At 31.8% G+C, this 70,372-nt stretch overlaps 8 protein-coding genes, 1 long non-coding RNA gene and 2 pseudogenes across 13 annotated transcripts in view; 2 read left to right on the plus strand and 9 right to left on the minus strand.

The window, feature by feature from the left end:
• The window catches only part of LOC109362941 (RING-H2 finger protein ATL13-like), a 2,094-nt gene extending 1,935 nt beyond the window's left edge, over nt 1–159 (minus strand). Inside the window, exon 1 of the mRNA XM_019609039.1 lies at nt 1–159. This exon is cut by the window's left edge and continues 1,935 nt beyond it. The gene's annotated coding sequence lies outside the window, so the exon portion shown is untranslated.
• LOC109361722 (VAN3-binding protein-like) lies at nt 4,479–7,313 on the minus strand. Its single transcript, XM_019607258.1, has 8 exons — nt 7,025–7,313; nt 6,875–6,946; nt 6,718–6,786; nt 5,980–6,337; nt 5,323–5,490; nt 5,168–5,217; nt 4,917–4,965; nt 4,479–4,805 (listed from the first exon to the last, which is right to left on the minus strand). The coding sequence occupies exons 1-8, from the start codon at nt 7,214–7,216 to the stop codon at nt 4,594–4,596; spliced, it is 1,170 nt and encodes a 389-aa protein (XP_019462803.1). The 5' UTR covers nt 7,217–7,313; the 3' UTR covers nt 4,479–4,593.
• LOC109361745 lies at nt 12,309–13,617 on the minus strand. 4 transcript variants are annotated; one of them, XM_019607284.1, is made up of 2 exons: nt 13,387–13,617; nt 12,309–12,947 (listed from the first exon to the last, which is right to left on the minus strand). In XM_019607284.1, the coding sequence occupies exon 2, from the start codon at nt 12,940–12,942 to the stop codon at nt 12,367–12,369; it is 576 nt and encodes a 191-aa protein (XP_019462829.1). In that variant the 5' UTR covers nt 12,943–12,947; nt 13,387–13,617; the 3' UTR covers nt 12,309–12,366. The 4 variants fall into 4 exon arrangements, with proteins under 4 accessions (XP_019462829.1, XP_019462831.1, XP_019462827.1 ...); XM_019607286.1 differs by having other exon boundaries at nt 12,309–12,954; nt 13,386–13,617; XM_019607282.1 differs by having other exon boundaries at nt 12,309–12,937; nt 13,391–13,616.
• On the minus strand, nt 23,155–28,972 carry LOC109362910 (protein ECERIFERUM 3-like). Its single transcript, XM_019608995.1, has 11 exons — nt 28,588–28,972; nt 28,241–28,470; nt 27,928–28,160; nt 27,178–27,397; nt 25,770–25,897; nt 25,370–25,626; nt 25,141–25,248; nt 24,248–24,454; nt 23,882–23,992; nt 23,530–23,703; nt 23,155–23,442 (listed from the first exon to the last, which is right to left on the minus strand). The coding sequence occupies exons 1-11, from the start codon at nt 28,636–28,638 to the stop codon at nt 23,281–23,283; spliced, it is 1,881 nt and encodes a 626-aa protein (XP_019464540.1). The 5' UTR covers nt 28,639–28,972; the 3' UTR covers nt 23,155–23,280.
• Nucleotides 33,753–34,783, minus strand: LOC109362070 (tetraspanin-8-like). Its single transcript, XM_019607637.1, has 2 exons — nt 34,252–34,783; nt 33,753–34,181 (listed from the first exon to the last, which is right to left on the minus strand). Exons 1-2 carry the CDS (start codon nt 34,753–34,755, stop codon nt 33,882–33,884), a joined length of 804 nt encoding a protein of 267 aa, XP_019463182.1. The 5' UTR covers nt 34,756–34,783; the 3' UTR covers nt 33,753–33,881.
• Nucleotides 38,431–40,687, minus strand: LOC109361617 (cytochrome c oxidase subunit 6b-3). 2 transcript variants are annotated; one of them, XM_019607127.1, is made up of 4 exons: nt 40,568–40,687; nt 39,341–39,429; nt 39,173–39,254; nt 38,431–38,709 (listed from the first exon to the last, which is right to left on the minus strand). In XM_019607127.1, exons 1-4 carry the CDS (start codon nt 40,574–40,576, stop codon nt 38,656–38,658), a joined length of 234 nt encoding a protein of 77 aa, XP_019462672.1. In that variant the 5' UTR covers nt 40,577–40,687; the 3' UTR covers nt 38,431–38,655. The 2 variants fall into 2 exon arrangements, with proteins under 2 accessions (XP_019462672.1, XP_019462671.1); XM_019607126.1 differs by having other exon boundaries at nt 40,562–40,686.
• On the minus strand, nt 41,477–44,728 carry LOC109362823 (protein FLX-like 4). Its single transcript, XM_019608858.1, has 4 exons — nt 44,586–44,728; nt 43,004–43,627; nt 42,010–42,149; nt 41,477–41,932 (listed from the first exon to the last, which is right to left on the minus strand). Exons 2-4 carry the CDS (start codon nt 43,522–43,524, stop codon nt 41,769–41,771), a joined length of 825 nt encoding a protein of 274 aa, XP_019464403.1. The 5' UTR covers nt 43,525–43,627; nt 44,586–44,728; the 3' UTR covers nt 41,477–41,768.
• LOC109362822 (UDP-glucuronate 4-epimerase 1-like) lies at nt 44,999–47,840 on the plus strand. The gene is made up of 2 exons (XM_019608857.1): nt 44,999–45,002; nt 46,474–47,840. Exon 2 carries the CDS (start codon nt 46,481–46,483, stop codon nt 47,786–47,788), a length of 1,308 nt encoding a protein of 435 aa, XP_019464402.1. The 5' UTR covers nt 44,999–45,002; nt 46,474–46,480; the 3' UTR covers nt 47,789–47,840.
• LOC109361936 lies at nt 48,928–50,826 on the minus strand (annotated as a pseudogene).
• Nucleotides 52,509–54,579, minus strand: LOC109362824. Its single transcript, XR_002109450.1, has 3 exons — nt 53,842–54,579; nt 53,220–53,536; nt 52,509–53,113 (listed from the first exon to the last, which is right to left on the minus strand). It is a non-coding gene; the product is annotated as an uncharacterized LOC109362824 (long non-coding RNA).
• On the plus strand, nt 64,891–68,774 carry LOC109361937 (annotated as a pseudogene).

The following is a 70,372-nucleotide window of genomic DNA, read 5'->3' on the forward strand; positions in this document are numbered from 1 at the left end:
TGATTAGTGGGGAACTCATATGATGTTTTTTTCCGGTTCGATGCAATAAAAAGTGGCAGGACAGGGTTCGATATATGCAACGCCTTTTGATGGAGACAACTGTTTACCTTAATTTTGTTCTTTACTGTGTCAATAAAGACACGAGAAGGAGTTTAAACTATTTTTTGGAGCTGCGATATAAAGGGAAAAAACCAGTGATTACATTGTCAACTTGAATGTGATCCAGTTACTTTAATAATGTAATTTTTTTGGTTTAACAACCACAGTGCCTTAAATCTCAGTCTTCACATGCCATCCTTAGTCTATAAACTTACTCAACATATCACTTATTAAATTTAAATATGTTATACAGTATATTTTATTCTTCTAAAGAAAATGTATGTGACTCAAACCTTTCAAAAACTTATAGTCATTTGCTCTATCGACTCACCCAATATATTTATGGAATTGAAAATTTTGACAATTACAGGACCCAACTATTTCTTGTCCTTGATATTGTAAGTTGTGATCACTCTCTTCTACCAAATTAATAAATTATTTTGTATTAATGGGTATATATTTTAAAAAGGTGCTCTAGATGTTTGGGGGCAGCAAACTAATAATAAATGTTGCAATAACTTCTACATTGAAGAAAAAATGAATAATATAAAAGTGATTAAACTCTTCTATAAAATATCTGGTTTTTGGTTGAAATGTGATTTTCTATTTGCTTATTGTGTTGTCTTTTGTCCATCCATATGTTGCAAATCTCCCTGTGCTCCTTGATGACAAAACTTACATTCCGATTGAAAGAGGTTACTTAAAATAATAAATTTATATGTGGAAATAATTTGTTTTTTAATTTGAAATATGAAATTTTGAATTCTTAAGATGTTCTGTTATTCACCCATTAAAAAAGTATTTACCAAAATATGACAATAATTACAAAGGATTCTTTCTACCAAACGATAGTCCTTGTAGTTGACTTCTATAAGGAACCGCTAAGTTGCATCAACCCCAATGCCTAATTAATGTCCCTAAATTTAAGATGCTGCTACTCTTAATTAACTATTAACGTCAGAAGAAAATAATACTCCAATGTATTTGGTTTGATTTTGGAATGTGAATCCCCTATTTTCTTTTATCATCATCCTAAACCCTAGTTTGTCATTATTCTAGGCCTTAGTTTGTTATCACCCTGATCCCATTCTTTAGTTCTTCTGTTCTGTTTCCAATCTGAATTCGATAGGTCTCTGGTCCCAGAATTCAAATAAAACTAAACTTAAGTCACAAACTCTATAGAGACTAGAGAGACATGAGACATGTGGGAAGAATTGACTATTGAGGAAAGAAACATTAGATACAATAAATTAAATAAACATGAGCTATCTTAATAAGCGTAGATTATTAATCAGAAATCAAGGGATACTAGTATTTCAATTTTAATACTATTATTCTATTACACGCAACCTGGGAATTAAAAATAATTATATTTAATTCCTTAAAAAAATTACTCGTATTAATAGATGATGGAGTAAAGATAACTTGTCGCATTTATAGAGTTTTTTTACATTTAAATAGAATAGCTTTATAATAATTAAATATGAAGTATTAAACAAAATTATACCAAAAATATTCTTAGTTTTTACTATATTTATTATTTCTTTCATTTTCCAATTAACTTTTTTACTTTGCCCTGAACAGCTTGTTAGATTTTGTTTAACTAATAGAGTAATATTATAATAAATATATATTTCTTAACAATAAAACTATTGAAATGTCTCCACCTCGCTAGTATATTATGATGGAATGATAAAATTGACAAATATTAAAAATATTGAAGATTGAAATGACATTTTTTATTTGGAGGATTAAATTAAAAATAAGACAAAAAAAAAACAAAATAATATTTGAGCGATTATTTTATATAATTTTTTTATAGAAGTTTTCAAAAAAATATATTTTAATTTCTTTATTGAGTAGGTGCAAAAATAATACCTGTTAAAAATTACATATTAAAAAAACTTTACTTCCAGAATATTTAAAATCACTGACTACATAACGCAACAATAGCATATCCAAAACATCCGAGTCAATAATGAAAATAGCTTGATACTATGTGTTAATTTTTTTCCAATTTGTTATTGTTAATTTTATTCCAATTTGTTATATATATATATGAGCAATATTTATTTAATGTTTTATTTCTTCATTTTAGTACATTTCTATTTTCTTCAACCACACTTCTTAATAAAAGAAAATTAATATCAGATATTTCATTAATATAATAAATCATTGCATTTTACAACTGTAAAAATGTCCAAACATATAGTAGTAGCATAGTAAATTAGGATTCAAATGTCCACATCGAGTCATTAAACTAATGTGAATATGAGGTGCTTGAGTGGGTGGAAGGTCCTTCTAGGGATGGTGCATGAATGTTTGTTACATTTATATGTACAGCGTTTGCATCTATGCTTGAGGTTCAAGGTGAACAAGAAATTAAAGAAGGTTCTTCATCAGATCTAAGGAATAAACAAAGGAAAGAAGCAACACTGCATTTAAGTTCAATTAAATCTTGGGTCAGGAGTTAGATAGACTTGGCGTCAATGTCCATAGCTGACGTGAAAATCCATGGTCCCTAGCCTCTTCTGGTTTTGGAAGCTCCTTCATATATAGTTTGTAAATTTTATGGTGACAAAATTTAAAATAAACAAGGATCATGTTAATCAAACTTTTGTTAACGAGGATAAATTAAATTAGAATACCAAGTCCATTAATTATTCATGTTTTAAATTCATCATTTTCTATACAACTACATTTTTTTATTACTTTTTTGGGGTACATTTTCTATAATAAATTCATTAATTATTCATGTTTTATTACTTTAATTACATATACGAATAAAAATAATTTTTAAGCTTTTTAAATAATATTATAACATTACATAATTTTACTATTTAAATTCTTCTTGAAATTTGAATGATTTTATCATCTGAAATCTCCTTGAGAAAACATAACATTATAAAAATATTTCCAACAAAGAGGAGATCTAAAGTCAATTTCACAAGTCAGATTTAGGTGAAAAACTTATTGGAGTCAGAGATAAAAGATTATTGAACCAACTAATCCAGTCAATCTTGTTCCTAATACTAACTACGTCTTTGTCCTATGTGTGTTTTTGTCAAAAAAGAAGTTTGGGGAACATATGAAAACAACTAGCATCCACGATCGAGATATAAGAAATGGGTAGAAGAATAATAATTATTAGTATTATCCATGATTCGTGGATCCCATGCAGATTCAAATGGATGCGCATATGGCGTTGGATTTATGTGATATGCAACCAATGGTACTTGTGTTTTTAACGTTTTTGAACACTTAGGTTGGGTAGGCTTCGATGTTGCTCATGAGAATGGGCTTAAATATGAGGCAATTAGTTATTTGCATCCCAATCCCAGGGAAGTCATAACCCGTTATTCAACAAGATGATTGTTGGTGCATTTCATGGCCGAGTGTGAGTAAAGAAAACAAAAGGACCGAAATTGGTTCCCCACAAGATAAAATGGACACACTTTTAATCCCTAATGTATGTATTGCGAAAGAGCTGCTCAGAAATGGGTTGGGCTATGCACTTCTTGAAAAGTCTCTGTTAATTGCTCATGATTGGGGTGAGAAACATAATCTCACTTAAGTGAACTGTTAACTTATACATGGATATGTTACATGCGTCAAATGAAAATGAACTAAAAACAATAGGAATAAAAGTTTATTTATTTTTAATTGAAATGTTATTAACATGTTTTCATGTGTTTAAGGTAACTTATGAAACATGATATGAGTCAACATGTATCTATTCATGATCATGTACATATGTAGTTCCATGCGTCAATGATAATGAACTAAAATAATAATAATAAAAGTTTAAATTTTTTAATGACATCAACATATTTTCATGTGTTTAAGATAATCTATGGCACATGACATGAGTCTAACATTCGCATATATGTTACTATTGTTACCGTTCTCACTGCCTTGAAAAAAATCGTCCTGTATCTTGTGTTATTAATGTTTCTGTCTATTATTTTGTTTTGGTTCCTTTTATTACCACAACATCCATGCCCTGCCTCATACTAGTTGTCTTTTCATTCCAAAACCATATTCTGAAGTCTTTTTCCATTTTAACAAATCTGGCTGGCAAGGATGATCTGTAACTTATGGTAAGAAATAGAAGACATTAATATAGGAAAGATTATTGATGGAAGTACACTTTGATTATTTTTTGGTGTAATCTCCTGGATTTGGGGTTATGCATGTCATATAAGTTCCAATGTTATCGAAGGATAATAGTGTAAGGGATACATAGCTATAGTAACAATCCCAACACTGACATTATCTTGGTTCTCATTAAGATATTTGTTAAGCAGGTTCTTGATTTGATGTATAGCCTAATAGCATGGTATATGTACAAATTATTTTCTTTTGCTAGAAGACTGATCAAAGATAGTTTGAACTTAAGCAGCCAGGGGCAATAATATGCAATAGTTACAAATATTTTGAAGTATAAAGATGAAAATGGATACACAAGGTAGGTAACTGCTGATAACATGAATTTCAGTAAAATTGCAGCTCATATTTGGCGAAAGAAGAGGAGATCCTCAGCATATGGTTGATTGTTGTGACCCATGTTTTATAACAACGATAATCGTTCGCCATATCTAGCTTGAAGTTGCCTCCTCGGGTCCTTAAAACAATCAGATAGCATGTATCAGCTTCATTAGTTTCTGAATCTTTATACAGCTGGGCGTGTAGATTCAGCACAATACCTAAAGCCGGTGCCGTAAGCAGCAAGTCATTGAGGTTTCTAAGTTCTAATATAGAAATCAAGAAAGAAGAATAAGAGAAGAATATATGAAGGATTAAAAAAAAGCACTTACTCTCCTTCTTGCTTTTAAATAGATTTTGCTTCCTCATCATTAGTACAACCTGTAGGATTAGAGTGAGCATCATTGCATCCAGAGTTAGAGAGCCAAAAGTATAGCTACTACAGCAGCAACACAAGATTTAATTCCAGTGCCTAAATTAATCCTAAGTTCAAGCATAAAGGGTAAAGATTTCAAGTATGCATGTTTGTGGACATGTTCAATTAAAGGGTGCCAATCGGCATAAAATCGTTCATAATTCTAACCTTGGCTTCACTGTTTAGGATAATACACACTGATCTCGGCATATACTTCCCTGTGTAAACAAAATTGAAGCAAGCATAAATAAGAGAAACAAAAAATGCTTTATAAATTAGACATAATAAGGCTTTATTATTATCATTTTATTGCACTCTTGTACCTTCTGGTGTTTCTACATATAATTCAGCACCCTGTGCAAGAATACATCTCCCTTTTTCGAAGTCAAAGTCCAATTCATTGTTGTCTTGAATGGGCAAGAAGGGAACTCCCCCATTCAATTTGATCTTGCATCCTGATCTAGCTTTAAGTGTGGCTGCTCCTTTCAGTGCTGTAGTTAACCAATAGTTTTTAATAAGACCACTAGACCAGAATCAGACACTTCTCAGTTCTCAAAAGGAAGTAATATTTCTTTTTCCTCAATTATCTGTTTCTTTTGTTGGGTCAAGTGGTACTTTATCCTAAAAATATCTAGACAGATACCAACACAAAATCAAAACATAGTCCTAAAATTAACTTTCTTTGGGGGAGTATAAAACTGAAGAGCTCTTTCATTTTACTCGCAGATTTTTAGCTCTCAAATCTGTTACCATATGATGCATCTACAACCCTCTCCAGTCCACACACTATAAAATAAGAGAAATTATTGTGTTTTCTGAGCAAATGAAGTCTCATACTCACTACTGTATCATTGAACTTGTGTCACAATAGTCATTATTATTTGCTACTCTAACTATATTTTTAATATGATAATCAAACTACTAAGAAACTCATAAAATAAAAGTATTTAAAAGATGAGTTTAAATAAACAAATCATTACATGTAGCAGCTGCAGCAGTGAGAGTTAGGATATGAGTTGCACTTGTGCCACTGATGGCTGAGCCAATTACACTACCAAGCTGCTCTTTCTTTATCCCCATTGCTTCTGCTACTTTTGCACAATGGGCTGCTACCAAGGCAGAAGCAGAGGCTATCGCTGAATCTTTGTCTTCATTGGACTCATTTTCTGAATTCTGTGCAGCAACTGCAGCAAGAGCAGCTGCAACCCCTGCAATGGAAAGTGCTGCATGCATCTCTGCTCTTTGCAATCTCTGTTCTTCTTTCCTTTTCAGCTTTATTTCCTTAAACCATTTCTTGATAGACACACTTTTCAGCGGTATGATCTGTTTCCATGACATCTGCACAGTAACGCACACTATTAGATATATATATATATATATAGAAATCATTCATAGAATCATACTTTAAACTTATTGGAGAGTTGGTTCATGACACAATATTAGAACTTATCTCTATAATGCAATAGTTCCAATATTCTGTTCTAACATTAAATTATCTATCTCTTATTTTTTTTTAATGATACATATGGCTCAAACAAATAAACATCCTAAAATACAAAGAGACAACAAAAGTTGTCCATTATTTATTGTATATAAAACATAATCCATAATCTGATAGTCTAGATTTTTACATTTAGATGACCATAAACCTGTTGATGTAAATTACTCAATTAGAACTAGCATGAGTGAACCTGTTTTTTGAGAGAAAGATTACGTACCAATTTATTTCTGAAACCACTGTTGTAATTTAATTCAGGATGCATTGCTTGCTGCATCCATATCCATGACTGAAAAGCAGAAGAAAAGAAAGAAACTAATGATAAAAGGTTGTATCTTAATTTGGACTATAATATTTTATATTGAGTGGTTTATTACCTTCACGTCATTAGTTTTCCAACCTGGCAAAGACCTGAAATCTGCATCATCCATTCTAGCACTCTTTTCCATCTTTTGAATGTTTCATAAATATTAGATATTGAATGTAGAATATATAAATATTGGAATAGTTATGGAAAATTTACTCACAGTAAGATGATCATTAATTATTGGGCTAGCAGGATCCAATTGCTTCATAGTGTTATCAACTAGAACAACTGACCCATGTTGTGGCTGAGGCTGTAGAGTTTGTACAGCAAAGTTGCACCATGCATGTGATAGGATATCCATTGTTTCAGGATATGCATCTGAAGGAAATAGATTAAAATCAGAAGAAGCCATAAAGATGTGATATTCAGAACGCAAATTATGTTGGAGATGAATTGAACAAGAGGAAAATTCAGCTGTGTAGTCTTGGATATGAAAATAGGTGTAAGCAAGCATGCATAATGCATGCATATTTATACATGCTAAATAATCATGATGTCAATAAAATACAATAATTTGCAAACCCCACTATAGTGGAAATTTTGTTACAAAATAACTTTAAAATTTATTTTTAATTTAATTTGAAATAGTTAAATATATCTTTTATTTCCCTTTTAATACGAATATAATTCTTGTAATCTTCCAATCATGTCTAAATTCCTACTGGTTGCTCTTCATCACATTTTATTGTGTTTTTTATTCCTTATTCCTCAAATAAAAAATATCAATGTGCTTTACTTACACAAATTACTTGATTTCTATTTCTTCATGATGTTGTTTTTTTGCCTGAAAAATATATATTATTTAAAGTTAGAACACGCATAAAAGTACAAAGTTAGTACAGAATGTATGGATGAAATAGAACAAAAAAAAAAACCACGATTTCACATTCACATATTCTAAGTTGAAGATAACATCATTTCTATTATGTAATAAGCAAAATGAATCTCCAAAGTTTTCCATATTTTCTATGATTCATCATACCGGTGCATATTAAAATGGAGTTTTGGATCTAGTGATAAAAGGATACTAATATCTAGCAAGTTGTAAATAAGTTGTCAAAATGAACCCCACTAACCTTCTTAGTTTATGCTTTGCTTTGTTAAAAAGCAAATATCAATGCCTTATTTGAGATTTCTCTATTCGATATATTTTTTATTTCATGTTTCCTCCTTTTTGTACTACAACATATACCATTTTTCCAACCAAAAAATGCAGTTTACCTAACACAATGAACTGAAGGTTTTCACGGGACTGTATCGATTCTAACATATAAAATAAAATAAGAGAAATTAAGAGGACAGAAATCAAGTCGCTTCATGTGCATCATTGTCATTGATCATATTGACCCACGATATGAAACTTTTAATCACAAGTAGAGGGACACTGATTCATTCTATATAGATATTTTAGAGTACAAGTTGCTACAGTCCAATCACTAATATCTCACTGTACCCAAAATGTTTCTGGTGAATGGGGATAGGAATTGTAAAGTTGTTGGACAAGTGCAAGTTGGCGAAAGAAACAACATGAATTTTATAATATTGTAAGTTTCAAATGTGTATTATTTCTTCTTTTGTTTCCCTTTCATTATTTCTCTTACAGGGAGTAAAGTCCAACCCCCAAAGAATGTTGAGCGGATGATATAATATATTAGGATATTAATATATCTCGATACATTCCAGAAGGAAAGGGCCTTTACACTTTAAATAATTGTATATATCCACTTATAAAGTGTTATCGATTTGAACACTAATGGGACCTATTGAAAAAGTTGATTTGCGAACAGATTGTGATTGTTAGAAAACAAGGCCCAAAGATTAATCGAATAAGGGATAACACATGCTAGTCATAATACACCTTTGTAGGATAATATAGTGACTAAAGAGACCCGTTCCTTTTGACTCTTTGTTGGGAGATTTTTATTCATGAGTTACAATATTTATTTATGGGCTAAGTGAAAGAAACATATAAGTGAGTTTAACACTACATCTTGATCCAAAACCTTAAGACATTAGGTTTATGGGTCCATCCATTTATATGTTTTTTATCTCATTCATTGCACAATATGAGACTTCTCCATTCACACTTAGAATACCTGACACTATTAAGGAAAGACATTAACTTAAGGTAAGGGTGATGTATATTAAAAAATCAAATTAACGAATAGCTACTTGCACGAGGAACAGAGCTTTCTTCAGGGCCACCACTCTGCATCAATATGGAAAAAAATGTACAAAAAGTCGAGGGCATTATAACCTGGCATGCTCGTGGGCCAGTGTTAGATGGAAAAAAGTAGACATTTATAATTGACATTTGTGAAAGGAGGCAGCTAATAGTTATCATTATGGATTAGCATTTTTCATTATAATAATTAAACCATTGATTAGCATACACGTTAAATGATAAAAGATGAAGAACATGCAGCTATCTTTGATATGAAAATTAAAAATTGTCGCCTATAGTGATTTTACCCGATTGGTGGTTAATTTTCAATTGTTGGTGGAGAATGTATAGAGCATGAAAAGCAAATAGAGTATTCAATGGTATATTGCATGCAATACATATTCTAAAATATGATGATTACGGAATGACATCTAGTTTACCTTAGGAGGAAAAAAAATATATGCATTTGATCATCATTAATTTTTCAAAAAAGTAACTCAAATGAATAATACAGTGACTATATATAAATCTTTAGATGGACATTACATAAATATTATACTCCGAATAATATTAGTCGTGATTAATTGGACTAACAAAATCAATTTGGGATGAATTTACATGTAAATTAATTATTAAACATGTGCTGATATTTCAAGTGATGGAACAAATAATATTTAGATTTGAAATTAAGGTACTTGGGTTATATGACGATGGAGATGAAACGTAAGTTGGTTCACATATTTGTGGGGATCTGGAAGCCGTGTGTATCAAAGAATTTTATATTCTAAAGGCGACATAAATATATTCACAAAATAAAAAATATACTATATTCCATATAAACTATCTTATTAATTATTGATGTAAATACTAGGAATATTCAACCATCACAAAGAGTAAACCATATTAAAAAAACCTATGATAATAGAAAATGAAACATCCAACACAAATTTGAATTATTGTATCATTCAATATTCATAATATATCTTATTAATTTATAATTATGAATAGTAATAACGCAGCGATAGTCGGTGTATACTTTTTTCTGATTTTATAATTATTTATTCATATTTTAGAATGATTGATATTTTCTCATTTGTAACATATAAAAAATAAAAATATATCTTTCTATAAGTAATCAAACAGTCTTCAGTCATTCATTTATCATGTAATTTACCAAAAATGAGATCTTTTATTTGTCCACTAACCATTAGCAGCCAATATTATGTTTTGAGTGTTAAGTGTGTCACAAAGGTTATTTTTTATGGAGAAAACTTAACAGTGACTTAGTGGTAACTTGACATTTTGAATTTTTTTCATCAAATTATTAGGGTACTGTTTACTCTATTTTTCCATCAACCTTCACATTACCTCTTTTGAATTCTCTTAACCATTTCAGTTCTTACAAATCATATACTTTCCCCATAAAATATTACTCATTTATATTCATCAAGGTTGATTTCTTTTATTTATTTTTCATATGTGTTCACCTTCTCCTTTGTTTCCAATGTTTTTGGTCACAATTTATTATCATCCTATATAATAATAATAATAATAATATTTAAATTTCTTATGCATGATGGATCTGATATTGGATTGAAGTGTGATCAAGACCATTGCCTTCTCTACCTTGGAAACCAAGCCCAATACCTATCAGCCACAACTCTTTAATGAATAGATTGGAGAAATTGGAATTGGTTGAGTTGCCTCTTGTTTGGATAAGAAATTGGAAAGTTGTCTCGGCATTACAGAATCATATATACTATAATGCAGACACTTAAATCCATTTTTGAACAGTAGCTAGCCTTAATTAACATCTGAAGGATTTCACTTAACTACTGGAGAGACAAATTAGTGATTTCATTTATATATTTGAGGGTAAAAATGTTATTATATTACATATGAAAGATAAAAGTGTTAAATCATACAATTTTATTCTTTTGTTTTTTATACATTTTTCTTTCCAAGTACTAGACAGGATCATCACCCCACCCCATATAGTCCATAGACCTCACCAAACTTTAGTTGATTGGCATTTGGCAAAAAATTAAACTATGTATTAGGACTGTATATGCTTTTCATGTAGATAATTCCAAAAGTAAAATCTAATGGCCACTAGATCATTAGAGTGTTCTTTTATAAGTGCCCAAGGATGCTAGTGGGCATGTAATAAAGTAAAAGCTCTCCTGTCTTAACAACACGTTTTCATGGCTACTAATTAGTACCGGTTAATTACTGTAATGTCAATGCCACTTTCACGGTTAATCAATGGCATAGTCTCGTGAAAGCAAAATGTAAGTTACAAACTTTTATCCTAACTGTTTATGATCTCATCCTTAATCAGATAGGAGGATCCTTATCTAAGAGGACAGTGTGTGAAAAGACTTATCTTAGTTCCAAATTCGAAACAAAACGATAAAGAAACTTCATTATATAATCTATACTAATTATAAACTGGCCCTTGACATAATGGTATAGCCTAGGGGCGTACATGCCTTTTTTTTGGTATAATTAAGATATACTCTCATCCTATTAATAACAAATTACTATTTTTTAAGATGTGTGGTTGTTCTTTATAATAAATATGATTTTTGAAATCGAATATTTTACTTCTTAACATATTTTGGTATTTAAATAATCCTTATATTATTGGATCGACGTCTTATTGAGTAATTGAAAATTCAAATTAGAATTGGAAGCAAGTTCAAATTGCAAGTTGATAAATTCTAAAAATAAAATAATAAAAAACTACATGTTAATTAATAGTTAGCAAACTGTTTGATTTGATCTATGTTGTCAAACATCAATTTGATAGCTTTGTATTACCAATTTAGTCACCTTTGGTTTGATGATTATACCATTTACCAACTCACTAATTCACAGTGATGAAAATAATAAAAAAAGATTGTAATATTCATGTATTTAGATAATATATTATTTTTTATTCATCTATAATATTATTTTTTTGAAAAGTTAATAATAGTTCAAAAAAATTTGTAAATCATATATTGATTGTATATAATACTTTTGTTTACATTTTTTTTTGTGAAAAAATAAAGTTGGACATATCAAAGATAAACACACATGTAAAAGCTAATTTACTATACATAAGTTTCGGACAGCAAGATAGAAAGCTCAGCTTAATTCGATTGACTTAACTTACTTGCATATATGTTTTCCTCTGTACAATGCCTCATTTTCTCCTTCACTTCTAGCTTGCAAATAGAAATTAAATGTGAAGAAATTAAATGTGAAGAAATTAAAATATAGTATAATCAAGTTTTTTTAACCTCTGTGGATGATGATCGATACATCTATATTACATAGAGATATATAAATAATTACGATGGATTAATAAAGAGCTCTGAGGCAGTGACAAGGCCTCTCATGACTTCAACTTGAGCTCGCAGGGATTGAATATAATCTAGGGTTTCTTCAACTAAAGATACATCATCTATAAACTCACCACCTGGTATCAAATTCTTGAGCCTCCTTGTTCTCTTCTGAACTTTCAGCCTTTTAGCAATACAACTCGCTATCACCCTTTCCTTATTTGATCTATGGACCATTCTACGGCTTGTTCTCATAATTTTTCTGCTTCTAATAACTCTTTTACTGCAAGACGGTAACAAATTGTTCAAGTTTTTCTTTAACACCTTTTCAGTGTGATGTGGTGATGAGTCTAATATGTATCCTGTTAGGACCTTCTTGTTGTGGTCTCTGGAAGGATTGGAAATAAGGGCCTTGCTCCAGCGCGTGGTTTCGTCTCTGGTTGAAGCCATGGCTAAATCTGCTGATAGCTTTATGGCATTTTTTCTCTCCACCATGCTCATGTTCTTCTTTTGAGAGCTATATTTTCTGAGATCTGTTATCCATTTCCGGAGGAATTCTTGCTTGACTGAACTAGAATTTCTCATTCTGTAATAAAGCTAAAAGAATGGTTTTTAATAAGATTATATCGTGTTTATTTCGATCCTAGACTATTGTGGAAGAATACAAAAGGGATTATGTGGTTGCAAAACCACTAAAATCATAATATCACAACCTTAATAACAACTGTATACCCTAATTTCAAACGAACAAGAATCATCTCATCCTATATTGTATAGAAAAATGTTACAAAAACAAAAAGAAAATCAAAATGATATAACATTTTTATGTACGAAGAAATAACATTTTTGGTATTGAAACGAATTGAAGAGAATCTTATTATTCATTTAAAACTTTTGCTATAATTAGATTCATCATTATTAGTGAATAAAATATAGGGTTGTACACGGCAAAATATACTGATATATACACTAGTTAGGGCTCTGTAGCTTATGAAATTGGAGATATTGATTAATAAACTAATGCATACCTGACAAAGATTCTTGTAACAGAGTAGAAGATGGAAAAAGATTTGCTGGTTCACGCAGTGTTATATGATAGAGAGAGAGAGAGAGAGAGAGAGAGAGGGAGAGACGTGAGAAGAGGGAGAATGTGAGGAATTTATGTGCCAGAAAGAGGAGAATGGTGGGGCTACAGAGAAAGACACAGCACATGCTGGCACATGGAGTCCCTGGCCCACTACTCAAACCCTAGAGAATCATTTTTAAAATAAAGCAATATGTAATTAAATATTAATAACAACAATCATATTTCTTTAATTCATGTCATATTAATTAAAAATATATTATAAAAAGAACTGAGTTAATATTTGTATTTTGATGGAGTAGATTAGCTTTTGTTACGTTAGTGAACATGATATTAATCATATGTTATATCACATTTTTATCAGTAGTTTATGTATTAAAGTATTGGATTAGTTGGAAAAAATAACCACTTCATATATTTTAAAAGATGATTTTTTTAAATATCATTTGAATGAAAGAGAATGATATTTTAATATATCAAGATTAACTCAATTTGGAGGTGACAAAAAAAGATGCGCACCCAAAATTAAAATACATGAGATGAAACTATAAGAGGGTGAAGAGGTTAAGAGTCATTTGCAAGTATAGTTTTAGAAGAGAATAAAGAGAAATGAAAGACTTCAAACTCATCTTATAAGTATATTTTATGACTCTCAAGCTTTTCATTTGTCTTATTTCCTGTCCAAACCCAAATTGGAATCAAGAGGAGTCCACTAGTTTTGTTAAAATATTAAAAGTTTTTAGAATATAAGCAAGATATATTAAGAAAATATTTTTCTTGTTATCATCATGTTCAACGAAAAATTAATTTAGAATACTTCAACTGTGGGAGACTTCCTTAAAGTGTAATAATTAATGAAGTAAATATATCTAACATGCTTTAACCATGAATACATTTCCTTTATGAAACACAATTTGCTTGAATTGGTGTTGGAACTATTTGTTTTATTTAATCAACTCCTAATATCAATAATGAGAAAATGTATATAGTATATATTCATGATGTAAGAGTTTTATATACAATAGTATATTAATTATCATTTATTTTTAATCATATAAGCTCTAAAAAAAGTAATATAAATTAAGTGAATTATAAATAGTGTACTGTTTAAAATTTTCACAATTGGTAGTGCATAAATATTGCATTAAAAAATAAATATAGAATAATTGTTAATATTGTTTCGTCCTACTGCCACTACCCATAGCTTGCTTGATTGACACGACGAGTAGCTTAATAATCCTAAAATATATTTCGGTTTCATTATTGTTGCTCTTGGCAGATAGGAAAAAACAACATTGATTTGATTTATAAATAATATAATGTATATATTATAAAACTTTTGATGTTTACATTTGTAATTAAACACGACTTAAGAATTCAATAAAGATATAAATTTTAACTACAGTGATTAAAATAACTTCATTTAGTACATATTGCAAATCAAATTTAAAAAGAAATTGAGAATGATGAGGCCAAAGAATGAGTAATAAATAAGTATATAATTAAAAATTAAATATAGATATTAAGTTTGTATAAACTCAAGAAATATGTTATAACATTAAAAAAAACATCTAAATTCTTGAAATGAGAGAGTAATCACTAGCTACCAATATAGAACTACAGGACTTGGCATGAAATGCACATCTTTCATTTAAGATTGGCTAACCCTTAACATACTTAGTGCACGAGTAACATTAAATTAATGGACATAAATGGTGATGATGCATTTACAATTAAAAGAATTTTATACTAACATTTCACAAATATTAAAATCTTGAATTATTTAATGACTAAAATATCTATATGCATGAGGAATATGAAGTTGGTTTTGTGTGGAAAATACTTTGTCTCTGATAAAAGCATAACCTAGTCTGATGATGATTTTTATGACTGCAAAAAAATTCATTTTTAGTTGTGGGTTGTGAAAGTATCAAGGAAATAGTTATCTGAATATTTATCATATAATAAACGGAATCATAAATTGAAATGCAAATAAACAACGACTATATATATATATATATATATATGCTGCCGGTTTGGAGGGGCACTGGGACTATGTACTATGTAGCAAGGTCAAAGAGGCGAGTTTGTTTATTAAGCGTGCGAAGTTTATAGACAAAAACTCAATGAGTTAAAGTGTTTGTTTTGATTAACAGAATCATACTCATTTTTTTAATTGGTAATCCATGATGACCTTGAATCAAGGGTAAGTTTGGTCGCTTTATAGACACTATGAACGCCCTCTCATTCATCTTTTTGTTCAAGCAAAGATCTTAACAAATATTTGTTTTATTAAAATAAACAGAGAGAATCTATCTGTATTCTATATATATGTTCTATAAACATCTGAAAACCTATTGATGCAATGTACGTATGGCATGATTGCAGGAATCCAACATTTATTTATTTCTATTTTTTGTTGTTGCATTGAGAGCACTTATCTTCCCGTGACAGATCATTAAAATGAATTTCATCTCTACTAGATTAATTGATACAAGTTTGTATTGATTTAATCACATATATCTATATTCAAGCATATAGGAGTGATATATTGTGGCAAGTATTTATTGAATGGAGATTAGTCATGGTTTGGAATGGAGATCTCATATTTTACTTGGTAACCTTATCCAATTCAAAAGTGTTATTTAACTAAAAAAAATTATAAAACAAAAATTAATATTCTTATATTAGTTTGTAAAGTTTGATTAGTTATGAAGATGATAATATAATTATTTTAAGACAAATGTTCTTTATTCCTAGACACGGATTTTTAAGTGCATTTAGGGTGACCAAATGTACATCCAGGGTTTATTTCAAAATAAAAATTACTACTTATAATTGCACAAACCCATAATGAAAAGCTTACAACAAAGAAAATTTTACTTGCATGTGATCCAACAACTCAACTAACCACAATAGTGCATAGAAGACACAACAGAAAAAGAAAGGTCAAAATAAGAGAATTCAAGAAAAGAAAATGGGATTTTGAATTTGCATTCAAGTTGCATTTAATGAAAAATATATTGGGTATTTGAATAAATAATCACAAGTAATGGAAAAGAAAGATCAAGATATTATCAATGTTATGAAACTTAATTAAAATAATAAATCAATGATTAGAGACTATATAGGGATGATGAATGAGATTCTCTAACGCAAGAGGTAATTTATTTTTACAATATGGTAGACATTCACATTCCTAATATGAATGTTGATTTTTTTCTAAATAGTAAATCGGGACGTGAAGACAAAGTGCAAGCTATCATAATATAGAACATCATTACCATGTTCAATAATTTTATACTATATAGAACTTAAGAAACTTATTAATTGAGAATAGAGCATATTCTAATTTGGTTTTTATTTTATATCATTTTAGAGTAAAATAATTCTATTAATTAGTTGTATGTGTACAAATTGATGATGTAAAAAATGAGTGTCTAATTATTAAATGATCGTAAAATTGGGGTAAATAAATTGACTAAGCCTTGAAATTTGAAAACGTAAAAGAAATAAAAAACGAAGAAAAAAGAAAACCTAAAACTACAAAATGTATTACATGAAGGACGTAGTAATTAAGATTTAGCATGATTTTTTATAATTAAAATAAATGACAACTACATACAATTTATAGATAACACAACCTTGCTATTATCCAAGAATAAAATATAACAAGAAAACATAGCAGTTCTTCCATTTATTGCATAAATTTAAATATAAATAAAATACAACTTTATTATTATTCCCTCCACACCCTAAAGAGATGTTTGCAAAGGCTTAACCTTTACCTTCACCCTCTATGTGGGGCGATTTCTTTGTCTAAAAGGTCATAGATAAAAGATAGTTTATTTGTGGTTGAGTGTTTAGGAGCTTTATCTCTTTCTACACTCCATACAAATTGGAAACACACCTCAATACCATAACTTTAGCTTCAAGTTGAAGTATGTACTTTTCAATGCGTTTGAACAAAGTGTTCATGTTCATTCCCTGGCTCCCAGGAACTGTCTTCTGAAGCTGTCGAAGCTTCTTTTGTAAGGAAGGTTTCAATGCATTGGAGTTCTTATTTGTTAAACACAAAATCACCCTTTTCTTCCTTCCCCTTACATGCAAGCCCCCTCTTGGCCATGTCAAAGAACGCCTTGTCCTCATTTTGAAAGGAAATAGGAAAAAGAGAGAGAGAGAAATAGGTTATAGCTAAGGAGTTGGAGATGGTCTTATCCTTGAGAGCTTGATAGATGCTTATATAGGCAAATATTAGTTTTTATTTTTTTTTATTTTTTATATCTCACCTTATAGTCTTGTCTTTTTGTATTTACTTAACTTCCTATATGTATTGGCCCTTTGGCCTTATCTCCATTATTAATTTCATTTGCATTTATCCTCTCCCTTCTCTCTTCTTCTCCTCCTCTCCCTTCTCTCTTCCTTCCTATGCAGCTGATCTAACAATAGCAAGTATTGTTTATAAGAATCAAACATTTGAACTTATAATATTTATGGGATCTTACACTACTGGGTCAAAGTATTGCATATTTACGTGAAAGTTATAAAGTAAGTTGTGTTAGTTACATTAGTACTAAATGACTAAACATATAATACAGACCCCATAACATATTTTATAACTTCAGTAATTGAGCAGCACTGGAAGGTTTAGTCAATTTTACATGGAGTGAAATGTGAAATTTATTACAATTTAGAAATGCATGTGTCTGTTTATAATTAGAAGCAGGGCAATAATGATTTTTGCATACATATATATGCAAGCAATCACTTTCACATTTGTGCTCGTGCGTTGCCTCGTGTACATTTTGAAGGATTGGCGGAAATCAGAGGAAGGAATAGGTACTCAAAGAGTGGGGATATGTCACATTTGATGTCCTATTCAATAAAAAATGACACTTCAAAATTATAAAAATAAAAACTATTACTTTTACACTTTTCAATAAAATTTTATTGGTTTGGGTAATGGAGACACCATTATTTTGGACAGAAAATCTCTATTCGATACTCAAATGGGATGAAGATCACATATCCCAACTTGATATTCACAATCTTGTTTTCCATCATTCATATCTAGACACATGGATTTAATATTTTATTTTTATAAAATAAAATTAAAATAAAATATATTTTTTTATTTATTAGCAAAGAATGATTGGGTCGGAACACAAAGACAGGAATTCTAAGGGAGAGAGAGGATCCGGTTCCACTCAAATGAAGTTACCATGTCTGATCTTATCCGTAACTTCAGACTAAGAACAAAATAAAATACTAAAAATCAAACTATATGGATAAGAATGAAAATAAAACTAAAATCATAGATCATCTTAAATATAAGAAGGTACATGATAATTTTGAGATAACTTTTAGCTTTATAATACAAAAGGGTCGATGCTTTGTATTAGAATCGTGGTTGATTCAATATACAGCAATGTTCATTAATAAAAAAATAATAGTGAGAAACTGTGATTATACAATCTCATTGCGAGAGACTTGAAGATAAGGACAGATTTCAATTCAGCTGATTGAGTTTATATTCAATGAAGAAGGAGTGAATTAAGTCATTCATAGACTCTCTGCTTTTCTTTTGGTGTCAGTATCCAAAAAAGTACCCTATCTTATCAATGAATGTATATCAGGACACATGAAGGTCTTTTTCTAAAATTGAGTGTATCAGAAAAAAAGCCAAGTCACCAGCCTAGGCCAGATATAGATTGATAGTGTACATACTGCATTATTATTGCATTAAAAAAATAATGTCATTGGATTCAAATCCTATTTATACAAGTTATCAATCATTGTGGCTATATACAGCTATACACAAGGTAATTCATATTGAACAAATTGTAGTTAAACTCTGATGCAGTTATTGTATCTATAATTGGCATTGAGGGCTTCAACAATAGTGAGTAATATTTGTGGCTGAAATATTGGCAATAACATTGGATCTGAAATTTAAGGTAAGATAAGGGGTGTGCATATAGCTTTCTAGGGGCCTATATTAGGGGTTAGGAGCGTTTTTTTCTTCCACGCTTTCTCTTTCATGGTAGGGGCTGTAGCATACAATCATAGGCAGTTCAAAAGAGTAGTCATTTTCATTACACGCATGTGGCTTCCGGATTTTCTGACTTCAGTTCCCCCAACAATCACCACAAACTTTCTCTCCATCCATTTTACAATATAATTGATGTTGGTAAAAATCTCAAGTTCTTTGCATTTTAGCATCAGGCACTGGCAGATACATTATTATTTGTATGTAACATAACTAACGACTAAATGAACATGAATTTCATAAAATGTACACTGGTCTTTTTGGAGATCCAAATCACACGTTGTATTGTTGCAATCAATAAGTTATTGCAGCTAAGAGGAGCATGGAGCATGGTGATATATATGTATATGTGTACAGCTAGCTTTGTTATGAATGGACAGTGGCAGACCAGCTATATATGATGCTAGAGTTGCAGCAACCACTACGAGATCCTCGGGGGTTTGTTATATTATAAAGTTGCTAGCTGGCACTAAATGAAAGAGACATTTCGATCACCTCCTATCTTGTATAGTCAGATTTTTCTCGTGCATGTTAATGCTCCACTCTTAGCATGCAGCTGTACATCAAATTTTGTTAATTATCATATCTTTCATTTTATGGCATACTTATCATTTATATATATATATATACACCAAGGTATACTTTCACATATGAGTAAAGTAACTAATCCATTTCGGATGTACGTGACTATCTATCCCAATAAGTTTCGCTTACAAGAATCGAATATTTAATTTTTGTTAGTAAGACCTTACAATACTAGGACTTAGACAATCCTTAAGAATATAGAGCCTCTCAAACACTAGAGGAGGCAGAAGTTAACAAATTTTCTTGTTCATGTATGTTCACTATTTTCGTTCTTGCTTTTACCCATCAAACTTATAATAAATTGTGATGAAAGTGACACTACAACTTCCACGCCAAGAAGAAATATCACAACAGCAAAAAACGTAATTAACAGTGAACATTACAGACACTTTCACTATCTGCCTCCCAAAAGTACTACAAAGATGAAGAGGAAATGAACTAAAGTCAAGAATATATATATATATATATATACATGCACATGCACAAATTAACATCCTGTCAAGTTTGAAATGAAAAACCAATACAACTATTTTTTTGACTTCAATTGCGGTAAACTTGTCCAAATTACTACTGTAAGCAAACCAGCTTCAAAAACTTAGGATTGAGCATTTTGATATCATCCTGATCAAAACACTACCTATTCAAGATACAACAACCAAGGAGTTAATAATGTCCATAAAATGATTTTTAAGATAGGTTCAATCACAGGAATGACGAACAAAAAACACAGGACTATTACCACTCTGGCTAGCTATGAAAGTGGTCATGCTGATTCAGTGCCTTCCCCATTTCCACTTAATAATTCGTTATTATCCAAATACTTCACTACTGAAAAAGAGTTCCATCACAATAATAAATCATACAGTGAATTTTACCTGTCAGATGATTATCCAATGAGAATTACAATAATATAGAAAGAGACATGGCCTGTCCTCATGTCACTAGTAAGGATCATCTAGAATTTAATGGTTGCCAAAGAACATTTTAAAAGCAAATCCATTCACCAATCTGATCTTAGCAATTCTTATTTAAAATCCAACTCCATGTCAAAGCTTAGCGGAAAACGAAGTTCAAACTACTATTACATTAAAATAGCTCATACATTACACGAAAAGCTTATCAAAATAAGTTAATACAAACAATGGCATACAGAGGGTTCTATCAAGAAAAGAAGGACAACTAGTAAAAATATTTCGAATACTTTTAGACAATCATAAATATAAGCAGAGTTACAAGTATTCGAAATAATTTTAACTCAGAGATATTCTGAAATCTCCTTATGCTATATCAACTTGCCACAGTATATCATCCATTAAATCCATCATAATTATAAAATTTCCCTGTCTCATCCTTTATCAGGAAACCGATAAATCTTATTATATGTTATACAATGTCCACCTTAAGATGCAACTCATTTTCAGCAACCAATGGCAATATCAATGATTAACATAATTAATAAGAGTTTAAAATCTGTGCACAGTGTATACATTTTAAATCCAATTAATAATGAATTAAAATAGTTAAACTGGTAAGTTAATGTTTTTATGTAGCAGAACGTTACTTGAAGTAGAAGTTGAGCCACAAATTTGATACAGTGTGCTTCACAGTTTTCTTTGGGTCCCTAGTTTGTTGGGAGATCTTAGTCCATGGGTCACAACATTTCTCCATGGGCTAAGTGAAATAAGCATAGAAGTAAGTTTGACAACACATTTTGACCCAAAACCTTTAAGGCATTAGGTTTATGGGTCCATCCACTTATATGTTCTTTAACTCATCCATTTTTTGCTCAATATGGGACTTCTTCATTCACACTTGGAGACCCAACATGGTTAGCATTCCCTAAATGATTAATTTGTTGGATGACTTTCATTGTTAACCTTCTTGGTGAAATTCCATCCCTATCATTCCACTGTGCATTCCCTAAATGGTTCAGAATTTTAGTAGATATTTGAAATATATTATTGTATGAAGTATTACACCGACTAATATTAAAATTGATGAGAGAAATGAATATTATATATTAAACTCGAGTCTCATGTAATAACTTGCACCAATTATAAGCACCTCATTGCTTCTAACTTCTCCTACAAACTCTTCTAGTTCAAACTTCCAAATCTTCCAATATGCAGGACCAGCTCTAGTTCATTATACATTAAAAAAATTTATCATTTTTTCATACCACTGTTTGGAAATGATATCATGCAAGTACTACATGATTTTCTTATATAGAATATTTTTATTTAAATTTTAGTATTTGAAATAATTAAAAGATTACAACCTCGTCTAATGTTGAAATTACAACATGCCTTATTTACTCAATTCTCACCATATCTTTATATACGCTGTCTAACATGGCTCTAAATAGTATGTGAAAAAAGAAAGTTGGATAAAATGTCATTGCTTATTATTTTCCGAGGTTGAACAATTCAAGGTGAGAAACGCAAAGAAGTGTTTATAACAAGTGTAACTTGAGACGAATGAGAAAGATCAAGCAGTAGAGCATACATTATCTTTTGAACTCGCTGGTGCGCTTTGTTTTCCATTTCTTCAACTGTGCGAGTGGAAACCGAAATAGGAGTTTGAAGAAGAAGTGGATGAGAATGCTGCAGTTGAAAACGACGATTTAGAAACTTTGACAATTGGCGCGTGTCATGTCATGTTCATGCAGTTGCTTTATTATGCATTGATGAAGACGACACAAGTTCATTGCAGGCCCACACTTTAGTTTATTGGGCCTAACTCTCGAGGGAGCAAGCTTAACAAATTGCACCTTTTTTTATAATTTTATCTATTTGTGGAAAAGGTTGCAAAAGAAGTGGTAGATTAGTTGGTCAAAATTACTATTTCTACCGTTGGGGTTTATTCCTCTTCAAAGGTCTAGTTCATGTCTTGTCTTCTCATGATTCTAGATCATCTGTTGTATGTAGTTCTAATTCTATTGTTGGAAAAGATGGGACGTTGCATAATCACTTCAATTGATAGTGATAGATAGAATTGTTTGTGGGAACTAACAACTGTTTCTCTGTCATCGCAGGGCCTAAAGCATAGTTATTATCTCCTCCTCTATAATAGCTTAGTGTGAATTTGTAAGATTGACCAGCTTTAATATAGATTTTGCTGCATTAATTTATAGCATTAAATATGATAAATACAAGTACTTTGTGAGACAGTTGAGTAAGATTTGAATTTATTTTTACTAGGTGGATCATGATGATAGTGGCCTCAGGCCATGTTTAATAGCTGCTTTCCACACAAGGTCGATCCTTTCAACATCTATGGCCCCAACTTCGTGATGAGTCCATCCTTCAAGACTATGCACCACTCCACCTGCATGGCATGCATGTACTAGTCCTCTCTCCATAGTATACTGCATTAGAAACAAAAACCATAAGGAATTTGATTGATATATATATATATATGATTATATATGTTAGAAGTGAATTTGATTGCATACCTCACAGCAGCCAAGGCCTTCCACATCTTCTGGTAATCTCATGGCGGCTAAATCCCCATAAGTGCAGTCTCTTCTAAATGATAAGATGGGTGGGACTACAAATTGATGAAAATGGGTTCCACGTGGTGCCCAGCATTGCTCTCTTGGCATGATCCACTTACCAATAATCCATGTCTGAATTAACACAATAATCATAATGTAAATCATTTTTTGATTAACTGTTTATGAGTGTATAAACTATAAAGAGTAAGTAAATTATAACAACAACAAAATGTGATTTATTTTCTGAGTATCATCACAAACATTTGTAGCCGTGTATTATAAGCAATAAAGGACATTGGCAGAGAAGTACCTTGCAGTTTTGTGCTGCTTGGTATTTTGTCACTTGGACAAGGTAGCTTTGGTATTCAGGAGGTGCTTCCTTTTGGATCCTCTGAAATCTATCTGTTGAACTAGTTAACATCTACAAAGTTGGTCTCTGACCATTAGTAATTGTAATTACATAAACCAGATAATTATGTCACTTATCCCATCATGAGAATCAACCACTATTATCAGGATTGGATCTAACTACAATGAATCAGTACATAAAGTTCAATTTATGGTACTCTTATCTCATATCAAAATCATATATATTTCACTTCTCAATTATTAAAAGGGTCCCTTTGCCATCCAAATTAATTAGAAAAGTAAAAGTTGGGAGTGGGAGAAAACTTACAAGAACTCTAACTCTCTTTTGGCAAAGGTAGAGTGCAATTGCTCTTCCAAGTTTTGAAGTAGCTCCTGTCAAAAACACCTCTTCCACAGCTTGAGGGATTTCTTTGAGAATGACAGCAGCAGTTAATGTGTTCCCATGAACAACTCGAACTCTAAGGTTTGGATGCTTGTCCACAAAAAGCTTTCCTCCCCCGTTCAGGGATTCATTCTGCATTATTGAATGGTATATGAATTGGAAACAATGACCAAGCCTTAAAATTTGTAATCTAACTAATGTTAATCTAATCCTCTATAGACAGTAATGATAGAACATGTTTCTTTATTTTACAAGATAAAGCTTTAAATTTCTGAAAGTCAGACACTACAAAACTATGCTGAAAGCCTGAAAGTATGATAATATCATTGATCTGCCATGTAACTTGGATCTAAATGCTTCATTGAGTGATTTATTGTAAAATACACCATGGACCTGATAATACCCAAGCAAGCCCGGCCCTCAAATATTCTAAGCCATGGGCCATTTCAACTTCTGCCCTCTCTATAGGGCTGGGCCTGGACTGAATTTCCATGTAAAAGTGTCTGACTATAATCATGGAAAGCCAGAAACCATGAAGTATTTATGCCAGAGAAAGAGCTGATCATGGCCAAGGTTAATTGCTTTCTTACTTTACAAAGCTGGTCCACCATTCCTATGCTGCAGTTAATGATGTACTGCTATATAGATAGCTTTGTCATGCATCAGAGATCTACCTTACAAGTTTTGAATTAAACTCCTCAACAACCATGCTCAGAGAACACAGACTTCAATTAATTTTCTTCACTCTATACTCAAGTAATGGCTTAAATTTTACTTATCATAGTAAATATCAAGAGAAGAAGCTGAATATGGCAAACCTTATTCAAGGCAGCGAGGCTAATGACTTTAACTCCAATTCTATCAGCCCTGAGGATAGCTTGCTCAATATGCTTATTGATTCCCTCGGTAGCAAATGACAAGAAATACTGAGAAAAAATACATTGAAAAGAAAAAGAGTCAATACTTCTCTTTTCATGTAAAAAGAGACAACTTTTAAAAACGAACAGAAACATATTTTACTAAGGAGTGTAGTGTAGAGTTAACTACCTGGAAGCCACATCTAGGTACAACCCAGGTTTGGTGCAGCCGGCCTCTAAGGCAGTAGAAAGAAAGTAAAAATGTCTTCGACCATACCCACATTGCTAGCAAAACTAACAAGGCAAAGGGCCAAATTGGGATCAAAAAGAGCCTTGTTGTGAATGGTAATGAAGACAAGGATCTTAGACAGAACTGAACATGCATGCTGGACGTGACATCTACTATATGGGCCAGGAAAACAAAATGAGGCACCCTACTACTGTTTCCTGCATTCATACAGATACAACTTTAGCCTAGATATGTGCATGAATAATCAGCATGTGATTGAGGATAGCCATGAAGAATTGAAGTGGTAATGAAAATTTTCATTTATATGGATGCTTTAAATTTTCATAGGACAGCTTATTACCTGAACCTGAACTTAATTTTTTGTGTAATTGCCATGATTTGTTGTTAAGAGTGTTTCCTAATACGTCAAAGAGAGGCATGAAGAGACAGAAATTAGTGTCCTTTTCTGTGTGGTGTAAGGTGTGGTATCTGCATAGCATAGAAAGCAGATTATTATTTACAAGTAGAAAAATCATCAATACTAAGAAAATAATGTTCTTAAGTATCAAGCCAATAAAACTTTATAGAATAACTAACAACTACATGGGAAATGGGGATGCGAATAATAAGTTTTTGAATCACTTTTGAGGACCACTTTACAGAAAGCGCATGTGTCCGCAAGTTAAATTGGCTTCATGCCAAAAATTTGTGGTGATCTAGTAACTAGTAGTTTAGTCCCTGAAGGGCCTTAAAAATTCACGTGTAACTACAAGCAGATCCTTTTTTCTTAAATGGTGGACCACATTATCAAATAACATCATAATAATTAATCAGAAATCATGTTCATATTAACAAATTTCATATCTGAATATTTATCATAATTTTAGTCATAGTAGTTTTCCCCCCTCCCTATACCTGTAGTGATTGGGATTCTCTCTATCTAATATAATACTCTTTTCTAATGCTTCTACAAGTCTTTTGCACAAATTCCTAATCTGCCTAAAACCATCAACAGCCCTTGCAACCAACCGTTGCTTAATCTACTCAAACACATTCTCAAACGTTTTCCAAATGGACCCACAACACGCCCAAACATTTGTATTTTGTGCAATTCTATATATGTGGGATATGGAGATTACCTATCCCAAATGATGTTTCATTTCATATCTCAGATCAATCAGAGTATTCCGTTTTATTATTTTTTGCTTTTAATTTTTTTATTTTATCCATGTGTAAATATATGATTGATTTAAGAAAGAGAATAGAACACCGTTGGAGACAGGTGATCCCATTCATATATGTGACCCACCTTAAATAATAACCAATCGTTTTGTATTGCTTGAATAAGCAAATTGGTTATTTAAGCAACTTGCCTTGGGTCACTCCATTCTTAAGAAGTTAAGCAATGTTTCCTTTTGAAAACATATATTGATGCTCCAACTCAATTAAGTTCAATCATATTTTCTACTAAGGTATTATTCTAACATACTCTCTAAATGCATGTCTAATTTAATCTTAATTAACCTCATTTTCCTTTTATATATCTTCATTTATCTTACCCTCCCAACATTCGAAAGATACCCTCAAGAAAGGTTCATTGTCATTTGGTTCATAAAGTAAGTACTTTCCCTTGTCCCACCAAAAAAGCAGACAGAAATAAATGTTGGCTTTATTATCACAAGTCCACCAATTAAATTATGATGTCAGTAACTGAGATATACAGATGTGAGTCATGTGAGCATAGGTGCAATAACAGTAAAATAACTTACGTTGGTGTATATAACACGTATCTAAGAAAAGGAAATGTCTCGAACAGCTGATGTGGGACAATTTCAACATTGCAATGACCCAAACACCTAAGGAAATCAAAAATCAAAACATAACCGTATATCAAGCTTGCTGATCCATATCCCATCAAAGAAGCTCCAAGGATAGGGATTCCAATTACTGCCATCAAAATGAGATGCTCCAAAAATGTTGCATTTCCAGCTGCAGCAACACAAGTCATTTTCAATCACCAATACATGATGAACAAGTAATTTTAATTAAACCAATTACCTTGTTAATGATAACATCTCTTATTACTAAAGATTGAATATTTAAACTAATTGATTAACTAAAGTTCATGTGAAGAGGTTTTAATATATTTTACAAGAGAGTAAATATTGCTTGCTTGTATTAAACAAATCTTTCTATTACTATGGAAAATAAAAAAGCAAATACATACATGATCTCCAATATATACATATATATAATACTTCTTTTCTTTTGAATGTTAAAAATATATAAATTTTATCGACACATAAAAATCACAAATTATGCAGACATATGGACTTGTATGACTAGTTGTAGCTATTTACATCAACGGATCTTCCATCTATTTGTGTGCAATTGTTTATTCCATACGAACAAAATAAACATCTCTGAAACTGCAACTAGCTTTTGAACATTCATCTCCACCATAATAACTATCTATGTGATAAAGGCACAAGATGAAGATGGGTATTTCAGGTTCTCACCAGTCAGTGCCGCTGGTACTGGAGATGAATGATGGAGTGAGTGGTAATGAGTGAAAAGATAGTCTCCATGAAACTTCCTATGCACCCAATAATAAAGTGGCTCTGAGACTCCCACATGAAGCATTAGAGCAACAATAACACCTTTTAAATTCCACAGTGCAAGATGTTGAAGAAAGGGAAACATATAGTAGGCCATGGAAGCAACTAGTGCTTGAAGAATCAAGAAATTATCCCTGTTTGAAACAAATACATCAATCATATATATGTATGTATGAAACCAAATGCAGTATAATATGATTTTAGTTAAAAATACCAGTCCCATTCTTTGTCAACTTGCTTGAAATCAACACCTTGTTGAAGAATCCGTCGATTTCGAGTAAGAAAAAGCATATTAGTATAAGAACACCAAAGCACATGAATTAGACCTCGGAGACACCAAAGTATGAGTAAATGGAAGCACCAGCTAGGGTTGGAGTTCGAGTGTTCCTCATCATAGAACCTTTCATACACTACTTTCACCACAAATGGCCCATATAACAGATACTATCAATTCAAAAAGAAAAATATAAGATTATAAACACAGACTATGTCAGTATTACTAAAATTACTATACTAAAAAAGGTTTAAAGACAAATCACATAGCTACTACATAGTGTATACCTTGAATATTCCCAAGTTCTCCCATGGCCAGAGTGATAAAGGAGCACCCATTTAACTCCACCAGATAGATATGTAACAATTAAGATAATTTAAAACCTTATGTTCGTTTTAACCTTCTTTTCCTTTTGTTGTGAAGTGTAAAATGGCCAACACTATAGTACCTTTCTTTTAGGTAAATGCTCACTACAGTGCCCAATAAACAAAGGCAACCTAGAACAGATACCAGAAAAAATGGGTATACCCAAACAAAATATCAAAGAGGAGGAACAACCAATAGTCTAGTGTAGAGGTTTGTTTCCGTAATGAAATTGTCCCTTTAGCTTTTCTTAATTGAAAAGTAGAAACTCTCTCTCTCTCTCTCTCTTTGAAGCATTTATTTTCCTCCATCACCTATTTATAAGCGTAGCAATCATGAATTGACGAAGCTATTACAGTTAATAAGTCCCCCACCTCTGTCTTTTTCTAGCTGAGATATAAATTATTGAACAGTGTTCTTTCTAACTACTAATATATTAATGAAATAAAGTATCATAGGATGAATTTCATTACATGTCTTTCCCATCATATTCTTGTGTATTTTATGTTTTAGCCAAACTAAAAGTGTCATTTAATTATAAATAAAAATCATATAGTCTAAGATATTAAATATGGAATAATGTTCTTACAGTAAGTCATTTTTAGCCAGATATATTGATCATTATTGAAGTTATATTTAACTACAATTAACACAAAAAATTGAAGTCCTGCTACATCACTACATGACAACTTGACAAGATACACAATGACGATGTATAACAGAAACGCGTTCTGCTGTTGAAACCTGTAATTGGCACAGCTGGTGAAGTAAATGCACCATGGTTGGGTTTGAAACAGTTTATTGATAAGAATAGGTTGGAACAGTTTGAAAGTCTTGTTTTCAGTAACAAGTCTATTATCTCATCATTTCATTGTAATCAAAGGAGAATTACAGTTAAAGATCAATTAGAGTGTTGTAATAATACCCAGAACAACAAAAATAAATTTGAGTAATGGCACATGTAAATGATTTTGTAATATTAATGAATAAATAAGTTACAATTTTAAGCATCACAATAAGTTACCAAGATTGAATAGCAAAAAAAAGGCATTAATAATGGTAAAGTAGTGGATATACGAATGTTAGATGGATGATTTCAGTACTCCTCCCTGACGCTGCTGAGAAAAACTATTGCTGAAAGTCTGAATCAGTGGAAAAATTTAATGTGATGAGTTATATTTTGAGGGTATAGTCGAGATTGTTATGAAGGGGGAATAAATAGCCAACGAATTCTATAATCATAAGAATTACAATAAGCGGATAGGGACATCATACTTAATTTTAATCCTTAACACATTAGCTTTGTACATTTGTTAACCGTATATCACTTATCTGTATTCATTCTTTATTTTAGACCAATCAGATATTAACATATAAATATAAAAAATATTTATAAATAATAAATAATATTTTATATTACTTATTAAAATTTTATTCCTTCGTTATAGGAAATGAAACAACTTTGGAGAGAAAGATCCATGATCTTTCCTCATTTGTTAACTAATCACCTACTGTATTATTAATGGAAGGCGACAAAATTTGATTATTTGATATATGTATAGTAGTATGACAATTATTATATATTAAATCTTTTATGATTATAAATTTTGTCAATTGAGAAACTGATTTGTCCTCTATGTCAAACCACTTTTTTCATTCAATAATATCCGTTTCTACTCTCATTCAAAAAAAGCCATCATATAAAAAGAAAATCTCTATAGAAATATCATTTATCTTATGTTTAAGATAGAAGGGGGAGATAGCAAGTTAAATGAGAATGACACACTAGACTAAAGATGAAAATAGATTAGATTTTGCTTTAAACAAACACAGTCTATATAGAATGAATGAGCATAAATTTGATCTGTTAGTTTGTTTAAAAAAAAATTAAAACCTAAGTCTAACTTATTTAAAAGTGAGATCTGATCTATTAGCATATTTAAAGGACTACTATACTATATAATATTAAAATAAATTATTATTTCTACATTTAAATTGACTGATATTCCTACTTTTAATTGGATTTTTCTTATCCAAACAATTAAGTTATATTTTTATATTAAAATTATATATATAATATTAATTATATTAAAATAGTATATTATGAACATATTATATAATACAATTAAATATGTTGATGTGTTAGGAGTTAATAGACCTTTTGAATAACCTAAAATCTAATCTATTAAAGTAAATATGTTTTTAAAAAAGTTTGAGCATAGTCTGTTTACAAAAAGAATCCAACATAACTTAACCTATTATAAGTCTCTGATAGTCAGTCTGACATATTTCCACCATTATATCCGATTAAGCTCGTCCCTCTTTTTCTCTGCCAACTAATTAATGAGACCAAACTTATCCAACCTCCACAAGTGTATGTGCATCCATTGAACCGCTTGATAATGAAGTTGGAGGGGGATTATATTATCATGTCTACTAATGGTTTAACTACCACGTGCATGAAAAAGTGGTAGGCGAGTATGTCAAAATAAATTATACATCTTCATCATGTTCCTCCTAACTATCTAATATAAAAAGTATTTAATGTTTTTGTTTTACCAACACAATTGGACAATTAACATTTGATTTTATATTATTTCTTTTTTAATTTAATATGTATATACTGACAGTGTAAATATTGTTTATACTGTCAATAAAAACTTTATATTAATAATGTACAGATTTTAAACTCTTTTTTTTATATGTGATGTTATTAAGGAATTTTTGTACATTAATCTATAAGAAGGATGTAGCATCATTTCTTAAAGAATAATAAGATGTTTGATAATGGTCAATCACTTTCAGTGTATTTTTTATTGTTCAGGTAAATAATATGATTTAGAAATATTTAGTCTAAATATCCAACATCATCCAATAAAGTTGCTTCAATAAATTCGGCAACATTTTTTATTACATTTTTCACACTTCTGGGTAACTTCAACAATCCAATTAAGGTAGTTGGTGATACTTAGTTCTTTACATATGATGTTAAAACTATTATCTATACCATATATATACTATATATAAAAAATTTGAAATAACTTCCCTTATTGTGTAATTTTTATTTCCTATTTTGCTCTTAACATTATTTTATTTTTCCAAAAAACCATATAATCCTAAGCAATCACCACCAACACATTAGTTAACCACATATCTCACCTTAAATTAAACATTATTATAAACACAAAAAAAATATAATATAAAGTACACCGAACACAACAAATAGATTCTAAATCTAAAAAATAAATATATAAAAATTGAATATATAGTATCATGCAATATTCACCGGCAGACACACCTGTACACACTAGTATATATATATATATATATATATATATATATATATGATGATAACAATAATAATCTAATAGTTTAGTTTAAAACAAAACACATGAATTAGAATTTTTTATTTGTATTAATCTAACATCATTTTTATAGAGGTTAATTTTAGTAACAATAAAAGTTTAAAAGATAATTAAAAAAATAGTTCAGTATAACTATTTATAAATAAACACACAGTTTAAGACTGGAAAAAAAAGGAAGCATAATAGATTCACATTAGGATCGCATCTTGTGATTTCCAACGGTCATGGACTCAACAACTCACACAATAAGCTTTAACTCCTTCCTTTTTAGGGTCAACCTCAAAATGCATGATGGACATGTCAATTAATTGGTCTAATTTTAATCTTTACTGCTTAGGTTGGGCACGAGCTCTAAAGTCATTAGAAAATTCCAAAGACGGGTATGTGAGTTCAAACATCAATAATTTGATGAGAAAAAACTATCAAAAAAAATAATACAAGTGATTATGCATACGACTGGTCATCTACATGGTAATTCATGCTGATCTAATGACACTAATATCCCTTCCAATTGTCCCTCCTGAGATTCCTGAATACACAGCAACCGGTAGAGTGAACAATGATGAGGAAGATGAAGTATAAGGTGTTGACAACAAAGACATTCTTCCACTCAATCATAGTCTTTTGCGTTCAAATTTTGACCGATCTAAAAATAAAACCGAAAATCGATCCAAAATAGAAGGGCACTGCAAAAACCGAATGCGCTTAGATTGTATTGAATTTTTTTATTAAAAACCGATCAGTCAGGTCTTTTTGGTTTCACTTGGATACAAAGCGGTTCAGACCAAACCAAAATTATTTAAGTGTGTAGCACTTTTAAGTATTTTTCATACTTAGCTCTAGGTCTTGTTGTTATTGTTTACTTTATTGTTGGTGTCTTACTGTGTTTTGCTATTTATTGTTATTTTTTGCTGTTATTTATTTTTAAAGTTGTTGGACACTTTTTTGATGTTGTTGACCATTATTTTTATTATTGTTTTATACTTAATATTTAATAATTTTTATGAGTTTTGGGTAGATGTACAATTTTATTTTTTTATTGGTTTCATTTGTTTGCTCGAGCATGATTCAAAATTAGATATATACCAAATGTAACAATTTAAATAACAACATGAATGTTGAATTGATCGGATTCATTAGTTTGTGATAAAATATTATAATACAAAGATGAAGAATGGAAATATCAGAGTCAGATAACGTATTGAACCACTTGGTTACAAGGATGAGAATGAATATAACCTCTTTTGCAGTAGAGAGATCCAATAAGATTATACATCAACAATTCAATTGTCAATACAAATGATATAATAAATGTTTAGTGTGACTCGTGATGCGAGTTCATCCATGTGTTACACATTATATTTTAACCTAAAACCTTAAGGCATTAGGTTTATGGGTCCATCCACTTATATGTTCTTTAACTCATCCATTTTTATACAATGTAAGACTTATTGATTCACACTTAGAATATCCAACACTAGAGAACCAGCCGCAAGTCACGCCCCATACTTGATTCAATTTCTAACATAAAACTGATGCACTTTTAGACAATCAATAAGCAACAATAAATTTTTAGCACTGGGCAATGAGGGGTAAGTGAACATAATGAAATGTAGTGTATCAAAAGTCCATCAGAAGCAACACAAATGGTGAAACTAGGAGCATAAGATGTGATATGAAAAACAGCAATTAATGTAAATTTATGCAAATTTACAGTGAAAATACACAGTACTGAAAAGGGTACAAATCCAACATGTGATAGAACATATAAACCCTCTTATCTCTCCTCCAAAATATAAATCAAATGATTTACTACTCATCTACATTGTAATAGTACTGAATCTAATAACACACTAGTGTCCCTTATAATAATTGTGATTCCTATTATTCTTGAACGCACAACATCCAATGGAGAAAACAACAACGAGGAAGATGAGGAATACAATGTTAACAATAGACACCTTCTTCCAGTTCTTCTTAATGTTTTGTAGAAAGCCAGCCTTACAGGATTGACAATTGTAGCACAAAATGTTAGGATCATTATTCCAAGCATTACAATCAGGGTTGGCAAGAGTAACATTTCTTGTTTTAGTCCACTTAGTTGGACTAATATAGGTGAAACCACACTCATTTGAAGGCTTACAGCATCCAGACTGCATAAAACATTAAAAAAAATGAAACTAATTGAGTCGTAATAATTGAGTATTGAAATTTTAGAAATACCTCAACAGGCGACAATTTCTGTTTGTTGAACATGGCAATGTTATCTTGTCCATGATGTTTATTGAAATTGGAGCAGTATTTACTAGCCACCAAACAACTCCTGATCTTCTTCCATGTCCTTCCAGTAACTCTATTTTGCAACCAATTCGAATAAGCACCAAGTCTATACTCCTTAAATCCTTTATCAGAAAGTACTCGACCAGCGCCTTTGTTGGTAATAACGAAAGCGAAAATAGTGCACCCGAAAAGGATCAAGATGAGTAAGAACATGATAAATAGGTAAATCCACATGAGCCATGAGACGCGGCAACACGCGCCGATGAGGCCCACGATTGAAACGATTAAGAGGAAGATGCCGAAGGCAATGGCGGGTTTTTCAAGCCAGTGTTCGCAAACGGTCACGCCTTGCTTACTAAGCCAAATTCCGGCGATAATAATCGGAATGGAGAGAAGGAAGGTCACCAAATTTAGTATTCCGATCAAGCTGTTGCTAAAGTTAAGCATTTTTTATGAATGTTGATGATGATGATATGATTTTAGAGGCTATACTATAGAATAATGAAGAGGCTTATATAGTTATATATATATACAACATAAAAGATTGTAGTTGATGTGTAAACAATGGGAAAACAGTGAATGCAAGTATGTAAAATAATGAAAAAGAAAGTATGTAAAGAAAACAAAAACAAAAATACAATGATATTACACTTTCCACATTTGGGTATATTATAATTATATTTTTATCCTACAATGTAAAAGCATTTATACCGGAGAAGATGCTTTTTAAAAATAAATTATTGTCATTATAAAAAGCGTTTACAATTTTAATATATAAACTATTTCACATATTCAATTAGGATATAATAATAATAAATTCCCCTTATATATTATGTTGTTGGGAGATACTAAATTTACTTCTTTTTAAATAAAATTATAAACCTCTTTTGAGTCAAAGGAATACATACACATTTTAAAACATATTTTTCAAGAGGTAACATTAATGCAAATTACATGACTAAATTTAGTATAGGATTTCAAGATTCATTAACATTTTGGGATGTTCCCCTAGTGGAAACCCTAACCACCTTACAGATAGATATGTTTACTATGCTCCAACTTCTTTTTATTTTTATTTTTCCATTGTGCCAAAAATAACATGTAATAGTGTATAGATATGCACTAAACCTATGTTTTTTATTGATAGGAATTTAGAAAAAAAATATAATTGTACTAATACTATAAAAGCTCTACTCCAATTAGTGTATAAATATAGTTTTCTTATGATTAAGCAAAGAATTAAACACAATAAACTTATAAGAATGTCATTGAGTTCTTCATTTTTAAAAGCTAGCAACAAAAAATGCAACAAAAATGTAATGATTGTGTAAGGGTGTTGTAAACATACACCTAGCTTGTCGGTGCCTGTTACTTAATCAAATTAGAGACACATTAGGTTAGACTTAATTTTATTAACAAATGAAACTAAGAGTTTTAATATTTATTTGCCTTAATAGGTAAACCTTTAAGTAATCTGAAAGTTTTATTAAACCCTATTTAATTATATATAATATTACTATTCAAATGAAAGTAAAAAATATTCAAATGAAAGTATAAAAAATATTAATATTTAATTAATATAATATTTATTAGATAAGTAGTAAGAAAGTCAGTTCAACAACTTCAATTAAATTTTGAAATAAAGTCAACATCACAAAATGAACCCAAAATTATTTTTTTATATATAATACTAAAACATTGTAGTAGGCTATATTCATTAATTTTTTGGTGAAATAGACCAAGGATAAGTAATTAGACTCATTCACATCTAGATTATGAATGTTTGGAATTTATATTATGCAAGGAGATAGTGCTTTTGTTAATTCGAATTGAAAGGGATATAAAATTAGTCAATTTTCAGAATCATATCCATAATTAGTATATTCGTAATAGTTAGAAGATTCAGCTATCTATCAAAGTCACTATCTTCAGTATCATCACTATGTCATTATCATCAATAAAAAAACTTTTAAGCTTGTTATCCACGAACTTATTCAGAAATATTATAATAAAAAAAAGATAGGAGTTTGTCGTTAAATATTTAATCAAATAGGATCGTCGATTTCCTAAAATAAAATAACTCAAATGAAATGAAGTAAAATAGTTGAGGGTAAATACATGGATATTAAAAAACGATCACATTTTTAAAAAGTCACTTTCGGTTCTAACACATAAGTTGTAGAGTAGAAAAACCATATTGATTAAGAATCTGGTTCACTTAGTTTTCAGTCGAACCGGTCCATACAATATGATTAATAACAAGGATAAAACTACTTTTGTCATGTCAATGCAATAACGTTCTATTGTTTACACTCTATATTCAGATGGAGAAAATACTTTTGTTTTGTTTGGTACTTAGAGTTGCAAAGTAGATATTGCGGACCTGATGACAAAAAAGACAAACACTAACGGATATTAAACCCAACAATTTCCCTAAGTATGAGTATCATATATTTTTTGGTTTGCTCTCTCTTGAATCCAGCAAGTAGTATTATATCTGATAGTTAGGTTAGAATATGTTGGACTTAAGGGAAGCGGACTAGAAAGTGTGTGATACTCACACTTAAATGTGAGATTGTTGGGTTTATTCAAGTGTAAAGTCTCACATTGAATATGTGGGGAGGAGTGAAAATTTTATAAGTGAAAAAGACCAATAAAACTAATGTTTTAAGATTTTGGTCAAAATATAATATCAAACCCACTTTATACTTTTCACTGAATCCATAGAGAAATTTGATAGTCCATAGATGAATGTCTCAGCAATATAGAACAAAGGATACAACCAGGCTATAAGAATGATGTATCTTCTGTTGTATAATGTCATCAAAAGATGTCTCTCTCACAACATTAACATTTATTTATTAAAATTTTAATTTAATTTATTTTTGCAACAAATAATAAGTGATATATATAGTATCACACTTTATATTATAGTTTATTAATTTTAAACTTTATTTATTTTTTATTTAAAAATAATATAAAATCATGACCGTTAGAATTTTTTTGACACGTGTTATAATCTTTTCCGGTACTAGAGAGATCCTGAATTCCTGAGTCCTTCAAATTAAGATAGTTATTTGTAACATTTATTAGGAAGTGGACCGCAGTGTCAATAAAACGTCAGAATCTCATCAAATAAACTAGTATAAGGGAAATAGTTTGTAAGTGTTTTCTTTTGACATTTGTATGTACTAAGGATTAACACAACGTTTGGTTTGAGTCTGCATAAAAGATACTAGTTGTGTAAGAATAAAGGTGGTGGTTTGCAACGTCAACTGATCAATCAATCATTTTATCTAACATTGTGAGAGAGCTTAAAGCAACACGTACACTGAATTATGGATATAACAATAATAAGAAAATATAATATCAATAACGGTCAATATAACTATTTACACAATCAATATATTATTACACTATCAATATATATATCATTTTCTCATTAATAATTACCTTCAAAAAACATATTGAAAAATGAAATCATTATCGTGATGGTCTATACCAGAAACTGAAGGGATTAAAAATTAGTGAATAAAATCATTTTAACAAAATTGAGTCATTAGCTTGTTTCACTATGGAAATTTTAAAAATAAAATCTGACTTATAAGTCATGATACAGTCGGGACTTTATAATCTACTATACATTTATCTATCAAGTAATTAACTAACTTTAATGAACATTTTCTATTCAATCAACAATTATTCAATCTGCAAGCTTATTAGTATAAACCAACCGATGTCTCATTGTCAACAATAAAAAAAAACTCTCAAGACATAGAAATCAGAGCAATAAACTTTGCACATAGCAACAAAGTTTTTTTCATATATACAATATGTCATCATGCTTGAAAAGCCAATTATGCTGAGCCCTGATAAAAGACTAAAAAAGAGTATTTCTTAAGCACCTAATGCTTGCATTTTATCTTTTTTAGAAATTAAATTCTTTTTTTCTCATCAACAATTATCAATTTTGCATTACCTTAAAAAAAACCTTACAATCGTTGACTCATTTAACATTCTAAAACTTCCAGGCAAGTTCTCTCTGTTTATTTACTATCATATTTCCATTTGCCATAATGTGGTATGGCTCGGTAGGTATACTACTAGTTTAGGATGAAGTTCTGACCAAAGAAAATATCATAAGTTGAAACACTGTCAACTTAAAATCAAAATGGCTTCAGCAATTTGTCCAATTACAAATAAAGAATATCCATAATCTGCCTTATTGACTCACAATTAACACCGTAAAGATCATCAAATATCAAAGAAAATTAACGAAGGGTATGTTCAGGACTTGACATGCCTATTGCTTCCAACAGGGTAACAATGGCACATGTGATATTGAATTCAAAGAGGTCCTGGAAAAGTCCCATTGTCCCTCTGCTCATTCCACTTTTCAACCTGCCCCAATTTAATTCAAACAGAAATGTTAAAATAGTGGAATGCTAAACACAGACAATGGAGGTTACCAAATAAAAAAGAATTCTTCAAACCAATGCGTATGGTTAATACATAGTGATGATGTATTGCAGATCGAGTAGCATATCTTTGGGTGGTAATTAATCACCTTCATGTGGTATAACACCACCCCTTCAAATTAATGACAATTTTTGATATATTATTTGCTATATGCACAAGTATATTAGCTAAAAACATTGATAGACAAATGACTTGATTAGTAATGCATGCTGTAATGTAAGCAAAGGTCACATATGGTACAAATAGAGAGTGCACATTAGCACCGGGAGTTCATTTATTCCAATCACAATGAAAAACTTCTTCAGTTCTGATTTTTATACAAACATAAAAATTAACATGTAAGTAAATTTGCAGTCAGTTTCAAGTAAACCAATAAGGTGCTTACCCATTCACCGGGGCAAAGTGAGCGGTAATAGTTAGCGAATTTCTGACATTCACTCGAATCGTCACCCTTTGCTGCCACACACCTGTACTTAAAACAGTATTTAATAAAAAAACAAATAATCTAGAAGCAATTTCTGTTGAACCAGATAGACAATGTAAGGAAATCCACCTATGAAACTCTATGTAGCGAGTGAAACAATGTCTGGTTTGATTAGTTGTTGGAAAACGAAAATCAGCTGGTGCTGTTTTTAGTTCAATCTAGCAGGAAGCAACACAAAAATAAGTGAGGAAAAAGAACAAAGAAGAATGTAGAAATATTATGAACCTACATCAAAGTTTAAACTCAGTAAGAAAAAATATGTAGCACCAAAATGTTAGAGTGAAATCTTATACTAGGCTCTCTAGTTTTAAACAAGATAAGCGCAACTTAAATATATTATCCATATCCTTGCCTACTCAAGAATGAAGAATGGCATATAGGCAAAAACACATGTTGATTAAGAATCATGGATTAGACTCCTCAAAAGTGAGCAAGAATGTAGTGTGAGAAAACAAGGGTGTATCCATCCTGATTAGTCAGGATTGGTTGAGATCTTAATGCACCTTAACTAATCGAATGTAACCATTACTTTCCCACTTTACACTTTGCTCAATTTAGAGGAATTTTTAACTGAGATTGTGTCATAGGATAGTTAACCAACTTTGCGACAAAACCAACTTTAGAAAGTTAACCCAAAATGCCAGGGTCATAATTTCAAGCAAATGTAGTTGAATTGCCACATGGCATGTCGGGGTAATAACCAAAGATATAGGTGAAATATAATCATAAGCAGTAACATAAAACAAATATTATTGGTGGAACAAAAAAATTATCAAATGCAGCTAACACATATCAATCTATTGTCAATGAGTGTAGTTAACTAGTTATTTAGAAGAAGCAATATATAGAACTTTTGGTATAAACAATTTTACGTTTCATGGAATATTTTTCTCTATAATCTCAATCATTTGGCTCAAACAACAATCTTGAATGGGTTAAACCGATCAAAACATTAACTAGAAATGATTCAAGCCACTGTTGTGTAAATAAATCAGAAATGCTCCTCCTAGTTCATTTAACAGACAGGGAAAAACAATCCACAATATTTCTAACGATGGTTTCCACCACGATTGATCGGAAGTAGAAATGCCAAATTCTAAAAAATTTCAATAGATCATAAAATGAATATAAATTTAATCACAGGTGAATCTGCATACAACCCTAAAAAGATCACAGAAGCGAAATATATCGCAATCATCAAACACGGATATACGAAAAGGCAATGTCAGCGTGGAAATTCACCGAACGAGGTTATAAACTGAGCTATGAGAATCAGAATCGAAAGCTTACGGATACCTCGGCCATGACAGAGACTCGATCAATAAATGGTTATGCAACAATTTAGAGGTAGAAGAAAAGCGAAAGCGCAACTTTATCGATAAATAATAATATGTTGATGACATGGGCCTTCGATGAGGCCCAATTAGAAAATTTCCTTATTGATGGGCTTATTATGGCAACAAAACTATTATATTTGAAGGTTGTCAATCGACACTAAACATACTAGTATACCACTATTTTCTATTTCTTCTTACTAATAACCAAATTTGAGGTAAATCAAACTAACATAAAATAAATTAAAATAAAAATTTAACCACCCACACATCATATATTATTAGAGGTCGTGTTATTTTATGTGGCAAAATTGTTTTCACTAGACTCCATTATATTATATGTTGCAAACTTTTTTTACCTATAAAATATTTCACATAATTAACTAATCCATAAGCAATTGATACTTAATACATAAGTAAGTTCATTTAAAAAAAGATAGATAAGTTCATTAAGAATAATATTAGAGATTCAATTGTTTTTTTTAGTTTACCACAAATATTCTCGGACTGGAGGCAATCCTGTTCGAACCGAAAACATCCATAAATACATTAAGCTAACTCTCATAGCGGGTATTTTTTCATTCTAGAATATATAAAATAAAAATTACCTCTTTATTTGAAAATGATTAATCTACGGTTGTCGGGTGACACGATTGATTCACAAGGAGAGAAAAATTTACAAGGTTCTCATAAATTATCCTAATTCAACTTTTGAAGGTTAATGATAATATTGAACCTTGTATTAAAGGAAAACTAGACTCATGAGCCCCTATTTTCACCAACAACAAAAATTAACTCATGAGCTGTAAAATCCGAGTTGTGTATTTGTGTACCAGCAGCATTCGGAAAAGTGGTAGTTGTCTTGCTACTTGCTAGCTTCAATAATGATTTGCAAACAGCTTCAACGTATTGGGTGGAAACATTTTCTTAACATGTTGAATTTTCAGGCCGAAAACATGAGCTGACGTTAAACAATAACATAATATAGTTCACTACAGTTTCTATATGGTACAAAATTACACAAGCAATGCTTGCTAAGACTTTCAATGCTACATAGTACAGAGAATATGACTCAATCTGAGTCTCACAGAAAAACCATCAAATTCCCAATGCTTGTAACCAGCAAATGCTGAAAGTCGAGCTAAATTGTCACTCATCAAATTTCACCTCTGATCATATGGTCCTGCCCAAACGCCATTGCTTTCGCGGTATGGTACCATACTCTCCCCCATTTGGCCAACACCCATCTGACCATGAACTCTCCCGTAAGCATCGGCATAGGGTCCACTGCTGTCTGCAGGGTTACTACCTCCTAATACATTTGGTGCTGTTTATATAGTATGGATGCATCAGAAATATTTATACACATGAAAAGAATATAACATGCAGCAGTGAGAAAGTTACCATTTGCTTTTTTCTCATTGTTCAATATCTCAGTTCGTAACATTTCAACTTCTCTTGCCATTGTTATTAGATTCTTCTCTTTTGCTTCCATTTCCACCACTAGCTCTATGTTTGTGCTCTTTTGATATTCAAACCCGGCACTATTACCCAACCAGTTGTAAATCATCATTGGAGAAGTTATCAGAAAAACATAAAAATCATTAACAGCAACAAACTGTACCAAAGAAAATATGTCACAATTTTTGAAGGTTTTAGGCATAGAATGTCACCCATGAACAGCAAACACTGACTTAAACCATGATTTTGAAAGATATTGAAAGCTACTTCGGCACACACTTAATGGTTCAGAGTTCTTAATACAATTAAAGTTTTGAACTATTTTTTATGCAATCCCATGGCAGCATCACCTTCAGTATGTCATAACAATAACAATAAAAGACTCAACCAGTATGTCACTCATAATACCAACTTCAGAGATAACATGCACATCTTGAATGCAGTCTAACCATATCAAGCTTAGATAGTGTGATGAAAGAAATACACAAATAGTCATTGCCACGTGTCAGCAGCACCTGAGTCCTATATTGCGTAGAATCGTGCCTTAAGTGGTTTGGGCATGTGTGGAGAGACCATTGGAATCTCCAGTAAGGAGGATAGATCAAATGGAGGTGGGAGGCCAAGAAAAACCATATGTGAGACTATTAAGGCAGATTTAGAGATCATTGTTTTGTCAATAGACATGATTTATGATAGATCATTATGACGTCACTCAATCCATGTAGCCGATCCCACCTAGTGAGATTAAGGCTTAATTGTTGTTGTACTGGGGTCTGGGTGGAGAAAAAATAAACATCAATAAACTTATTTGATTTTGTATTTCTTGTGTGGGAAAAGGCAGGAAATATGCTGTTCTTGCTTATTGAACCCACTGAACATGTAGGTTGTTTCTCATATTACAATAACAACAAAGCATTTAACAAGCTTTAAGACTCACCGCAACCTCTGGTGCTCTTTCAGTAAGCCATCCAGTTCAGCTTGCAAATCTGGTATACCCTTAACCTCACTACGAGCCTTCTTCAGTTCATGAGTGGCTTGTTGAACTTGGAAACTCAAATCTTGCCCCGAAGCTGCTAAGCTCTGTGCCTCAATATGGGCCTCTTGCAAGTCCTTCTTTACACCATCACCAGCTCTAATATCTACCTCCATTTTAGCAATCTTATCCAGCAAAACCCTTACCTGAATGTCACTTTCAGTCTGGATGCTTCTAATGTGTGACTTCAACTTTTGCACATCCTGATTGGAAGAAACAAACGCCTCTCTTAATTCCACATGTGCACTACCCAGTCTATGGTTGTCCCCTGCAAGTTGCGCAATTTCTGCTTCCTGAGCAACAAATTTATTCTCCAGCAGTTGATGAGAAGGCAGTGACCCCGGAAAAGGATGACCAGCAGCAGAACTTAAACCAGGATATGCACCATGCTGCATCATCCGAGGAGCTTGCTTATTGCGACCCATATATAAGATTATGAACAGATGGTTATGCAAGCACCCACCTAGTGGGATTAATGCTTGGTTGTCGTGGTTATGTGAGCATCCCTACACGGCGATACCAAAATTCCTGCAATGCAAATAATGACTACTCTAATTAGTGTGAATACACAAAGTCATATCTGTGTTAATAACCAAAGTTTCAGAACCAAAAATGAATTCCAATATGGATGCTTCTGTTAGTTTAGTTTTGGAGGGAAATAAAGGGAACGAAAAATTATGGTTTGACTTTTCCCCTTGTGTAATTTCTTCAAATCATTGTTAAATTAATAAACTAAAGGTTGTCATTCCCTCCCTTTCCCTCCAAAACTAACCTCACAAACACACCCCATAGCCATAACTAAAAAGATGGTTCCATTAGTACATAGCCTCAAGGTCAGAGCAAGCATTACACACTATAAGAAACCCAACATTTTCACTCTTTTTATTAACTGTATTGTTAGAGTAGCAAGTAGCAACTAACAAGCAATGAAAATAAACATCACAGATTTCAGAGAAACATTGCATATTTAAAAAGGGCACGGTTTGCTTCATACAGAAACTATTCATCGTTATTGGAACCTTGATTCAAAGAAGAAACAATTCAGAACTAAATAGCGTGGAGCTCAATTTTACATAGATAATAGATATCAATCGAATTGGGCAAAGGTATATCCGCCTTCGATAAAACGTGTAGATTGGAAGATAAAAATCACAGAATAAAATATAATGAAGTAAATGTAAAATTAAGAAAAAAAATGTTTTTTGTCTTTTTAATTCCCACATGTGTCCTCGCACTAGAGTGACAATTATGTCTGAGCCGGGATATCCACATGTATTCTGCCTAACTCTCTCAGCGTGTATTTTTTCATCCAAAAGACTCTCAAACTCGAGACCTTGTTCAACGGGAATCAAGTATGTACTACTTGAACTAACACTTACAAAAAAAAATGTTTTTGTTTTAAGGTACAACACTGTTCATAAACGCCACAAGCCAACAAAAAATAAAAGCGAATTGCAATGAAGAGAGAAAGGAGGAGAAGGATTACAACGAATGGAGAAGAGAGATAATTATATGGCGCCGTGGATGAAGAAAAAGAGATGAAATCAACGGCTACAGCAGACCAACCCAATATCAAAATTTCACACAAACGAAAGGAGGAAGAGAACACTCTGCTTATAAAGTCTTCCCCAATTTCTAAATTTCATATTTACCAGGAACAAAACTAATTATATAAATAATATTACATTAAAGGCAATAAATTATCTCGTTATATTAAAAAATAAGTCTTCATACTACAAAAATTATTACAAAACTTATTACTTATGTATTTTTATTTTATTTTTTAAATACTTTTTATTAGAAAATGATTAAATACACATGTTATGATTTTAAAATTAAAAAAGATAAATTATTTTCTGATAAGAAAAAATATTTTATTCTCTAAATTAAAATATATATCTTTGTGCATTGAATATTTAAAAACCTATTTTTAAGTAATTAAAATTACTTTTTTGACACTACCAATAGTATCTCATCGGCTTTTTGACTAATAAACTTTTCTGACCCATAACTAAAGGGTATCTTTTGGTCTATGACAACCAGAAAGAAGTTGGACTCTGACTCTGACACTATGGTAAGGTTTCATCTCAAAACTAATTGTCAACGAGAAGAGTAGCCCAACAGATATTTAAACCATTGCCGAAATAATGAGTAGGTGATGTGAGGCTTACTTACCAACGGAGTCATACACCTTGTAAGATAAAGTTCAAAACCTCCTCCATCAATAAACTAATGTTAGCGATTTTTAATCAAATTCATCAAATACAACACATCAAAGAAGACATGAGAAGCACTTTCATTTGCAATGGCACAGAAGGAACATAACAAGTTGACTTGGACACCCCACTTCACAAGATTATCCTTAGTAGATAACATATTTAATAACAGCTATGAATTAAAGGCCAATAATTTAGTTGGAGCTTTTACCTTCCACAATTGCTTACCATAATCTCCACCAGCGGAGCATTTATTTGAAGGGTTGGAAACAACCAAGTCCATCTTCTTTTATCCATAAAGATAACATAAATAGGATTTAATATATCATAAAACACTAAGTTAATTGGGATTCGAGAGATTGGTGAAAAGTTAATTTCAATCTCAAGCTCCAAAGCCCAAACTTAGATAATAGCGGTCATGGCCTCACCCCAATAATAACAATTTATATTCCAACTTCTGATACAAATTTCCACTTGGAAAGATCAGGCAATTAGCTACACATGAGAGTTGACTCAAGTGTATAACTAAGTACTAAGTTTCATATACCTTTGGGTTCTATTTGTAAAACAAGAAGTGGCACTTTTTGTGTTCATGATATAACTAAGTACCAAGTTTCATTGTTCCATAGGGTACTAGTTAGTAACCTTTGTGTTCCATTTATTTGATCCGTGCTAATGGCTTCAGTGAGAGCTTTAGCTCTTGTTGCAGTTAATGCTATAATATATGAAGGGATAGGAATTGGAATTAGCGGTGGAGGTCCGAAAATATTGACGGAATAAAATCACTCTTTACTCTAAATAAACCATTCCCGAATTGGAAAAATGGGGAATATCCAATTTTACCCACGATATGACATTAGTGAACACACACATATTTGTGCTAAAAAAAGTGGATGGCCACTAAATCCTTGTTTGTGTAAATATTTATTTACGCTCCTTCACGTAGTTTAACGTGTATCCTTGTCCCATTTCTTTGGGTCATCCCTATCTATATAACCCTCCCTTCCATTTCGTCTTAATAGCAGGTGCAAGAAAATTAATCACCTTTTGATTTCTTTTCTCTGCATCTGTGTAAATCCTTCTTTCCCTCCTCATCAATCATTTCAATTCTTCCATCACTCATTCCAAACAAAAGAAACCATCATTTTCCATTACTAGTTGCAACATGGGGAACAAAATGCCATCATTGGAGGAAGAACTTTTCCCATCCACACCAGGCAAGTTCAAGATCGAGAGAACTCACTACATGAACCGTCAATTCTACCGTTGCTTTGCTTCCTCAAGCACCATGTTCTTGTGGACCCTCTTTCTCATAGCCCTAACCGCTTCCTACATCAGTTTCCATAGCTTCGTCGATTCCGGTAGCCGGTATCTCACAGCTTCATGGGGTGGGATCCAGTGGGAGAAACAAATACGCGTCTCAGCCGAAATCCACCGTGATGGAGGCATGTCCGTCTTGGTTACCGGTGCTGCCGGTTTCGTTGGGTCCCACGTCTCTCTTGCCTTAAAAAGAAGAGGAGACGGTGTCGTTGGGCTCGACAACTTTAACGACTATTACGACCCTTCATTAAAGAAAGCCCGCAAGGCACTCCTCACAACTAACGGCGTTTTCATCGTTGAAGGTGACGTTAACGACGCTAAGCTTTTAGCAAACTTATTCGACGTCGTTTCATTCAGTCACGTGATGCATCTCGCGGCCCAAGCTGGTGTACGCTACGCCATGGAGAACCCGCACTCTTATGTTCACAGCAACATCGCGGGCCTCGTGACTTTAATGGAAGCCTGCAAATCCGCCAACCCTCAACCCTCTATTGTTTGGGCTTCTTCCAGCTCCGTCTACGGGCTTAACGAGAATGTTCCATTTTCTGAATCGGATCGCACCGACCAACCTGCAAGCCTCTACGCCGCAACAAAGAAAGCTGGAGAGGAAATCACTCACACCTATAACCACATTTACGGTTTATCAATCACCGGTTTGAGATTCTTCACCGTTTATGGCCCGTGGGGAAGACCAGACATGGCTTATTTCTCTTTTACCCGTAACATTCTTCAGGGAAAGCCCATCACTGTTTACCGGGGCAAGAATAGAGTTGACCTGGCCCGTGATTTTACTTACATCGATGATATTGTGAAGGGTTGTATCGGGTCATTGGATACTTCAGGAAATAGTACCGGGTCGGGTGGAAAGAAACGTGGGCCCGCACCGTTTCGAATTTTCAACCTTGGGAACACTTCACCGGTTACTGTTCCTACGCTTGTGAGTATTTTGGAGCGTCATTTGAAGGTGAAAGCAAAGAGGAACATTTTGGATATGCCTGGAAACGGTGATGTTCCGTTTACCCATGCGAATATAAGTTCGGCCCGAAGGGAACTCGGGTATAAGCCCACAACCGATTTGCAAACCGGCTTGAAAAAGTTTGTCAAGTGGTATCTCTCTTATTATGGCTATAATCACGGAGGAGCTATAAATTAAGTATTATTTTTTTTGTTTAGTGTGTAGAACTTTTAATGACAGATTCTGAGGACTAAAAACAAAACAGGAAAAAAAGAAAGAACCTTGTCAAGTACAAAAAAAGAGGGAACTAGATTAAAAAAAGAATACAGTCTTTGTGGAAGCGCAGCTAAAAACAGCTGTTCCTAGGCTGATTTTTTTTTTTGCTTAATTAAATGATGTTTTTTTTACTTTTTTTTATTTTTATTTTTTATGTAAAAAAAGTTAATGAAACAGAAATCAGCCAGGGAAAGTCCGTGTATGTAGTATGCTCAAAGAGCTCATTATTTATTTTTGATATTTAGTTTCCTTCTGACTTTGTTTATTGGTGCACTGTAATTTTCGTTTGGTTTGTTAGTTCATCGATCACTGGTGCCATAACTTTTTGGATGGTAAACTGTTGAGCTTTTATATAGGTAATAGTTAAAATCAATACATTAATGATTGAAATGTGAAAATAATCGAGTATGTACAATTTAGTCATATTTAATTTACTGTTTTTTTTTTTTGAATTCTTTAAATGCAAGAGTAATTCAATTGAAATTATACCTTTTCATGATAAATTCCAGGCAAATACAGCCTTGTCAACTCTTTGTGGTTAGTGGCAGGCAACACTACGTTTGGATGGAAAAAAAGGGTTAAAATATTTAAATGATTTTAAAAATAATTGTTAAAATATTTGAACTCTTCAGTCTCAATTTGTTCTTCATGGACATGCTTTTTCTACACTATAAATACCGTAAGAGAAAAGTAACCAGAATAAAGTAAAAAAGGCAGCCAATAATTCAGTATGGGTAGGGTTGAAATGGACATACTATATGAAGTATATGAGTTGTGTCTTATGCAAAAAGCATGATTTCCCTCCAAAGCCTCCTCATAATCGAATTCAGCACGAACTATGTTTTGATGGTACCGGAAAACACATGAAACTAGTTCAAATTTCGGTTACAGTTATGCAACTATGCTACATTTACCGTAAATGTGAGAGTGCACTTTAAAAGAATCCATGAACTTACTACTAGTCTTTACAGAGTAAAAGGAGGTTTCAGAAGAAACAACCCTCACCATCTCTTTTTTTCCTTTCATGTTTTGTTTTGAGGAGTACCAAATGCTAGTAACTCTAAGCTTAAGAATCCTCAAACTTCATTCCATTTAAATTTGAATCTGTATACACATCTTTCAATTATACATTTTTTTGGGTAATGCTAGTAACTCTTTGATGCTAACAAACACACCTCTTCATGAGCATATGCCAAATCTAAAGGTGTGCAGATGGTGTATTGTGTTGAAATTGTTGGACGTGTCACAACCCTTATAAGTGGTTTTACTCCATTTATGCTACATGAATATTGAGGAACTAAAACAAGTTTTGAATCCTCTCTTCAAGCTTGAAGGACATTCTGTGCCATTTTTATAGTTTCTTTTCTTCTAACATGGCAGCATCATGTTCTAAGTATTCCTTGCTGTTGATCTCTGTTAGTCTGCACCAAACTTATGTGTCGGTCAGAGACTGGAAAAATAAAATAAATTAAATCCTCCCTTACAACAATGCCTTCAGATTTTAGTACTCACAGATAGATTGAGATGCTAAAACCAAATCATATTGTTACAAAAAAATAAGTAGATAAGAGGGCCTACTAATGGTGCGGTCTTTAGCAAACCTCAGTTCGTTATCTACACAGAGATCCGATTCATCATTTTTATCGATCTTGAGGCGGTCCTGGGTGCCATTTGTTTATCCTCCGATATTGTTACTATTTTTTTCCATAATTTCATGAGGGCTCCCCTCACCTGTACACAATAGTCTAACCCTGTTCTCATATATCACCTGCAATCGCGTGATACAAAGCATCATTCTTATTGTACTCTACACTGCAGGAAAATGAGAATGAAATAGTGAGAAAATGCATATCTACCCCGGACAACTTGCCATAGTGGCCTAAACATCACCTTAAGAAAATTATTTTGTTGGACTTTGTGAATGAACTTTAAAGCAATTAGTCTTCGGGTTTTCTAGTTCTGTAGGTATTTATCTTGTAGATGGAGATAGATGTGCAATGCATGTCTAATGATAAATACGAAGACATGTACAGAAATAGAGTCACTGATTTTCAGTCCTGTTCATGAAAACCCAGCATCCTTCATAAATCAAGAAAAAATGCACACTAGAAATTCAAATAATACCTAAGGCAACAGGGTAAATGGCTTGTTTATAGCTAGGATTTAACTGGAACAGAATGACCCATTAAAATACCAAAGGTTTGACAATAATTATTAATCACCTTGCAGTGGAAAGCTTAAACATGAGCAACCCATTTTAGAGACATGGACGGACTTACATCGACTAAAGTGACAAATCTATATGCAGCTGATTTATTACTAAGTCCAAAAATTGGGATGCCTTCCAGCGCTAAGGTGTGAAATTTCCCTGCAAAAACAAAAAAAACAAGGCATCCTACGAAAGACTGATTGATGGGTCGACTAAAGGCCAATATTTAATAACAGATTATCCTTCCATATTTTAGGATGCCTTCCAATGCTAAGGTGTGAAACAAAAACCAACACAGTGGAGAAAATAATGGAAGTTTTGTCCAAACAAGCAGTTAAGTATCAGTGCATCAGCAACATCAGTTACCTGAGTAAAAACAGATAACATATCTCAACTAATGGCATTAAATTACAGAACATGTGACCTACTCCTGAAAGAAATAAATGTTAAACTAAAGAATTTACCATAAATTCATCCAGGCATAGTAAAATTGCCTCCTCAGAAATTTCTCCTGCAACTATATCAAGTAGATCTGACAACCCCTTATGCTTCTACAAGGATACACAATAGGAAATTAGAGATAACTATCCTCTTATTCTATTCGCCAATTATGCATACAAAGATAGCATCATCCTAGAAACTGCAAACAAAATTTATTTATGTACAAAACAATATCACTTTTGAAACGCTTAACGATTCTTCAAAAATTTCTTACTATAAAAGCATACAAAATTATTGGAACTTTCCCCATGGTAAATAAAGATTTTTTATCAGCAAAAAAGATATGAGAAATACAATGCAATTATAGCTTACTTAGATCAAAGAATAGTCGATTGTGATTGTATTTTTGATAAAACAACACTTTAACATGCATGAAAATTAATAGCTATGTGAGGTTTTGGTCCACTTTTACTTACATTTTAAAGCTAATCAACAGGTTCAACAAACTTACTTGCAATAGGCTATGTACATTCAACATAAAGTCATGAAAATGGATCCTCTTTTTCCTCCAATTAGAGGTCCCAGGGAAGAAAAAAACCCTGAAGAAACAACAGGTGAAGATGATAAGATAATGAAGATATACACTCATAAGAACACACTTCAGTAAAATCAACTAAAAGTGCCCCATATTTTTCCTATACTGTAACTTGAAAAATATGAATATGAAGATTCAGTTTCAAGTAAGACAAATTAAGAAATATGAACATAAATCCATGTCAAACTCAAAATTGATCACAAAATAGGTCCATCAGCATAGTTTTACCAGTACCTAATCCTCCATAAAGATATAGACCATTTACAGGTGAGTAAGAAGGGTGTGACAACAGACGAGACCACAACCACCCAGTTCTGCAAAAAAACTAAAATTAAATTCAGAAGCACTGAACATTGTCTGGGAACAAAAAAATATACCTCAACAATTGAACAGATATATCAGCAGGAAATGGTATAAAATACTTGAAGTGCACGAAATAAAACATAGTTCACAGGTTTTTCAACTGTCCGATCCAATGGGCAGGCATCAGCATTCCCAACAAGCTCATCATAGTCTTTGAAGTTCTGTCAGTGTTTCTACTTGTCACCCCCAAAAAGAATCATATAACATGCTTAAATGGAGGAAAATAAGTTTAAGTGGAGTACTTACCAATAAATGCCATGAACAAATCCATATAACAATAACCAACATCATTCTATCCATAAACCAAAGTAGGAAAATCCATTTCATTAATGATTTTATGGGCAATACTTCATGGATGGTGCTACATTGTTACCTGACAGGCATCACCTTCTGCAAGTTCGCCATTAGCAATTCTTCGTTCATACTCAACAAGAGGCCCTGCTCTGTTTGTTTCTGTAACAGAAACAACAAATTCCATAAGTCGAAAAACAAGTTTCAAATTCTTTCAATCCAGAACAAATGAAATTTGGGACCAAAAACTTAAATAAATTAATAAAAACCTTCATTAGTGAGTTTTGCAGCATCAATTGAGATAACTCTTGCTGTTATTGTAAATGAAGGGTTTTTAACAAAGTTGGCTTCAGTGGGATGAGTAACTCTATAAGCTGAAGTATGAATGTGATGATAACAGTTTTCAAAGAGATGTGGTGTTTCTGCAACACGACCACTAATCAAAGTACATGTTTGGTTCTGAAAATCACATTATTATTAGCTGAAGTTCAAGAAAATCACATCATTATCAGCTGAAATTCAAGAAGATCACATTATTATAAGCTGAAGTTCAAGAAGTTCACATTATTGTAAGTTGAAGTTCAAGAAAATCACACCATTATGAGCTGAAGTTAAAGAAAATCACATTATTATAAGCTCAAGTTCAAGAAGTTCACATCATTGTAAGTTGAAGTTCAATAAAATCACACCATTATGAACTGAAGTTCAAGAAAATCACATCATTATGAGCTGATGTGATTTTATTGAACTTCAGTTCATAATGGTGTGATTTTATTGAACTTCAACTTACAATGATGTGAAATTCTTGAACTTGAGCTTATAATAATGTGATCTTCTTGAACTTCAGCTGATAATGATGTGATTTTCTTGAACTTGAGCTTATAATAATGTGATCTTCTTGAACTTCAGCTGATAATGATGTGATTTTCTTGAACTTTAACTGAAAATAATGTGATTTTCTTGAACTTCAGCTCATAATGATGTGATTTTCTTGAACTTCAACTTATAGTAATGTGATTTTCTTGAACTTCAACTCATAATGAAATGTGAGAAAGAGATGAAATTTGATTTTACTAGAGTGTGTCCTCAATCCTCAATCCTTGTTCTTTACTTGAAACTTGAACTTCAGCTCGGTGTTTAATTTGATTTTACTTGTTTTTTAACGGCGATCAAATCTGTTTCTTTCTCTTAATCATTCTCAATCCTTTTTTCTTTTCATGCAATCAACAGTACTGAAACTTCCCACCATCACATCCATAAGATGAATAGAAGTTCCATTGAAAACATAACAAAGGTAAAACTACAATTCATCTTTCCACCCACCATCACATCCTTGATTCAGTTGTTCCTGTAACATCACCACATAAACTTTTCAATTATTCATCAATTCTATAGCAGATTTGAAATTCGGGAAATGCAAGAAACAGAACTATTCAAATTAAAAGAAGACAAACCTCGGTAGTTTTGAGTAAAGCCAGAAGTGCAGTGCAGAACCACAATAACGGTCTTTCCAACCGCATCTACCATATTTGCCCGTAATTGTAGTAAATACATTGCATATTTCTTACCTGCAATGACAGACAGAAGAACTCTTTCAGATCTCTGATGAAACTCCCCAATGCAAAGGACTCTTTAGACCAAACCTTCTCACGAAGTGTTCAAAGAAGGAAATTGAGGTCATAGGATACATCTTCCATTTTAAAGTGGACAACACTAGAAGTTCCATTCACTGTATAGACTTTGCTTCAAACACAAACCTTAATTCCCTCACCTAATATCAAATTCAAAACCACAAAAAACTCCACAGACAAAGGCCAATCTACCAAAAAAAGAAAACATACAATATATCATATCAGTTGAACAATATCAACAAACACCTGCACTTCATTAATGTTTGATAGATACGTTTAACATGACGAAATCTAGTAGAATATGAGTTTTATTTTGTGTTCGATGCTTTCTAACATATAATCAAAACAAGACAAAGGACTACAAAACAGAACTTTTGATTTGTTTCATCCTGTCATATCCATGGATCAACCACTGCCAAAACCTTAATTAAAAACAAGAACATACTTGAAGGTCTAAAAGAAGTGGAACATGGGCCTCTTCCATTTTGGCAGCAAGAGATAAACAAGCAACACCAGTGAGGTGAGTGACTGATGGCCTATCTATATGAAACCTTAGACGGGTGATAAACCTATCAAAGTAGTTAACAACAAGAACATTGGTCAAAGCAGTGAAACCATAGATCACTGAAACCATAGATCACTGAAACCTTAGAAATCCACATCACAGCATCAAAACGATGAGGAACATCAGCAAGAGAAGACACATTGGTATTGGAACACAAAAGGGGGTGTCTCTGTTTTGATAATAGAGAGAGAAGCTCTTGGTGTTCCTCCTTGAACATGTCATTGTCCAACAAAATTAAACGTAAAGATGAAGCCTTTCAAAACATCACAGCCTCACAGGCCTTTGCCTGTTTTGGGATTACAAATGGCAATCAGTAAAATATTGCAAATTTTCACATGCTAGTAGTATCAGTGCACATAAAAATGGTTCTCTTAATAGATTTTTTCTTAAATAAGGAGCAGTCAGAGGGGTTGTTGAATTTGAAGTACCATTAACACATTGACTTGGGAGCTGTAATGGCCTCATATGACGACTTTCAAAATAACTTAGTCCATTGTGGCATCAAACTGAATATTCATGTAGTAAGAATTACAATGCCAAAGTCTCATATTTTTTGTCTTCAAATGCTAATAAGTCCCAAGGATTGCTATGGAACCTTGGCATGTGAGACAACAACCAAATAATGTATATGGACAACATATAGACCTATATGATAACACAACATATAATCAAATGAAAGAGTGCAGCATAGTGGAACATAGCAAAATTGGTAAGATCAAACTTCGTCAACTTAGTTACTCTAAGTTCGAACAAAGTATCTGTAAGTAACTCTTAGGCACACTCGTTGAGTATAAATGTATGTTAGCTAAGGTAGACAAACAGACCCTAAATATAACTTCACCAAAATATAAAATTAATTCACCATAAGCATATAGGCGGTCCATGAAGATAATTTCTATCTTGGTCATTATTTTAGTTGTTCAATACCCAAATTGATATTTGTTCTAGGTCTAACTTACATAGATACTATTTTTTTCATAGGTCTTATACATACCTACAATAACTTGTAGAGAATATTGTCTTTCAACCGATTCTTGTTTTTCTTCTACTTCCTTGTCAAACAGCACATACATTGTTACAAAAAGGCAGGCTCCTTTTGTTAATCACTACCTCAATCTGTCAGATCCTCCATCATTCTTGGACAAGGATGGAGAGGAAAATCATTGACTGTCAGCCCCTTCATATTGCAGTTGCATTTTGCATATTCGAGGCTCATACAAACAATTTAAATTTATATTGGGTCATCAAGAGTCAAGACACAACTGTACCATCTTTTTTTGCATAGTTAATAAAGAATCCATATTATAATTGTACTTTGGGACATCACGGCCCCAAGTATAGCCCCCCAATTCATATTATGAACCAAGAATTCATACTACAATTTCATTGAAGACATCGCATACAATCCCAATCTTGCACTATAAATTGAGAATTAAAATTGTAATTGCATCTCGGGTCATTTTGAAAATTAGAGTCACATCTGAATTCGAAATCATAGGCAACCAGGGTGAGACATATCATCCAACATCATATTATGATGTAAGCATTCATCTTGAAAGCAATGCTCATTCTCACAATCCAAAACAACCACCAATGATTATGTAGCCACTTAAATTTAGATTCATCAAGATTAAATGTCCTTGAATGAGATCATAAAAGCATACCATCCATTTTCATATTATGAATAAAGAATTCATACTTATAATCTCAATCCATCCATCCATTGTGAATAAAGAATTCATATCACAACATCATTTCGGACCATATTCCACATTGTAGGCAACGAGAGTCAAAAACATATTACCCTCTTTCCATCGTGTGTACCAATAATAAAGGGTCAAAAAATAAATCAAATTATTTATCAATCTTTCTTTATTATACTATTTGTGTGTTTCTTCATCAATTGCAAGAATCAACAGAAGAAGCAGCAACATAGTCAACAAAACAAGAGAAAAGAAAGAAAAGTGTGCCACTGATAGAGTTTTGGCCAAGAAAATTTGTCTCTCTCGCGTTTCATTATCAGCTTAAGTTCAAGAAAATTCCGTTATTACCATATACTAAGAAATTGCCTCAAGAATTTTAAGAATTCATGCAGAAGATTGAAAATTGAGAGAGAACGATAGATAGACGTGACATTGATAATTTCAAGAAAAATAGCTTAGGGTTTCATTAATAGCTTAAGCAGCATCAAATAATTTCAAGAAAAATACTGTTACTACCATGGACTAAGAAATTGCCTCCAATTTTTAGGGTTTTTGCAGAAGATTGAAAACTGTGAAAGAAAAAGAGAGATGAGTCTCTTGCAGAAGATTGAAATTGAGAGAAAGGAGAGATGAGTTTCCTTCTTGCAGAAGATTGAAACTTGAAAGAGAAAAGAGAGATGGCAGAAGATTGAAAATTGAGAGAAGAGAGAAAAAGCGAACCAAATCTCTCTCACTCTCACTCTCTCTGGTTCTCACTCTCTCGCTCTCTCTCAAACACACACATTTCACAATGTTTCATTGAGTAACGATCTTATTATATAGCAATTTGGGAACCTCATACACCCACCGACATTGTAGATTTTTGTACACAAACCGACTTAAATTCTTAATGGGCCTTAATGATAAAAAATAGTAACAAGCTAAACAAATGGGCCTTAATGACGTTGTAGATTTTTGTTGCTTTTATTACTTTTTCATACCACTTTTAGTCATATTCATTCTTATGTCACTTTTAGTTTTCAATATTTTAAAATTTGCCCATATTTTTAATTATCAACTTAGTAATAACTATGCATCATGCATAATATCAAATATTAACTAAGAAATTGAGTCTATATTTTTTTTAACTATTTGAAAAAACTCTCAAAGTTATAATATTTTTCATATTTACCAACTAATATTATTAAACAGGTTCAATTTAATTATTTAGGTCATTCATGAATATCTTCTCATATGTGATTTTATAGATTAAATTAATTTTTGAACTCATACATAAATTCGAAGATTTATTCTACCTTAAATGTTAGCCAAATTAACTTTGAACTTGAACCTAAATTTGATCTAATATAATGAATTTTATCTCTTTTAAATAAAATTGACTTATTATTATATATTTTTATATTTACTTAAATGATATACATGCAAATATTTTGTGAAACATTTTAATATATGGTGAAAAAATTGAAGAATTAATGACATGTGAAATAATATAGGTGAATGTCCTAAAATAATAGCTAGAACAATTAAAATTATGGTTAAAAATGACATTATATTAAAATAAGATAAATTGTTAAAATTAAATACATTGTTTATTGAGTTAATGAAAGTTCATTATTTCGTGTCTCATAGAAAAAAAAAACATTTCTAAAAGGTGTGCAAAAATCTATTAAAGTTAATATGATTAAATAATGAGAATTATTCTATTTGAGATAATTATGGAGAACTATTTTTTAAAACTTAAGTATAATTCACAATTATAATAAAAGATTATTCTTTTCTAGTTTCTACACTTTTTCCAATAAAATAATTTGCAATATGTAAATGTGGCAAGGTCAATAGATACACTAAATTGTTGGTGATATGTTAATTCTAGTGGCTTTTCTAGTACTAAATTCTCACCTAGGTATTTGAGCCATTTTTTCTCTTCTCCATTTTATCAAATGAATTATTTTAAGGTGATAGTGGATTTATAAGCTAAAGTGTTCATTTACTTATGGCAATATTTGTTTAAAAATACACTTACAAATATTGAAATGATTAATTACTTACTAAAAAAATGTGAAAAAATATCATTCATAGTACTAAAAAATAAATTATTTTATAACGTATAATTCTATTATACTACTCAACATTTTTCTATTCAACTAGGTCAATTATGGTGTGTTGTTTCAATTATTGATTTTTTCTTCGAATAATCATAATTGTCACAATTATTTTTGCTTTGATACAATTAGATATTGGACATATGAGTTTGTCTAATAATTCATGTTTTATCAATGGACAAATTCTGTTTTTCCATAGCATTGATTCCAAAATATAAGTTGTTGAATATATAAATCAAATAACTAATATACTTTATTTTATTTGAGTCTCAGCAAGTTTTCTTGTTCGGTGGTAGCTTAAGTTATTTAGGGCTTTTATGGTGTAACATTATTATTTTTTACCATAAATGCTACCCAATATTACACTTATCATGTTTAGTTTGTCACCTTAAGTTGTAAATTATGAAGGCCCATTAAGTAGATTTTATTTAGAGTATGTCGGTCTTTAATTGACTATATAAAGACAACTTCATTCAGTGTTGGTCATCAAACATTCAGAAACATGCGAGAGAGAGAGAATGTGCGAGAGAGATTTTGATTCGCGTTTTGGACTCTTGTTTTCTTCTAATTTCTATCAATTCTCAGTCTCCTACAAGAAATATGTCTCTCTTTTCTCTTAGTTTTCAATAGTCTGTTATATTTCTTGAAATTATTCCATGTTGTTTAATGTAACATGAAATAGAGAACGTGAGAGAGGCTTTTGTGGTCTTTCCAACCCTTTTGTCACTGCCACATTTCTCTCTTCTTTCTCAATTTCCAATCTTCTTCATTAATTCCTAAAATTCTGATAATAATGTGATTTTCTTGAACTAACCGACAATAATGTGATTTTCTTGAACTTCAACTGATAATAATGTGATTTTCTTGAACTTGATTTTCTTGAACTTCAATAAGACAAAGGACTACAAAACAGAACTTTTGATTTGTTTCATCCTGTCATATCCATGGATCAACCACTGCCAAAACCTTAATTAAAAACAAGAACATACTTGAAGGTCTAAAAGAAGTGGAACATGGGCCTCTTCCATTTTGGCAGCAAGAGATAAACAAGCAACACCAGTGAGGTGAGTGACTGATGGCCTATCTATATGAAACCTTAGACGGGTGATAAACCTATCAAAGTAGTTAACAACAAGAACATTGGTCAAAGCAGTGAAACCATAGATCACTGAAACCATAGATCACTGAAACCTTAGAAATCCACATCACAGCATCAAAACGATGAGGAACATCAGCAAGAGAAGACACATTGGTATTGGAACACAAAAGGGGGTGTCTCTGTTTTGATAATAGAGAGAGAAGCTCTTGGTGTTCCTCCTTGAACATGTCATTGTCCAACAAAATTAAACGTAAAGATGAAGCCTTTCAAAACATCACAGCCTCACAGGCCTTTGCCTGTTTTGGGATTACAAATGGCAATCAGTAAAATATTGCAAATTTTCACATGCTAGTAGTATCAGTGCACATAAAAATGGTTCTCTTAATAGATTTTTTCTTAAATAAGGAGCAGTCAGAGGGGTTGTTGAATTTGAAGTACCATTAACACATTGACTTGGGAGCTGTAATGGCCTCATATGACGACTTTCAAAATAACTTAGTCCATTGTGGCATCAAACTGAATATTCATGTAGTAAGAATTACAATGCCAAAGTCTCATATTTTTTGTCTTCAAATGCTAATAAGTCCCAAGGATTGCTATGGAACCTTGGCATGTGAGACAACAACCAAATAATGTATATGGACAACATATAGACCTATATGATAACACAACATATAATCAAATGAAAGAGTGCAGCATAGTGGAACATAGCAAAATTGGTAAGATCAAACTTCGTCAACTTAGTTACTCTAAGTTCGAACAAAGTATCTGTAAGTAACTCTTAGGCACACTCGTTGAGTATAAATGTATGTTAGCTAAGGTAGACAAACAGACCCTAAATATAACTTCACCAAAATATAAAATTAATTCACCATAAGCATATAGGCGGTCCATGAAGATAATTTCTATCTTGGTCATTATTTTAGTTGTTCAATACCCAAATTGATATTTGTTCTAGGTCTAACTTACATAGATACTATTTTTTTCATAGGTCTTATACATACCTACAATAACTTGTAGAGAATATTGTCTTTCAACCGATTCTTGTTTTTCTTCTACTTCCTTGTCAAACAGCACATACATTGTTACAAAAAGGCAGGCTCCTTTTGTTAATCACTACCTCAATCTGTCAGATCCTCCATCATTCTTGGACAAGGATGGAGAGGAAAATCATTGACTGTCAGCCCCTTCATATTGCAGTTGCATTTTGCATATTCGAGGCTCATACAAACAATTTAAATTTATATTGGGTCATCAAGAGTCAAGACACAACTGTACCATCTTTTTTTGCATAGTTAATAAAGAATCCATATTATAATTGTACTTTGGGACATCACGGCCCCAAGTATAGCCCCCCAATTCATATTATGAACCAAGAATTCATACTACAATTTCATTGAAGACATCGCATACAATCCCAATCTTGCACTATAAATTGAGAATTAAAATTGTAATTGCATCTCGGGTCATTTTGAAAATTAGAGTCACATCTGAATTCGAAATCATAGGCAACCAGGGTGAGACATATCATCCAACATCATATTATGATGTAAGCATTCATCTTGAAAGCAATGCTCATTCTCACAATCCAAAACAACCACCAATGATTATGTAGCCACTTAAATTTAGATTCATCAAGATTAAATGTCCTTGAATGAGATCATAAAAGCATACCATCCATTTTCATATTATGAATAAAGAATTCATACTTATAATCTCAATCCATCCATCCATTGTGAATAAAGAATTCATATCACAACATCATTTCGGACCATATTCCACATTGTAGGCAACGAGAGTCAAAAACATATTACCCTCTTTCCATCGTGTGTACCAATAATAAAGGGTCAAAAAATAAATCAAATTATTTATCAATCTTTCTTTATTATACTATTTGTGTGTTTCTTCATCAATTGCAAGAATCAACAGAAGAAGCAGCAACATAGTCAACAAAACAAGAGAAAAGAAAGAAAAGTGTGCCACTGATAGAGTTTTGGCCAAGAAAATTTGTCTCTCTCGCGTTTCATTATCAGCTTAAGTTCAAGAAAATTCCGTTATTACCATATACTAAGAAATTGCCTCAAGAATTTTAAGAATTCATGCAGAAGATTGAAAATTGAGAGAGAACGATAGATAGACGTGACATTGATAATTTCAAGAAAAATAGCTTAGGGTTTCATTAATAGCTTAAGCAGCATCAAATAATTTCAAGAAAAATACTGTTACTACCATGGACTAAGAAATTGCCTCCAATTTTTAGGGTTTTTGCAGAAGATTGAAAACTGTGAAAGAAAAAGAGAGATGAGTCTCTTGCAGAAGATTGAAATTGAGAGAAAGGAGAGATGAGTTTCCTTCTTGCAGAAGATTGAAACTTGAAAGAGAAAAGAGAGATGGCAGAAGATTGAAAATTGAGAGAAGAGAGAAAAAGCGAACCAAATCTCTCTCACTCTCACTCTCTCTGGTTCTCACTCTCTCGCTCTCTCTCAAACACACACATTTCACAATGTTTCATTGAGTAACGATCTTATTATATAGCAATTTGGGAACCTCATACACCCACCGACATTGTAGATTTTTGTACACAAACCGACTTAAATTCTTAATGGGCCTTAATGATAAAAAATAGTAACAAGCTAAACAAATGGGCCTTAATGACGTTGTAGATTTTTGTTGCTTTTATTACTTTTTCATACCACTTTTAGTCATATTCATTCTTATGTCACTTTTAGTTTTCAATATTTTAAAATTTGCCCATATTTTTAATTATCAACTTAGTAATAACTATGCATCATGCATAATATCAAATATTAACTAAGAAATTGAGTCTATATTTTTTTTAACTATTTGAAAAAACTCTCAAAGTTATAATATTTTTCATATTTACCAACTAATATTATTAAACAGGTTCAATTTAATTATTTAGGTCATTCATGAATATCTTCTCATATGTGATTTTATAGATTAAATTAATTTTTGAACTCATACATAAATTCGAAGATTTATTCTACCTTAAATGTTAGCCAAATTAACTTTGAACTTGAACCTAAATTTGATCTAATATAATGAATTTTATCTCTTTTAAATAAAATTGACTTATTATTATATATTTTTATATTTACTTAAATGATATACATGCAAATATTTTGTGAAACATTTTAATATATGGTGAAAAAATTGAAGAATTAATGACATGTGAAATAATATAGGTGAATGTCCTAAAATAATAGCTAGAACAATTAAAATTATGGTTAAAAATGACATTATATTAAAATAAGATAAATTGTTAAAATTAAATACATTGTTTATTGAGTTAATGAAAGTTCATTATTTCGTGTCTCATAGAAAAAAAAAACATTTCTAAAAGGTGTGCAAAAATCTATTAAAGTTAATATGATTAAATAATGAGAATTATTCTATTTGAGATAATTATGGAGAACTATTTTTTAAAACTTAAGTATAATTCACAATTATAATAAAAGATTATTCTTTTCTAGTTTCTACACTTTTTCCAATAAAATAATTTGCAATATGTAAATGTGGCAAGGTCAATAGATACACTAAATTGTTGGTGATATGTTAATTCTAGTGGCTTTTCTAGTACTAAATTCTCACCTAGGTATTTGAGCCATTTTTTCTCTTCTCCATTTTATCAAATGAATTATTTTAAGGTGATAGTGGATTTATAAGCTAAAGTGTTCATTTACTTATGGCAATATTTGTTTAAAAATACACTTACAAATATTGAAATGATTAATTACTTACTAAAAAAATGTGAAAAAATATCATTCATAGTACTAAAAAATAAATTATTTTATAACGTATAATTCTATTATACTACTCAACATTTTTCTATTCAACTAGGTCAATTATGGTGTGTTGTTTCAATTATTGATTTTTTCTTCGAATAATCATAATTGTCACAATTATTTTTGCTTTGATACAATTAGATATTGGACATATGAGTTTGTCTAATAATTCATGTTTTATCAATGGACAAATTCTGTTTTTCCATAGCATTGATTCCAAAATATAAGTTGTTGAATATATAAATCAAATAACTAATATACTTTATTTTATTTGAGTCTCAGCAAGTTTTCTTGTTCGGTGGTAGCTTAAGTTATTTAGGGCTTTTATGGTGTAACATTATTATTTTTTACCATAAATGCTACCCAATATTACACTTATCATGTTTAGTTTGTCACCTTAAGTTGTAAATTATGAAGGCCCATTAAGTAGATTTTATTTAGAGTATGTCGGTCTTTAATTGACTATATAAAGACAACTTCATTCAGTGTTGGTCATCAAACATTCAGAAACATGCGAGAGAGAGAGAATGTGCGAGAGAGATTTTGATTCGCGTTTTGGACTCTTGTTTTCTTCTAATTTCTATCAATTCTCAGTCTCCTACAAGAAATATGTCTCTCTTTTCTCTTAGTTTTCAATAGTCTGTTATATTTCTTGAAATTATTCCATGTTGTTTAATGTAACATGAAATAGAGAACGTGAGAGAGGCTTTTGTGGTCTTTCCAACCCTTTTGTCACTGCCACATTTCTCTCTTCTTTCTCAATTTCCAATCTTCTTCATTAATTCCTAAAATTCTGATAATAATGTGATTTTCTTGAACTAACCGACAATAATGTGATTTTCTTGAACTTCAACTGATAATAATGTGATTTTCTTGAACTTGATTTTCTTGAACTTCAATAATAATGTGATTTTCTTGAACTTCAGCTCATAATGATGTGATTTTCTTGAAATTCAACTCATAATGAAACGTGAGAAAGAGATGAAATTTGATTTTACTACAGTGTGTCCTCAATCCTGAATCCTTGTTCTTTACTTGAAACTTGAACTTCAGCTCGGTGTTTAATTTGATTTTACTTGTTCTTTACCGGCGATCAAATCTGTTTCTTTATCTTAATCATTCTCAATCCTTTTTTCTTTTCATGCAATCAACAGTACTGAAACTTCCCATATTTGCTGTTTTCATTTATAATTTCAACGACTGTTAGTTTCCCCATTTGTTATTAAGATTCAAGATATGTATATTTTTTTCAGGGATTCTTAACATTTGTCTTCTGAGGCTGTTGTTGGCAGTTGAAGATGAGAATCGTGGTTCGTTCTCTATGGCAGTTGCGAGGACCTTTTCAGAGCCAAACATATACTTTGATCAGTGGTCGTGTTGTAGAAACACCACATCACTTTGAAAACTGTTATCACATTCATACTTCAGCTTATAGAGCTACTCATCCCACTGAAGCCAACTTTGTTAAAAACCCTTCATTTACAATAACAACAATTTTCTCAATTGATGCTGCAAAACTCACTAATGAAGTTTTTATTAATTTATTAAGTTTTTGGTCCCAAATTTTATTTGTTCTGGATTGAAAGAATTCGAAACTTGTTTTTCGACTTATGGAATTTGTTGTTTTGGTTACAGAAACAAACAGAGCAGGGCCTCGTATTGAGAATGAACGAAGAATTGCTAATGGCGAACTTGCAGAAGGTGATGCCTGTCAGGTAACAATGTAGCACCATCCATGAAGTATTGCCCATAAAATCATTAATGAAATGGATTTTCCTACTTTGGTTTATGGATAGAATGATGTTGGTTATTGTTATATGGATTTGTTCATGGCATTTATTGGTAAGTACTCCACTTCAACTTATTTTCCTCCATTTAAGCATGTTATATGATTCCTTTTGGGGGTGACAGGTAGAAACACTGACAGAACTTCAAAGACTATGATGAGCTTGTTGGGAATGCTGATGCCTGCCCATTGGATCGGACAGTTGAAAAACCTGTGAACTATGTTTTATTTCGTGCACTTCAAGTATTAATACAATTATACTATTTCTTGCTGATATATATGTTTAAATGTTGCAGTATCTTCTTTTGTTCTCAGACCATGTTGAGGGCTTCTGAATCTAATTAAACTCTGTTTTCTTATTGCAGAACTGGATGGTTGTGGTCTCGTCTGTTGTCACACCCTTCTTACTCACCTGTAAAAGGTCTATATCTTTATGGAGGAGTGGCTACTGGTAAAACTATGCTGATGGACCTGTTTTTTTATCAATTGTGAGTTTGACATGGATTTATGTTCATCATTCTTAACTAGTCTTACTTGAAATTGAATCTTCGTATTTATATTTTTCAAGTGACAGTTTAAGAAAAATATGATGCACTTTTAGTAGATTTTACTGAAGTGTGTTCTTTTGAGCATATATCCTCATTATCTGATCATCTTCACCTGTTGTCTCTTGATGGTTTTTTTCTTCCCTGGGACCTCTAATTGGAGGAAAAAGAGGATCCATTTTCATGACTTTATGTTGAATGCACATAGCCTATTGCAAGTTTGTTGAATCTGTTGATTAGCTTTAAAATGTAGATAAAAGAGGACCAACATGTCTTATTCATTTTTTATGCATGTTAAAGTGCTGCTTTATCAATACAAGCACAATTGACTATTTTTTTATCTAAGTAAGCTATAATTGCACTGCATCTCTCATATCTTTTTTGCTGATAAAAAATCTGTATTTCCCTTAGGGAAAAGTTCCAATAATTTTGTATGCTTTTGTAGTGAGAAATTTTTGAAGAATCGTTAAGTGATTCAAAAGTGATCTTGTTTTGTATATTAATTAATAAATTTTGTTTGCAGTTTCCATAATGATGCTATCTTTGTATGCATAATTGGCGAAAAGAATAAGAGGGTAGTTATCTCTAATTTCCTATTGTGTATCCTTGTAGAAGCATAAGGGGTTGTCAGATCCACTTGATGTTGTTGCAGGAGAAGTTTCTGCTGAGGCAATTTTACTATGCCTTGATGAATTTATGGTAAATTCTTTCGTATAATGTTTATTTCTTTCAGGAATAGGTCACACGTTTTGTAATTTAATGGCATTAGTTGAGATTTGTTATCTGTTTTTACTCAGGTAACTGATGCACTGATACTTAACTGCTTGTTTGGACATTTGTTAGCAAAGGAATTGTAAGTAATATAACCGTGGTATGAAACATGTCTAAAAGATATTATTTTATGGAATTATTGTCTAATTAATTTCATAATTTTCATTTCCCTAATGTGCTTGAACACAAGTGTAGATTCTAGTTTCCACTTCAAATCGTGCTCCATACAATCTCTATGAGGGTGGGTTACAGAGGGATCTCTTTCTACCCTTTATTGCAGCACTGAAGGTATGCATCTAAATGTTTCTGTAGTTGAATTGGTGTCAGGATAGACTATTCTTAATCTTTGTTACATCGTCAATAAGCCTGAAACTAGAAACTCAATGATTGAAGAAATTAGCCAAGTTGATACTGGCATGAACCAGAATCAAAAGTTTCTATATGTTCTTCTTTTAGCAATTTCCTAATTTGTATACTGATGTAGGAAAGATGTGTAGTACATGAGAGTGGCTCATCAGTTGACTATCGCAAAATGACTTCGGTATGACATACATACTCTTGCTTATGTAAATATATCTCATAAATACCAGTACTGCTATCAAATTATTGGATTATTTCTGCCACCGACTTGGACTGCAGGGTGAGGAAGGATACTATTTGGTTGGCAGAAACTTATCTGGCATTCTCAGGCAAAAGTTTCAATAGTTGATTGGAGAAGCCACGACTACTCCCCAAGAGGTGGAAGTAGTAATGGGAAGGACATTAAATGTATGTACTAAATTTAATATGGCAGAGACACACGTAGAGCACATGATTAATATTAATATCAATTCTAATCTATTTGCATTTTTATTAATCAGGTTCCACTAGGAGCTAATGGATATTCCTATTTTATGTTTGAGGAACTCTGTGACAGACCTCTTGGGGCTGCAGATTATTTTGGATTATTCAGCAAGTCCTCTTTATTTGGGATTTAGTTGTGTTGTTTGTTGGGAATTGTAAATCAGGATGATAGCGGCTAAGTTTTGAAAGTTGATATGAATCACAATATCACATAATGATTTCATTTTTGTGGAAACTTTGGTTATTTTCTCCACTGTGTTGGTTTTTGTTTCCCCTTAAATAGGTCTTATCCTTTATATATTTGCAAAACTTCCAATATGCAATTGACCCATCAATCACAGAGTGCCTTGTTTTTTTTTTTTTGCAGAAGAATTTAACACCTTAGCACTGGAAGGCATCCCAATTTTTGGACTTAGTAATAAATCAGCTGCATATAGATTTGTCAGTTTAGTCAATGTAAGTCCCTGTCCATGTCTCTAAAATGGGTTGCTCATGTTTAAGCTTTCCACTGCAAGGTGATTAATAATTGTTGTCAAACCTTTTGTATTTTAATGGGTCATTCTTGTTCAAGTTAAATCCTAGCTATAAACAAACCATTTACCCTGTTGTCTTAGCTATTATTTGAATTTATAGTGTGCATTTTTTCTTGATTTAGGAAGGATGCAGAGTTTTCATGAACAGGGCTGAGAATCAGTGAGTCTATTGCTGTACATGTCTTCGTATTTATGATTATACATGCATTGCACATCTATCTCCATCTACAAGATAAATACCTAAATAACTAGAAAACCTGAAGACTAATTGCTTAAAGTTCATTCACAAAGTACAACAAAATAATTTTTTTAAGGTGAAGTTTAGGCCACTATGGCAAGTTGTTCGGGGTGGATATACATTTTCTCTCTATTTCATTCTCATTTTCCTGCAGTATGGAGTACAATACGAATGATGCTTTGTATCATGCGATTACAGGTGCTATATGAGAATAGTAACAATATCTGAGGCTATACAAATGGCACCCAGGACCGCATCTAGATCGAGAAAAAATGATGAATCAGATCTTTGTGTAGATAACGAACTGGGGTTTGCTAAAGACCACACCATTAGTAGGTATAATGTCCACAAGAAACCCTCTTATCTACTTATTTTTGTAACTATGATTTGGTCATCTCAATCAACATTTACCCTTTTGCCTACAATCTGGAATATGGATGAGTTAGACCCTAATTGGTTGATGCTCCTAAATGATATTGTAACATGAATTCTTTATTCACAATGGATGAATGGTTGGATCAAAGTTGTATACTGTAGTTTGAATTCTTTATTCGTAACATGAATATGGATGATATGCTTTTATGATCTCATTCAAGAACATTTAATCTTGATGAATCTAAATTTAAGTTGCTAGAAACTCTGGTGGTTGTTTTGATTTGTGAGGATGAACATTGCTTGCAAGATAAATGCTTAATTCGAAATATGTTGCTGGATGATATGTTTGACGCTAGTTGCCTATGATTTTGAATTCAGATGCGACCCTAATTTAAGGCAACTTCTTAGTATCTCTTTCTTCTCTCTCAATTTCCAATCTTCATGAATTCCTAAAACTCTTGAGGCAACTTCTTAGTATCTGATAATGATGTGATTTTCTTGAACTTCAGCTGATAATGATGTAATTTTCTTGAACTTCAGCTAATAATAATGTGATTTTCTTGAACTTGAACTGATAATAATGTGATTTTCTTGAACTTCAGCTCATAATGAAACGTGAGAAAGAGATGAAATTTGAGTTTTTTGGTGTCACACCTTTCTTTTCTCTAGATTTTAATATTTGAGTTCTTTTGTCAGCTAATAATATGGAAGGATGAAATGCCGAAGAGGTCAGGGATATAATTCTGGATATGCAAGGTATGTTGTTATTGGATATGCTTGGGAAAGTCTACTTTGATAAATTCTTCAGCTTTTAGTGTTTGAGCCTGGCAAGCATCCCTGCTGAAACATTAAACAGCAATGACTCTGAATCAATGGCTATGAACTTCACTTGTCCTTACTATTCAGGTCTGCCTTTGTTACAGTTTGACAAGTGGCATTCCTTATTTTATTTAGTAAAATAAAAAAATGCAATTTAATTGTGTTTCAAATTATGCAGGCATATGTTGATTCAGTTCTTGATCTGGCTTCACATTTTATTGCATGTTTCAACGTTATGCAAGTTTCTGCCGCACATTGGCAACCCATATTGTGAATTCAGGCACTAAAATTCAGGATCATTCAATGCCAGTTTTAGTTGAGTATAAAATGACTGAGAAGGTAGTTATGCATATGAAAGCTGATATATTGCAGGGTGATGCAATGAATATGAGGTTTGCTCAGAAGAATAGTGATTTGCTTCAGAATAGCTCAGTGGTACGTAGGAATTGCCTGCAGTTGTTTGAAAATGCAGTGAATGAGTTCTTTGATGAGGTTACTAGAGGAAGGAGTAGGTTATTACTTTCCTTTCAAAAAAAATATATTCCTTAGTGTATATTATACATGCCATCATAACCATTCTGTTTTTTAGTGATACACCCACCAAATTATTTTATAATGTTACACAATGTGTAACCTAGGAGTTGTGTCTCCTAATATAGTGAATTCTGATGTGTTCTATCATGCATCAGACAAGCAGCATAACTTGATTTATATTGTTTTAAAACTTTAGAAATAAATTCAAAACAAATTTCTTTGGGTCTTGCTAAGGCATTTGTTAAGCTGAATTATAGCACAAGCTCGATATCAGCATGATAATAATATAAGCAGTAACTATTCTATCTTCAAGTAAAAATGAAAATAATCAAACTTGTCTCTCTTCTGCAATGTAAGCTATGAGCCAATAAAACCAAACCACAACAGATGAGCCTCTGATTAGTATTATTGGAGGAACTTGACCATACAATCAATCTCTTCATCCAAAATATAATAACAATTCATATTTATCCAATCTTTTGAATTGTGATTTAGTTTCATTTGGTATCATTTCTGATCTACTTTAGAAGTATGGATGTTAACTGTCATAGAAAATGATCAACTACCCAGCTTCCATGCTTTAACAGTTAGTATTATCTGTTGGTTTATCAAAGCTAAAATGAAGACAACGTGAGCACCCCACAAATAGCTTGGATAGAAGGGGCCATTCCCAAGGTTAATAACACAATTGATGGAGCATCCAACCTAACTCTATTTGACACCAGCAGATAGGCTTTATTGGGTATTGTCATTTCCCTTCACATTTTATGCCAATTTGTGCTTTTCTGTTGTTTCATTTGATGGACACAACTTCCCTACTATTCACAGGTTGCAAAAACAACTACTGCTACAAATATACATAAGCCTCAATCTAATGCTCCAACTCCTGGAAAATAGAGGATATGGGAATACCCCAGCCTTACACGCAAGTACGCAACTCATATAAGCTTATGAATTTTTTGAATGTGTCACACTTTAAACTTAAATATTTCTTAGAATAACTTATTTCTCCTAAAGGGAACTAACCATTATTTGAACTGATGACTTATAATTATAGATTTCATCATTCATAATAAGAAAATACAAGTTTATCCAACTAACATGTTCTCAGTTCATTGATGTTGGATTATATAGTTTAATGTCGTGGATCAATGATAAATAATACGTTGACAATGTTAAAAACTTTAGACTGTTTCTTTCCCATGACGTCATGCTTTTTGCGTTTCTAATCTGATTTATGATCTTGACTGAGCCCAC

The sequence above is a fragment of the Lupinus angustifolius genome, chromosome LG12 (genome assembly GCF_001865875.1).
Source record: "Lupinus angustifolius cultivar Tanjil chromosome LG12, LupAngTanjil_v1.0, whole genome shotgun sequence".
In the NCBI taxonomy this organism is placed as follows: domain Eukaryota; kingdom Viridiplantae; phylum Streptophyta; class Magnoliopsida; order Fabales; family Fabaceae; genus Lupinus; species Lupinus angustifolius.

Coding starts and splice junctions, on each gene's coding strand:
- LOC109361745 (XM_019607282.1), bottom strand. CDS start 13,569: ATGTGCTGTGTCTTTCTCTGTAGCCCCACCATTCTCCTCTTTCTGGCA. Junction 12,938..13,390: donor ACTCTGTTACAAGAATCTTT/GTCAGGTATGCA, acceptor TTACAGAATGAG/AAATTCTAGTTCAGTCAAGC.
- LOC109362070 (XM_019607637.1), bottom strand. CDS start 34,755: ATGCTTAACTTTAGCAACAGCTTGATCGGAATACTAAATTTGGTGACC. Junction 34,182..34,251: donor AGAAATTGTCGCCTGTTGAG/GTATTTCTAAAA, acceptor TGTTTTATGCAG/TCTGGATGCTGTAAGCCTTC.
- LOC109362822 (XM_019608857.1), top strand. CDS start 46,481: ATGGGGAACAAAATGCCATCATTGGAGGAAGAACTTTTCCCATCCACA.
- LOC109361617 (XM_019607126.1), bottom strand. Junction 39,255..39,340: donor CGCTACATAGAGTTTCATAG/GTGGATTTCCTT, acceptor TTTTAAGTACAG/GTGTGTGGCAGCAAAGGGTG. Junction 38,710..39,172: donor CACTTTGCCCCGGTGAATGG/GTAAGCACCTTA, acceptor AAATTGGGGCAG/GTTGAAAAGTGGAATGAGCA.
- LOC109362823 (XM_019608858.1), bottom strand. CDS start 43,524: ATGGGTCGCAATAAGCAAGCTCCTCGGATGATGCAGCATGGTGCATAT. Junction 42,150..43,003: donor AAAGAGCACCAGAGGTTGCG/GTGAGTCTTAAA, acceptor GTTGGGTAATAG/TGCCGGGTTTGAATATCAAA. Junction 41,933..42,009: donor CAATGAGAAAAAAGCAAATG/GTAACTTTCTCA, acceptor CTATATAAACAG/CACCAAATGTATTAGGAGGT.
- LOC109362910 (XM_019608995.1), bottom strand. CDS start 28,638: ATGGGTGCTCCTTTATCACTCTGGCCATGGGAGAACTTGGGAATATTC. Junction 24,455..25,140: donor GCCTCGCTGCCTTGAATAAG/GTTTGCCATATT, acceptor TCAATAATGCAG/AATGAATCCCTGAACGGGGG. Junction 23,443..23,529: donor AAGGCCTTGGCTGCTGTGAG/GTATGCAATCAA, acceptor TTTCTAATGCAG/TATACTATGGAGAGAGGACT.
- LOC109361722 (XM_019607258.1), bottom strand. CDS start 7,216: ATGGCTTCTTCTGATTTTAATCTATTTCCTTCAGATGCATATCCTGAA. Junction 6,947..7,024: donor TAATTAATGATCATCTTACT/GTGAGTAAATTT, acceptor AACATTCAAAAG/ATGGAAAAGAGTGCTAGAAT. Junction 6,338..6,717: donor GTGGTTTCAGAAATAAATTG/GTACGTAATCTT, acceptor GTTACTGTGCAG/ATGTCATGGAAACAGATCAT.